This window comes from Olea europaea, chromosome 15 (assembly GCF_002742605.1).
Source record: "Olea europaea var. sylvestris chromosome 15, O_europaea_v1, whole genome shotgun sequence".
Taxonomy (NCBI): domain Eukaryota; kingdom Viridiplantae; phylum Streptophyta; class Magnoliopsida; order Lamiales; family Oleaceae; genus Olea; species Olea europaea.
In genome coordinates this window covers 9,374,031-9,446,119 of record NC_036251.1, presented here as the reverse complement: position 1 = coordinate 9,446,119, position 72,089 = coordinate 9,374,031, and the positions used below count along the sequence as shown (strand labels likewise).

Sequence of the window (72,089 nt, the reverse complement as noted above, 5' to 3'; positions counted from 1 at the left end):
TGAGACCAAAAAGTCTCAGCATGAGTGAACCATGCGACCACATGGCCTAGGTGTCCCTTGCATGGTATATTGTGACACTATTCTACATTCTTATAAAAACTTGTGAAAATCGCCCATGTTTTGACCAGACTCTCGTATTTGTATAATACTCACCACCTCGATCAAATCTTACAACTTTGATAGCTTTTTCCGTATTATTTCTCTAATTCCATTTTGAAAATCTTGGATTTCTCAAATGTATGAGATTTATCATTAATTAACTAAGCACATCCATATCATGAGAAATCATCAATAAAGATTATGAAATATTTGTTCCCACATATGGTGGAAGGCAAAAGTCCACTAACATCGGTATGTATCAAGTCCAAAATACTATTACTCCTAGTTGAAACTTTCCTTGGAGACTTAGTTAATTTTCCTCTTATAAAATCCATACAAGTGTCAAAATCATAGAAGTCTAAGGAGGGAAGTATCTCAACTTTTACTAATCTTTCCATTATATCCATCAAAATGTGACCTAATCGCGTATACCACAACATAGAGGACGATTCACGAATTAAAGCCATTTTTTTGATACATTGGTCACACACGAGACTTCACCAAAACAAGCCAAAGAAAATTTATTTAAACCATTACATAAAATTCCATTCCTAATCAAATAAGAACCATAAAATAACTCAACGTTTCCATTACCAAATTTAAAGGTACAACCATAAGCATCAAGTTTTGATTTAGAAATTAAATCCTGTCTCATTTGCGGTACAAAAACTATATTTTCCAAAACAATGGTAAAATTGGACTCCAAAGACAACTTCATATCCTATGATTCAACCTTCACTTGAACTCTATTTTCAATGCTCAAGCTCACTTCATTCTCACTTGGCCTCCGTTTGCTTGTGAATCCCTACCAAACTCTTCTTCGTTTCCAACCAAGTCATAAATTTAAGACAATCTTTCTGCCCGTAACCCTTACTTTTGCAAAACTTGCATTGATCAGTTTTCTTTATAATTCCTTTAGGACAACTAGAAGTCTAACCCTCAAAATTTCTATTCTACTGATTTCGATGTGACTTATTGCCCTTACGGAACTTAGACTTATGGTTACGAGAATGCCCCCTGTTTAATGATGACAAAAAAGCTAATTGCACAGTTTCAACAGTCTCAGGACACATCCTATACTCTTCTTGGGCACACACTGTTATAAGGTCATTCAAATCCTATTTATCCCTTTGAGCATTGTAAGCAACTTTAAACTGATTGAACTGGCTAGAAATGCTATTTAAAACACGATATACCAGGAAAGGTTCCGCAATATGAATGTTTATAGCCTTTAGTTTAGATAATATATTTATCATTTTTCATAACATGCTCCCTAACACCACTTGTACTATCATATTTCATGTTTATCAATTTATCCATCAGATTCCCAGTTTCGATTTCTCCTATGGCATCCATTAAACTTTTGACATTTTCATTACCGGGGATAGCACCCGTAATGGAATCGGATATGGAGTGCTTAATAATTTTCAAACAAAGCTTATTAGCCCTTTTCCACTTTTCATACTCGGCTACATATTCAACGGTGCTCTTATCTGTGGGTTTCTCAGTCTTTTTCTTTATTCTAAAATCCAAGCCTAAAAGACCAAGTACTATCTCTACGTCTCATTTCCATCTCACCTGATTATTTTCAGTTAAGTTTTTTTTTATTGTAGACAATTAACTCGAAAGGGATGAGGAATTTAAAATTGTGGAAACATATAATATCATCCAAACATAATGCGTGCAGTCAATGGATGATAAAATATCCATCTAATTAACATGGGCTATTAATTACATAACTCGTAATTAAAGTTAGATTCATGTGAATCTTATTACGGTAAGAGCCTAGGTGCATCATTGTAAAGTCGCCTTTGGGCTGACAATATAATATGCTGTAAGGTACTCTTAAAACACATCTTGGAGTTAGTTAACAAAATTACATTGGTTTTCGAAATACCAACACCTTTGGGCAGAAGGAGATTTCTAAACCAAGGTAAACTTGTTAACTTCTTTATGCCATTTTCCAAAACATCGCATATAATAACACCTTTGGGCAAGATACTATATGCAAATTTATAATTGTGATGTTAATGCCTTATAAAAAAAAAATTCCTCATTTTTTTTTGGTAGAGAAAATCGAGTAAATAACAATGAGTGTGCAACTTTGGTAGCTACCACCCATTTTTATTTCAAAATATTTCTCTTAATGGGAGAACCGATCATCTTAAAGCCATGAATCATTATGCGAGAAATCATAATTATCAATCGACGAAAGGCAAATTTCATATGTGATTGAGAGACAAAAATGGCAACAAAATTTCAATATATGAAAGATGAAATTTAAATGGACAAATAATAGTGACATTTAAATATATAAATATTTTAACGAAAATATAAAAGTCGTCAATCATTTTTTTTTTCTTTGCCATTTGAAAATCTAATTCAAAACCATTTAAAATTTGGATTTAAGATACTTTTGAAAATTGCTAATAGGCCCTTTTTCCTTAANCTCATCTAATATTAAACAAATTATAAACCACAAATGGAATCACCTTCACAGGGCAATCATACCACTGCAAATTGAATAAAAGGCCTTGAAACCAAACAATTATCACTAAAAGTTGAAGAATATATATTCTCCAGCTTAACCCATGTTTTTGACGTTCAATTGTAAAGAAGAGAGAGAGAATTACTATTCGGGATACATGATTGGATATGATGAAATGAAGGAAGATGATCAAATAGTAATAAAGTCAAAATATTCTCCTTCTGACGACTGGACATTAATCAAAATAGAATCGACTACGAAGGAGTAAAACGGGTCAATGCGGCTGGAGAAAAGTAAAAGGATACCAAAAAGAAATTGTAGTGAAGGAAATTAGCTATAGAGAACTCCGACAGGATACTAAAGATTTCTATAGAAATTATCCTATGTATACAGGGGAACATGTCTCTATCTCTCTCTCTCACGGTACAATTTATATTATCAAGTCTATTGAACAAAACTACTTAAAAACTTTTGCAGTTTCCAATGCTCGCAAACAATATCAACAAGGGCTTCTCACCGACCAATAAACATCGCATAAAGTAAAGCTTTGTATCTCAGAGTTGAGAACCTTCAATAAACAGCTGTAAAAGCATAAATCTTTCCAAAACAAAGCAATCCTTCAATGAACACTCATGTCCATATATAAAAAATAGAGAGATAATCAAACTTTTGTCCAAAACGTGTGTTATTATTAAATTCAAAATCCATTTATTTCTATGTTAAATCTTGGTGACGGCTTTGAATTTGATGAGCTTGGGAATGAAACTGAGACATACAAGACAAAATTTCTACACCATGTAATCACTTAATGCACAAATTAGGCAAAACAGAGTTTATTATAAACAGGAATAATAGTCATACATGATTTCTTTTTCAAGTCAGAATCTGAATGGAATTTATCGACCCTCGATTTTTTTTTATTTTGGTACAATTTAGTGATCGTTTGGTGGTCGTTTCTTAATGTTATGCTTTGATTTTGGTAACTTTTCACTCGTTTTTTTGACACCATTTTACACTTGTGTCGTGGCTTATATATAGAAGATCAATGTTCAAGGCATTGATACGAGAAAAACAATTTCGAGAATCATTCCAATTGCACAATTAAGGATCAAACCCATATTCTTCATTCATATTCATTTTCTCTACAGTGTTTTTCAAGTCGTGAAGTATTTCACTTTGTGCTTTGGTGAAATTCGTCTCAAGGCTTGTTATAATCCTTCAAATTATTTGTTGGAATGCCCTCAAACATCTCATAAATCCCGGAGAGGAGGTAAATAACATTTAAGGACAGCGATCCCGTGTTCAAACCTTCGAAGTAGTTATTGATTATTTTCTTATTACTTCATCTCGTTGCTCCAATTCTTGTGCCATTTTCTTTTGTTTCTTCTCCATCCTTCCATTATTTTTCAACATTCTAAATTTAAAATTGATGTTTTTATAAATAGTCTAAGTTATACATTTGAAAATCCTTCTACTAATGAGAGAGAATAAGAAGTGACCATGAGAGATTTCGTGGCTAGTAACAAGAAGAATGAAGATCAAAAGTTGAAAGATGTCAAATAACTAGCTAGTAGAGTCACGTTCAATAAATATATGAATTTAGTTCATATCTTTAGCATTGAACTATGACAATTGATCTAGAAATAATGACATCTAATAGTAAAGTTGTGCGAATATGTGTTGTGATAAGAAAATTTTAGTCAATGTGGAGATTGTTGGATTTGACTAAAATTTGAAAATATAAGAAATTGTTTAGAAATGATATGTATAAAGTAGAGGTCCCAACACTCTCAATAGATGAACATTTTATAATTCAATTAAGAAAAAGAATCACATTGACATTAGGCAATCAGTAGAGGAATTGAATTTGACATGTAGAAGGGGAAAATGGGGATTAGAAATAAAATTGTGCTTAAAAAAGAGTTGTTGCATAGTAAATAGAAGAATTTTGTACACATTATTAGAGAAATCAGTGCTTCTTGAGAGAAATCCTATAGAGAATGAGTTTTGAGGGAGAGAAATTAGAAGAAAATGGTTTGCGACTGCTTGCGATGTACAATGAAATTTTGAATTGTTTGAAAGGAGAAGTTGAGCAATTGAGAAAAATATTGTAATACGACTCTATAGAACTTATAGACTATTCTATTTCTCCTTTTAATATTGACGATTTTTCGAAACACGTTTAATTGACATTTTTCTCTTTGTAACTCATTTTAGTTTATTATTTCCACCGAGTTTGCTTGCACATTTTCGTGGATTTTTTTTTTAAACCCGTGGACCTTTGTGTTACTATATGTAAATATATTATTATTTCTTTAAATTATATTGTTCCATTATTTTTTCTTTAATCTAAAGATTCTTTATAAATTTTTAATTACAAGCTTATAGCTTCAAATTAAAATTAATTGGCTTTTAATCATTTATAAGACATTAAAAAATAGAAAATTATATACAATCATTATATTGCTAAAAATGCATTAAAGTTGGCATTGTATAATGCTAAACTTTTCATTTATTTGTGTATATTCTTTAGTTGTAACTCAGAATCATTTTTGTTCGTTTTAAATTGAAAATGTTAGTTTTAACAAACCCCTTATTGAGGTGAAAGCACATTAAATAGAAATATAGAAAAATAAACGCGTTTAATAAAATAATGTACTTAACTAAATTAAAACAGTAAAATGTAATCGTTTTAAATTTAACTAAATTATTAAAAGACAAAATTAAAAAGCGTATTTATTTACCTATTTCATAAAAGACATTGAGAATCCTTAGAAGTTACCCTTTCATAATTTGCTATTCCACTGTCATTTCATGACATCTACACCATAATTAAAGCTTCTATTACTTGAACAAAATAATGGCTAGCATGAATATGAAACGATGAATATCACGTAGCATCACAATTCGGCCAACGAATGCACAATATATTGACTCTATAGAGGATACATGTAGAATCGATACTTGAAACCTTGGAGTTACATGCATGAGTTTTATAAAGCCCCTATTTGAGCCTATTTTTCTCAAAATTCATTTTCAATAATACATTTTCTCATAATACAATTTTACACATATACTTAAAACTTACCTTATTTTTTAACTATACATTTTCCAAAAAAATCACCATTCTAAAATACATTTCCCCATGAAATTAGACTTAAACTGAGCTAAAGTTGTTCTCGTAGCCCCAATGTAATCTCTGCCATGGTACCTGTTGACCTCATTTTCTACTAGAGTGATGTGTGCAATAGACACAGGATCCACTAGCATCCACGCTAAAAAAAATTCAATACATTTCGACTAGAGATTTGGTTGAGAGAGGTAACCGTATATAAACGTGGGAAATGCTCTATGACACGAAACAAAAATGATCGAACACTGGCCGTATGCTTATGGATGGTTGTATATTAACAATCAATCACCTACAATTCAACTAAAAAACATTATCTAAACTCGAGCAAACAAGAGTATGAAATAAACAAGAGAGAAGACAAAAGGTAGCTTTAAGTGTAAAGAGTTGTATTAGGTATGGTCTTTATTTATAGTGTAACAATAGTTGTTTTGATCGTTGGATGAAGCAGAAATGGCTTCATTCATCGTACTGGGATGTCTTATCTTAGCTATGCCATCACTCACTTGCTATAGGCTGCACTTGAGTTTGTGGGAAAAGGAGCCTCCCTTTGGAGTGTGTCAGTGTACATAATTTAGTGTAAATAATTAATTGAGTTGATAGGATTTGGTATGTTGACTCTAATTAACCTTTGACTTTCCTTCTGACTAATGCCTCTATGTGGTGTGGTTGCCACGTATGCTTGGAGAAGAGACTCGATGATGAGGCATAACAATAGTCCCCAAATCCAAGTATAATTATTTATATAATGCGTGGACTTTGTTTGAAAATATTATTTGATTGGGGTGACCCTTTTCTTTCAATGTTTGATTCCTCCTATTGAGCTGTCGGGTTCCATTTGCCCAACACAATAGTCCACCAAGTTGAAGGATAAATATTTTTCTAATACTTGAAATTGACATAAAAAATTGTTTTTGCCAAGGCCATGTACCTTAAAATTGTTGAACTTTATAAGAGCAACTGAGGTCTTTTTTGTCGAAGCTGTCTGCTTTAAAAGAGATGAGATTGTGAAGGGATAACTAAGAACCTTTTGGCTGGAGCTGTCAATGTAGAAGAAATTTTGGAAGCAACTAAGTCCATTTACCAAAGCTATTTGCATCGGAGTTGAGGTGGACTGCTTCCACAATTTGCTGAGGTTGTAATTCGTTAACTCTTGAAGTTGTATGTTTTTAAAATGTTGAGAAAATGAAGTGTCCTCAATTATTGTGACTAATCTGCATTGTGCGTTTTCAAGAAAAGACAACTGGTACAGTTCAACTTTCCATACATGCAACCATCGCCACATTTAATGAGTAATGATGTGTGCTGTAGGTCAATTCCTAGGAAGTAGATGTGCATGCGTGTGTGAGTTTGATATTCTAATCTAAATTGTGAAATATGAAACGTCAGATATTATGGGTAGCTCATATTGAATCTTAAATAAATGATTAGATGGTTCTGATCTAAATCCAAGGGTTGAGATTAATGACCCTCGCCTATAAAAGGCCATAGTTTTAGGGAAATCATTCTTTACTTTGGCAAAAAAGGAAATTAAACTCCTAAAAGCTATCCAAAATTTTTTAATTTGTTTAATAGTTTGATTTTTATGGCTCATTTATCTTTTGATGGGAGATACCGATATCAGGATAGTAGCTTCAGAGATGAGAATAATCATAACCAACACTGCCAACCTTGTCCATGCAATTAAGGTAGGTCAAAGAGACTTGCCCTTGAGGAAAGGTTATCTAGATTATAACATAGGTTGTGGGGTAGCGAAAATTTCTTCAAAATGTAATTGTTATCGATCCGGTAGATGCTAGGGAGAAGTACTGCATCCCCTACACTATAAAGTTGCTAGCATCATTCCTTGATGAGCGAGCCTATTTTCCTAAGTAGGGATGTGCAGTTGTTAGTAAATTTCTTCTAGGGAAGACTTTTACCCCTTCATCCATTATTTAGAGTTGTCCTTAGGATGTATGGATTAGCGCCTATCTAGCTTGTCCTGGAAGTACTAATGAAGAAGTTGGACAAATTGACTTAGAATATGAGGATGGTACACCTACCAGAACCAGTCTACGGGGGCTATGTGACAGATGTCCTTTAGCCTCAACACATGTTTATCATCCTAAGAAGCTCAGTCATGCACAAAATTTTTAGAGGTATTAGAACAATCCTTACTCCAACATGTATAATTCAAGTTGGAGTAATCTTTCTAATTTCTCATGGGCTAATAATTGGGGACATCAATATCAAATTCAGGGCAACCCAAAAGAATTTCATAGCAACAAGAGAAGGAGTCAGCTTTAGAGGATCTTTTTTTTAAGTGCATCACCAAGATCGAGGTTACAATCCAGAACTAGCAAGCCTCTATCCAAAATTTGGAAAATTAAGTGGGACAGTTAGCAGCTACATTGGCCAATAGAACACAAGGTACCCTACCAAGTGACAAAGAAAAGAACCCACGGAATAGGTATTAGCAGTTGAAACTATGAATTATGCAATTATTAAGGAACATCAATCAAGCCTACTATTCCCGTTTGAGTTTATACACCATATATCCTATTTCCTCAATGGCTTCAAAGACAGTCTAAAGAGGAACAAGTCTAGACCATCACAACATGAAGTGGATTTTAGCAGCTAGAAATCACAATGAAGAAGAAAGTGATAGAGATGAATCGGGTACCTACTACGGGCGAGGAATAAGTGTTTTAGTCTAAAGACTCGGTAATGGTTAACCAAGAAAAATAGTAAGACAGTCCATAAGTTAAGGGAACCATTTCTGTCAATAAATACGCACCTCCAGTCCCATTTCTTTATAAGTTACAGAACAATAAGTTGGAAAAGAAATTTAAAAGTTCTTGGATACCTACAGACAACTTCACATCAACATTCCTTTTATCGATGCTATTCTAAAAGATCCAAATATATTGACCAAGAAAAGAAAGCCGTAAGTAAATGAAACAGTAGCTCTAACTGAAAAGTGCAATGCAATCTTACAATACGAGTTTCCTCCTTAACTGAAAGATCCAGGGAGTTTCATTGACCTAGCTCTATAAGAGATTCACATAACTTAAATGCTTTAATTGATTTTGAACTAAGTATTAAGCTAATGTCACTGTGTATCTACAGGAAATAGGATTGGATGATCTAAAAGCAACATCAATAATTTTACAGTTGGTTGACATGACACTTATCCATTGTTATAAAGTGGTAGAGGATATGCTCATCAAAATTGGAGATAATTTATTTTCTTTTGATTTCATCATTCTTGATATAAATGCTCAATACATGCCATTAATTTTGAGAGACCATTTTTAGCAATTTTATGAGCATTAATAGATTTTGAGAAAGTGGATTAATTTTAAGGGTGGAAGAAAAACAATAAAATTTCACAATGAATGCTTCACCCAAGTAGCTACTTAACATTAAAGAATGTCAAAAGATCAACCATTGGGGAAGCAGCGAGAAGAGGAAGAAAAATGTGAAATTATTGGGTAGGACAATAATGGAAATCGTATAATATGAAGGTTCCAAAATGTATTAAATAAGAACAACTATAGTGCAGTAGATGCAAGGCTGCTCTTTTCAATTTACCATGAATAGCCAAAACATCAAAGTTAAGCTAATGACTATAAATAAGCACTTATTGAGAGGCAAGCCAAATTTCTTCCATTTCGTTTATTTTGTTTTATAGATATAGGATTAATAATTTTTATTACTTTTAATAGTATAGGATATCATCCCCATATTTGAACTTAGTATAAAGTATTCCATGTTATCATTAATATCCTAATTATATTGAAAGAAAATGACACTTGAGCATATTGGACAAGGAATAATATATAGTAAGTGATCCAGAATGTTCATGTCCGTCCATCCATCACCTGCAGATTTATACCAAGGAAATACTTAGTTCTCTTCTTTTTGTATCTCACTTGTTATATTTTAAAACATTGAATGCAATGTCTATTTTAAGTTTGGAGGTGAAAAAAATATTGAGTTTTTATCTATTTTTACTATTTTCTGTGCTTGTTCAAGTGCAAAAAAACTAAAAAAATATTTTACTTTCAACTTTATTATTGTTTTTGTGGGCTTGAACTATGTGTAAGGCTATAAATTGCGAGAAAAGTTGCATGCCAAGGTTATTTTAGGCATATTAATGTGAAACTTGATATTTTTAGGCACAAAATTTATGTTATGTATCATGAACAATAATTGATTTAAAATTTGAATAGTTTGAAAAAAAAAATAGTGGTCCTTAGATGCTCCAAACAACCACTAAATTATACACCCTTAAAACCAATTCTAGAATAGTTTGGGAGTGATTGAACGGTTATAGGGAGATGTTGAGATAAATGTAGATTCCACGTGTGCTAGTTTTTTGTGGATTGTTTGAAACCAATAAGATGAAAATTAGGTTAAATTTTTAAGTTCGAGGTCAGTTTTTTAGAATAAGTGGTTAACAAGGGGCATTGCACTAATCATTGTGAAAAAAATTCATAGTGCTGTCTTATTGTGAAGTTTCTCTTTGTAGCGTTTATGACTCGAGTGATTAAGCCTACAAGAGTATTTAAAAATTTGGTGTCCTATAGTCATTTGACTTGGGAGTCATGGTAGAAAGATCATTTCAAAGGTCATTTAGAAAGCTTAATGCAGAGGAGTCCGTACAAAAGAGAAGAAAAAGCAACAAAAAATATATATATATAAGAAAATACTGCTATATGCCATGATTAAACTCCAAATACTTTAAGAGAATAAGATTTTGACAATAGATTATTAGCTTAGTCGATTCTTAAAAGTTTAAGCAATAAAAAATAAAGCGAATCCTCGTTTTTTAATGTGTTGAGTTGCAATTAGTAAAATCGAATCAAACTAGAGAAGGTGCAGATTAGTATTTATTTAAATTCAACCTCTAATCACACATTGGGAAAGAGTGAAAAGAATAAAGTTCGACAATGTTTATCTTACAATATTTGGCCACGAAGGGTTGGGATTTGAATCAATTTATGACTTTTTGCTGCTTTACATGAATATTCACACACACATGTTAGTTTTGCATTGGATAGGTAGAGAATGATTTAGCAATGTGATTTTGAAATTGTTTATAGTTTTAACTCAAGTAGTCTAGTCCTAAGTCTAAAGGTACGTTACGAACTAAGTTATTTGTGAAAATTTTGTGTAGTTGAACTTTATTTTGAGCTGTTTGATAAGTATATTCCATACACTTATCTTAGTCATTAAACTAGAGTAATTATTGCTATTTTAAATGAGTTGAGGCTTACTTCATTTAGGTGCATCACAAAATGAAAAATGATGGAAGCTGACAAAATAAGCTAAAAATTGGCCAAAATGGTCTGAATCCGAAGTTTAGAGACTAAATCACAAAGTGTTGATAGTTGATTCAAACCTAATATCGATGATTGGAGAAGGTGTGGAGTCAAATAGATGGAATTGGAAGATAAATGATCAAGAAGATATAAAAAAGAGTTAAAATGAATGAAGTCCAAAATTGAGGGACCAAAGTGCAACAAAATGAAGATTTTATAACCGTGTGCACACGTGGGACTATAGTGGGCATTTATCGAGACAAAGTTAATACTTGACACACGCGGGGACCATTTCTAGGCCTGAGCGGCCCAGTGTTCTCTTTTGACCAAAACTCTCATGAAAATCAAATTCAACCTGCTATTTAAACTACAAGGGATGGCCAGAACAGATGAATGACTTATCATGTATAATTTTATCACATGAAGAAGCTTCACGGAATTCAAAGGTAGTTAACACACGAAATTGAAAATTCGTAATTTTGGTTGAAGATTTACAAAGAAAAATTGATTTTTCACTTTCCAAACATTATTTTCAATGATGGGAGATGTTTTTCCAAATCTTTTTCTGTGACTTATTAGATAACATGCTAGACTAATTCTTTTCATATATTGGACGAAGATGAAACATTTTATTGTTTATTTTAATACAAATCAAGTAGTTCAGTTAAATTCTTATAATTCTTGATTAATCTTGCATACTTAATTTTGTCGTTTGATTGCTTGAAGACCAATTTAACATATGTTTGTTTGTTATAGTTTTGGAAAGCTCACAATAGGTCTAAAATATTGCTTGATTAACATATATGCAATAAATGTTAGAAGTAATATTTATCAAGTGAGAAATATTTGAGATAATCGTGAAATTGAATGCATTCTATTTATTTGAATTTGAACTATGAAAATATTTGGGTCATGAATAGAATAGATTTAATTTATCTTGGAAAAGAAAATTAATTACAATATAGCTATCGATTGTCAACAATGCATGAACGAAATTAGTTACGCAATTGAGGATTAGAATAGATAATAATAGGTGGATTTGTAATCTAATACACTCATTCCACAAATACAAAACTTGTATTTTACAAGCTTTCATAAGTTAATTTAGAATAATTATAAATTACAAATATCTTTTATTTGCTCACTTTGAATCTTATTAAAAATTAGTACACTCGATTGAATTTTATTCCTTGTGGGACGATACACATTACTCATTACGTATTATTTGTCAATGATCTTGTATATTTGCATGATTTTACCAAACATTTCGTCCCTATTTCTAAGTTCAGCGCTTCATCCTTTATCCCTTCCACTTTGAGGAATTCATTGGTTAGATCCTCCTTGGTGCATATCAACACTAAGGTTCACTTTTTGTAAGCTAACATAGGTACTATATTTAGTGTTGTTACTGCCAGTGCCTACCTTGAGTTGAGGGTAGTTGACTGCCTGACGTGGTGATCCATCTAATGGGAGGTGGGACCACTTCTTCATTATCTTTGAAGAGACGAGATCCTTGGTTGGCCTATTGCAATGATTTTTCATTTCCTTATTGACGATCTTGCTCCTTATTGTTTCTTGTGGGACATCATAGTTGTTAATGTCCTTAATCTATACGTCTCTCCAAGTGCTTTCATATCCAGCCCTTTCCTCAAGGCTGAAGTGCTTTCCTATCAGTAATTCGTACATAGTAAGTAATTTCATCGACAAAAGGTTATCAAAAGCATTTCAATGATTCTCCTAACTACTGCCTCATGTCTTGGAGATGCAGTATAGGTCTTTCACCCTTTTTACTAGCCGTGAATTGCTTAAAGAAAGCCTTATTGAAGTCTAGCCAGTTTTTAATACTTTCTTCCAAAATCCTAGTGTTCCATATTTCGGCTATATCGCTTAGAGTAATGTGAAATTCTCCATATTTTACTATAGGAGACGAGTCCCTTAGGATCATACGAGTTTTAGGCTATTGAGGTGCTAGGCGGGATCACATATTCCATCATACTTGGGGATTTTAGGTGGTACGAAATAGCTTGGGACATGTACGTTCTTTAATCCCTAAGAGAAAGGCAAGTTGTCATCATCGTCGTCAAGATGGTCGATCGAGATCTTCGTCCTCTCTGACTTGAGGCGTTGGAGGTGGTTAGGTGGGCTTGCTTGATTTTTGGCTAGTTCTGCCTTCCTCCAACGCTATTTTTAGGTGGAGGGGTTTTGACGGGCATTTCCTTGGGTATTTTCATTTGTTCTCTTAAATTGAGATGGTCCCTGCTACTTGTTTTTAATTACAGGATGAGGTTGAACCTACATATTTATAGGCTCTTGTGGTAGCTAGGAATGCTTATTTCTAGGTCTTCTAGGGCTCAAACTGTCGAAGATACTTTTAGATCTCTGTGAATGTTTTTTAGTTTATAGTTGGGAGGAAAATTGAATAGAGCTTCGTTGGGCCAGTCAGTGGCACAGTTGGAGGAATTGTCATCTTCGACTTTTCTCTCTGGGAGAGCTTCTTGTCTGGCGTAGCGCTCGTAATCATCCATTTGGCTTTGAACTTCTTCCTCGTTGTGTTAGTAGTTCCTTTGTGGAATAAAAGGGAGGAACGTAGAGAAAAAGCATTTTCTTAGGCTACATGAGGGAAAATTATCCTTCTTGGTTCTGCATATTCCTATGCAGCTCTTGCATGTCAATATTTTGTTGGGTGATGTCTCTCATGTTTGTAGCCATGATAGCCACCTCCGCTGTTAGCCTAGCAACTAGGATAAACCTCTTAACCCACCTTGTTAATGCTGTTGGTAAAATTGATGACGGGGAGATATGTGAGGGTTCTCATTCTTTAGGGCGTTCCTTAATTCTTTGGGGGGCCGACACTTCATTGTTGGAGCTTATAATGACTTTCTTTCTTCAGAGACAACTTCCTTGAGGGTCTTTTCTTGGCAAATGATGCTTCTTTCAGAAACAAACAACTAGAACTTTTTCCAAATGGTTTCTCTTGGAGGTCTTCAGGTGTTCTTTTTTCAAGAACAACTTCTTTCCTTCAAAGATAAAACAATCTTCCAAAAAATATATTTTGTAATTGATTTTTTCCATAGATATCTCATAGTTGAACGTGTGGCTTCCCACAAAGGGTGTTAATTTGTTGACCTCATTTTCCATTAGGATGACATAGGCAACAAACATCGAGTCTACTTGCATCTAAGCAAGCAAATTCTAACACGTTTTGACTGTAGATTTTGTTGAGAAAGGTAATCGTTTCTGAATATGGAAGATATCAATGACACGAGACAAAGTTATCGGATACCAACCATATGTTTATGGATGATTGCATATTAACGATCAATCATGAACAACTCAATTAAAACAATATAATCTAAATTTGATCAAAGAAAAGAATGAAATAAACAAGAGAGAGGACAAAATGTAGCTTTTAGTGTAAAGAGTTGCATTAGCTTCAAAGTGTTACAATGGTTTGTAATTATAGTGTTACAATAGTAGTTTTGACCGGTGGATGAAGCAAATGTGGCTTCATCTAACCCACTGAGACATCCTATCATTGCTATCCTATCACCCATTTGCCATACATTGTACTTCAGTGTGTTGGGGAAGAGAAACCATCCTTTGGAGTGTGTTAGTATACATAATTATTTATGTCAACATGATTTGACTTAATTGGACTACAAGTTGTCACATAAATCGTTTGCTAGATACTATGATTTTCTTGGGACGACTTTTAATTCATGGTCCTTTGGAGGGAGGGAGCTCAGGATAGATGACCTCGACTATAAAGAACTTCCACAATTGAGTGGGGTTTGACCTGTCGATTCCGGTCAACCTTTAATCTTTTCTTTTGATTGATGCCTCCACATGGTTTCCATGTATACTTGGAATAGAACCTCGGTGACGAGGCGTAACAGTATTATGAAAGACAACCCTACATTTTCTTTCTTGAGTACGATCACCTTCCTTTTTATCTACAATGTTTGGCAAACAATTCTAAAAATATACTTATAGGCTTTTTAGCTAACTCACTTTAGAATTTTCACTCCCTAGGCCTAAAAATTCTAATTTAAATGTTGAGATATATACTAGGCTAGTTATGTAATTTTCTTTCATAAACTGAAAATTACTTCATCTTATATTTTTTCAATTTTTACTTTAATCTAATTATATATTTTTATAATTAATACTTTAAAATCATATAAAATTCTACCAAACACCACCCTAAGTAGATACCCATCCAAATGGTTATATGATAAATATAATTTATACATGATAAGTGTAAGTTATACACTTATCTAGACTGTTAGATTGCGATATTTGGTATTGCCTTTGATAAACTATAGCTTAATTTCGTGTATTTATTATTTCTTAAGTAAAATATAATGATTGAAAATGAAATTGGAAGAAAGAACAAAAGATCGATGTAAAAGGATGTTTCAAAAGTTTTGGGACCAAATTGTAAATATTTAATAGTTGATTTGAATCAGAAAATGATGACTGAAGATTAGGAGGGATCAATTTGACTGAAGTTGAACGAAAAAATAATCAAAATATACCTTGGAAGAAGTTCAAGGACCAACTTACAATTGTTTCCAAAATTGCCAAACTCATGCATGTACATGGGATAATGGGGTTGAGTACGGAACCCCAAAATCTACAAAAACTTAGGATGAAAATGTTGTACCACGCGTGTGCATGGCTTTTTGGCAAGACAAGATTTAGTTTCCTTTTTTGATACAAATATTTATGGGAAACAACTTTTGATGCATTATCAATATCTGCAGAAACTGAGGATGAAAGTGTTGAACCATGCATATGCAATGGTTTATACCATGCATGTGTATCACTTTCTGACCAAACGAGATTCAGTTTCCTTTTTTGAAATGAACGCTTATGGGAACCAACTTTTGACGTGTTTTTTTACCTAAGTTGCCATATATATACAAGGGCTAACATGAAAAAGATCTTTCCTCACTCTCTGTCATATCTTTCAACAAAGTAGGGACAATTCATCATAAGTTGGTAAAGAAAAATCAAATTTAGCAAAGATTGAATCTAGAAATATCAAGAACTTAAATAATCAAATCTCGGATTGAAGGTCAAGAGCTAGAAATAGATTCCACATCTTCATTTATGTATACATTTTGGGTTATGATTTTGTTAGAGTTGTGACTCAAATAGGAGTCTTGGATCATGTGTTGTTGGTGTTGGAAAGGAGTCTAACTACAATCAAACAAAATCCTGTTGAATTTGTGTCTCCTAATTGTAATATAGTTTCTGGCCTTTTAGGACACTTCTAGGGTTTGAAACATGACCTATAAATATAAGGTTCCTTTTTAGTTTTGTTTAAGGATTATTGCCGTGTTTGTAATTTCTCTCCATATTGTCAATTTATAATACATCGTTCCTCTGAGATAAATTCTCTTTATTTATTTCTTTACTTTTAATCTTGTTTCTTGTTGTGATTTTTATTACTTCACATCCTCATTAATCTCATTCTTTACAACTCTTTGGGATCAACAGGTTTTTCAATTTTCTTGCTATTTTATCATTAGAATTATGCTAGGCTAGATTTCTTTTGTGTTAAGATGAAGATGGACCCCATTATCATTTATTTTTAATTTAAAGACCAAGTAGTGTAGTTTATTTGTGTATTTGATTGATCTTGTACATTTTGTTGAAGATCACCAATTTGATAACTAGTTAATTGTTGTAGTAATGAAAAGTTTACAATGGGTATAGAACTTTTCAATTTCAACACATGGGTAATATATATTAAGAATAATGTGCATAGCGTATGCAATCATTTAGGTAATCATGTAATTTAATGTTTGAATATAAATTCGGAATAGAAATATGATCGGGTCGAGTTTAGAAATAAGTTTAACTTACATTGTGAAATATAGTTAAATAAAATTGGACTATTAATTGTTATGAATACACAAAGTACACTAAAATACAGGTCAAGGATTGACAATGAAATAATATAATTAGGTGAATTCAAAATTCCAACACGTTCATTTGTATGTTTCGTTCAAAATAATCTTAGATAACTAGTAGAATAATTTAGTTATACACATAAATCTCTTTCATTAAATTTACATTCAAATTTGATGACGAATTAATACAATTAAATTTAAGATTTATTCCACATGGGATGACATTCTACTAATTATATTAATACTTATCAAAGATCTGGTATAGTTGCGGGTTTCGCGCGAACACTATACAACTCAACACCACATCCTAAGCCAACGCCATCGATATTGCCATCAAAATACACATGACCACCACCATATCCCATTACCACTATAAATACCACTACTGTACTTGGATATGAATATGGTATTACAAGCCCATCACCATCAATATCATCGACAGATTCACATAATTGCTACCTCCACCACTACGACCCATCGTCCTGCAAGATATGGTGTTTGAGATTTTAATGATAGTTCATTATGGAATTGAGGTTATGGGTTGTCAGAGGGTTATTGTTCTTTGTACGAAAGTGATATTACGGTGTGATATGGAGGAGAACAGGAAGAGTCGTGGTGATGGAAGAAGGACGCTAAGGAGAAAATGTGAGGAGGAAAAACACAGTTGGATTTATTTTTCTTCCCAATATAGTTCTTTAAAGATGGTAGCTGATAGCCTAGGTCACATTGGGTTTGTTGTGTAAGGTAGATTTAGGTAAGATGAATAGTAGTGAATATCTGGTAGCAGTGAACAATAATTTTGTGCTGCTCGATTTTTTGGTGGAGATGAATTTTTAAAAAGACTGGTGGCATGAAACACACTTTAGCCCATGTTTGTCAATTTTTAACAAATTAAATTGTTTGCTACAATAACATTCTCTTCCGCACATTCACATAATAAAATATCTTACACACAAAACAATAATGTTTCTTTAAATTTTAACCACACATTTTCCAAAAAATACTATTCAAAACTCTTCAATTTCTCCCATAATGGGAGACAAACAGCCTCCTACTTTATTAAGCCATTACTTGAGCCCTATTTTTTTATTTTTTTTTCAAAAACTCATTTTTAACCACATGTTCTTCTATAAAATGATGTTAAACGTAAATATATATATTTTTTAATTTTATAATCACATGTTCCCTAAAAAATAACTATTCCAAAACAAAATCCCCCCCCCAAATAGGGTCAAAAGGGGGCTAACTTATAAAATGATAAGTTACACACATACAAGTGTATTACAAGTTCGATTAATAGTATATATGATCAACATCACTTAGAAAAATTATAATGAAGGAGGAATGAAGGTGTTGAATGGGTGAAAGTTGTGCTTTCTCAAGCCAGAGATAGAAGGAGAATGACAATAGATATGGATCAGATTCTGAATAATGAAGGTGGACTATCTTTAAAATTTTTGAGAGGGTCGCCAAATTTATAATAGCTCTTTTTCTTTTTTCTTTTTTTTATCCAACAACTTTATTTATGAAAGGGCATTTAGGTCTTTTGCAGGATTTCATTTTTCTTTTCGATTTTAATTATTAAAATTTTTTTGTTATAGATTTATCATTTTTGGGATAATTTCTTAAGTTTTATTTATTTCCAATTACTTTAGTTATATAAGGACAACTGAGTCTTTTGAAAGTTTAGGTTTTACATCGTGCACTTGCTATTTAAACTCTCGTTATAGCTTTATCATTTTCTATATGACTTTTCAATGAAAATATGAGATTTTTCATAAATGATGCCTAACTTTCATTATTTTGATGAATCCTCAACATTCTACAACACAATCAATTTTTCGATCCAATCAATGTTCAATATAGGAATCAATGATGAGTTAATGTACTATTATTTATGCAGTTCTCTTTATCCAGAGGTAATCACGGATATGTGACCATGGTATTTCATGACGTTTTACTTTTATTTTGACAAAGTATATCATGCATTTATACTATAACTCATATTTAATGTTGAAGTATTGAACACAATGTTTGGACAAAATCTACAAGCGTACGGGATCGTTGCACAAGTAATAAGATTTGTGAGTTAAAGAGTATTGTTCCCATGAGGAATAAGGTATATTTTGTAGTTCAATAGCTTTTATAAAATTCGAAGTGTAGTAACATTGAAAGAGAATTAAGTTTTGTTATTTATACTGATTTCTACTCTAAGAAAGCAAGTAAATATGATATTTTATTTATGTAATGCCTGTATTGGATTCATTTATCCCCTACTCCTAGTCAAAATTTATATGAAAAGCATGCATCTAGTTTAGATTATCAATAGGATTGCATGTGTGAAAGAGATTATTCTTAATTCTAACTACACGTTGATTTTACTGGATTCTAGACTTATTGTGAGCATTCATACACTAAAACAATCAACTAACTATTCAGTTGATGGCCAAACAACCAAATAGTGCAATGAGTTTACAAAATCAATTAAATGATACAAAAACTTCATAAATTAACCTCTTGAACTGATATAAATGAAAATAGTCACACTCATCCAATACAATTCATGTGTATCTTTAATCGGGATGAAGAATCTTCAATATCCTTGCAATTCACCTTGATTCCAAGTTGTCAGCCTTGTTCTTCACCTCCAAAATTGATTAGAATATATGAATTTTAAGGTCTAAGGAGGTCCCCACATTTTGGGCAGCTTGTGATATATATAGAGTGTCAAAAGATTGCATACTGAAAGTTTGTAAAACAAATTAAAGGAAACATATTTATTTTTTCTCGAAATTGAACCATGGCTTATGCATAGTTCATTTGGTGTATAAGTACAATACACATAATTTAGCCTCAGGTCGAATTTTTTGTGTCCTTACATACGTAAGGCATGCAGGCCCATGCATACGCATGGTATAAATTTTTGGGACCATGAACTTTGTCACATACGTATCTTGGTATTTTGATCTTTTACAACAATTTCTCATCCCGTTGACTTTTCTTAAACTCCAATTGACAATTAGCATTCTTGAATTGCCATCCTGCAATTCGACGTAACTTTTAAATTATTTTATTTTACTTCCCATAGTTTTGATTTCACCATTTTCCTTATTTTTTTGCTTGTTTTCTCCAATTATTCATCAAATAATGAGTTTTATCTAATATAACACGAATTAGGTTATATTTAATCAAAATAACTTTAAAAATGTCATTATTTAAAGCTCTGAATAAGTTTATAAAGTACATGTATCAAAATCTCAAACTTAAACATTTGTTTGTCCTTAAATAAAATAATAACCTAACTTAAACCAAATTCAAATCATGCAAAAATATTTAGCTAGCTAACCTAACATTTTATCATAGAATTGAAATCATGATATTAAATCTAAGCATAGCTTTAGGATCACAATACAGAAATCAAAGTTTACTTTTCCAATATAAAGTCAATGTTCGTGTTTGAAAAATTAAGCATAGCATCATGAATTCATAAGTTGTCAATTCCCAACCCTTAATAATCAAATATATTCTTATCCTCATGAGATTTACATGCCTCCAAACTTTCTTTTCGCTCTTTTCAATTGTTTGATCTAAGGTTGATTTTTATACTATCCTCACCTCTCTAGTTTAGGTAAATATCAACAATTGTAGTTCAAAATATCAATAAACAAAAATTCTCCCTTAATTTTGATTGCTTCAATTTCTAGGACTTAACTAGGCTAATAGCCCCTCATAAAAAGTCAAATTTTCCTAAATAAATGTTTAGGACATAATCAACGCATTTGGTGTCTTCTGTTTCATGGACCAAATTTTTCTAAATTTTTGTATTTTTTCAATTTTCTTCTCTTCAACACCTTTTTTCTTTATTTGTAGCATTCTTTCTCTTAATCTTTTTAAATGACCGATGTAACAAGCTTTAGGCCGATAACTCCCAAGTCCATTGAATTTAGGACAATAGGTTTTAACATCCTTACAAGCTTAATAACATGAGTCATAAAAGCTACGAGGAGAAATTTCGAAATAAAAATGGTTTTATATGCCTTTGTTAGTGCAATGTCCTCCATTAAATTCATATCCAAGTAAATCAACTTTTACCTTGAGACTTTTGCTCAATTTCATCATATTATAATCCATACAAGAATTAAAATTTAATACATGGAATAATCATTTTTCTCTAATCTTCCTAAAAATTGGAATCCCTCCAAACTATTCTAAATTTGATCCAAGGATGTAAAATATAGTGATTTTGGATTTAGCATTTATAGTCCACTATTTCAACCTATCCAATTATGAAATCAACTCATTTGTACACAATGTTAAACTAATTCATGTACTCAATATATATCAACTTCACATGTACAAGCAAAAATTAACCTAAGTATGCAACCCATTCACCATTCATAGATTAATTCATAAGTCAATATATTTCTTATTGCTAGTCAGGTCAACTAACTCACACAAGCACATAAAAAACAAAAAGAAAACTCATGTTTTTCACTCCGAATTTAAATTAGACATTGTCCTTAATGTCCTAAATCCTAAGTCCACATATAAAGAGGTGGGGAAGAAAATGAAGAAAACACTCTCCTTGTATGGCACGAATCCTATTGTTAGCTTTCATATTGCTCCCCGTTGTCTCTTTGGTCATGATTGGCTTAAGTGCTTCGTAACATCGTGTTCTTACGCAGTGCGATTAGATAAAACGTTAAAGTTAAATACTTTGAATAAGTGTCACTTAACTAAAACATCTAATAAACAAACTAATATAACGAATACCTAAAGGGAAACGGGGTGTGGATGATAAGTCCCTAAAATTGAATAAACACTAATATAAATTATCTTAAGCTATTCTAAATTTAAAAAGTAGAATAAATAAAAGGGATATAAGTTTGATTTTAGGCTTGAAACATCTAATAAAAGCGCTGGTTCAAAGCTCTTATCTCGACTTTTGTTTCTTTTATGCTCTTCATGGTAGCTCGAAAAGAGAATTTTCAATCCTGCATTTCAGACACTGGTTGCATTTTTTTTTTGTTCATCTTTGACATTGAACATAATCATGTTTTCATTATTGTACATATCAACAATTTCTCCTACATCTGACCTACCTTTATTTCTCTACCAATGATCCATTTGATGGCAATCCTCAAAGTATGAGGGTTACTTGATTGTATTCTCCATGGTGAAGCTCTGCTACTTATCCTTCACCCTCAAGACTATCTCATTGGAACCAAAATCGAGCAAGGATTGACTTGTAAACAAGGATAGCCATCCAAGGATTACTGATATCTAATATGCTTCTTTTATATCCAAGATGATAAAGTCAACTGGAAAAACGAACTCCCTCACCTTGATTAGTATGTCTTCAACTATTCCGTAGGGGTTTTTCAGTGATCGATTCATCATCCGAAGGATAATAGATGATGCTTTAGGATCTCCTAACACCAGTTTTCTATAAAGATGCAAGGAAGTTAAATTAATATTTGCTCCTGAATCAATCAAGCCATTTATATTATATACATTTCCTATGGAGCAAAGCAAAGTACAATTCCCTGGATGTTTAGTTTGGAAGGGATATTGTGCTGGATGATTGTGTTGCATTTTTCAGATAGTGCTATCGTTTCGTGCTCGAGTAGCTTTTTCTTTTTTGTCAACATCTCATTCAAAAACTTGGAGTAGTTTGGAATTTGAAGGGATGTCAATACATGGGATGTTGACATGCAACTTTTTGAGGACTTCTTGAAATTTAGTGAACTACCTCTCCAGATTGGTGTTTTGTAGCCTTTGAAGAGAAGGGATTAGAGATGTGAGTGAAGTGCTAGAAATCGTTGTCTTAAGCTGTGAATTATCTTAGACTAATTGTTTATCCTTCTTTGTTGCTTCTTCGAATTGCTCCACTCATTCCTTGCCCTTAGTAGATATTTGAATTTTCTCTATCTCCTTCATCTTTGTAGTGATTTTTGACAACTGAACACCACTCCAATTAGTAATAGCTTGAACCTGCAACACCATTGGTTGTCTTCGCAGTCTCCACTCCCATGGATTCTTTTCTGTGTCGCTAGGCAAGGTACACTGTGATTTGTTGGCTAATGCAGCTGCTATCTGTCCCACTTATTTCTCTAAACTATGTATAGATGCTTGTTGATTTTGCATTGCTTTCTCTGTCTTGGTGATGTACTTGACAAGTAGATTCTCTAAAGATTGCCTCTTTTCTTGTTGCTGAATCACTGGTGGATTGTAAATAAGGAAACACAATTCTTTTTTCCCAAAATTCAACCATGCTTACATTTAGTGCGTATGCACAATACACATGATTTAGCCTCAGACTGAATTTTTGTGACATTGCGTACGCATGATACAAAATTTTGGGACCATGAACTTTCTCAAATGTGTATTTTGATCCCTTTTCACAATTTCTCATGTTGTTGACTTCTCTTCAACTCCAATTGATTTCATTCTTGAATCACTGCCTCGTAGTCTGACACAACTTTTGAATTATTGCATTCAAGCCCTGTAGTTTTGATTTTGCCCCTTCTCTCTATTTTTTGCTTGTTTTCAATTCTTCATTGAATAATGAGTTTCATCAAATACAAATTAGGCTATAAAGCCTAAATAAAATATCATTATTTAAAGCCCCGAACAAGAGTATAAAATCAATTTGTCATGAATCATTGCATTAAATTATTGTTGCATGATATTGATCATATCTACAACGATTAATCTAGCCAGTTAAATTAATATTGCTCATTTTTCAAAAACGTGCCCATCTAATGCACAGGTGAACGTAGATTGAAAACTAGGAATTTATATTTTTTGAGCATCTAGGTGATGAAATTATTTATTATTTATCTATTTCCATTTCATTACATTACACTGTATATGTTTGAAGGTATATGTAATATCGATGTCGGAGCATTAAGTTAATAAGAAGGACACCATATTTTGTGTTACTCATCTGAATTCCTTGTGTAAATATTTTTCTAATTTTTAATTATTTTGGATACACTATATTGCCTCCAAAATTATACTTTTTTAATTTCTTTTTTAGCCATCTCTATGCACTTAATATCAACGATTTACTTTCCTGTTTTAAATTTCAGCATTCAATTTTTGCACAATAAGAAATAAAATCACATGGATAAACATTTTCCTGGCTTATTTGGAAAGTGGCAACTGTCTTGTACAAGTGAAATAAAAAATTAGTCAATATGGGATTATCAATATTCCAATTTAGCTATGAAAATAAAGGAAAATAATCCATTAATATTAAGTGCATAGAGATGGCTAAAATAGGGAAAAAAAAAAGCATAATTTTGGAGGCAATAGAGTGTATCCAAAACAAATTAAAATTAGAAAAATATTTACACAAGAAAATTAGAAGAGTAACACAAAAAAGGTGTCCTTTGTATTAACTTAATGCTCCGACATCGATATTACCGATACTTTCAAACATTTACAGTGTAATATAATGAAATTAAAATAATTAAGTAATAAATAATTTCATCACCTACATGCTTGAAAAATCTGAATTCCTAGTTTTCAATCTACGTTCACCTGTGCATTAGATGTGCATTTGATGGACATGTTCTGAAAAGCTGAGCAATATTTTATAAATTATTACAAAATAATTGTATAAATAATTAGGCTCTTATGGTCATCAAAGGGCACTAAGAAGAATTATTGGTAGCCTACCACGAAGGTGAGAGCTTTGTTGATATGTAAACTAGATCGGTAAAACAATCGAATTGGCCCTTAGTAAAGCAAATGTAAGAAAACATAATAAAACATGTGATCAACAAATCATCAGCTCCTATGAGCATTGATTCTGATAAAAAAAAAAATTGAAAGCATCATAGAAATATTTTGGATTCCATAGAATAATGAAAGTTCGGCAGCATTTATTAAAACCCTCTTATTTTTATTCAAAAGTCATATAAAAAATGATAGAGCTGCAATGAGAGTTTAAATAGCAAGTGTTACGAAGTAGAACCTAAACTTTCAAAAGACCTAATTGTCCTTATATAACTAAATTATTTTGAAATAAATAAACATAATTAAGAAATTACCAAAAAAAAAAATGAAAAATCTGTGCACAAAGATTAAATATCTAAAATTGAAAAGAGAAAAAATAAAAAGGTAATAATATTACCACTACTAATTTTGTTAGTTAGACTACAATTTTCCGCATTTTTTATTTAATTAAATAGCAATGAATAAAATTACGTAAATGTGGTTTTAATATATTTATCACATAAAATAATTTATTTTACACTGCAATCATAAACTAGTTTTTAATTTATTTCCCCACAACAGTGCCATAACTTTTTCGTCAACGACTTTTTTGTTCTTCGACACAGAAAAGAATCTTCTTTTCCTCCGTGATTTTAGTTCACGATGAAATCCAATCTGCATTATGTTGAGAAAAATTGCCGTGTCACAGTTATGAGTAGCTTTCCAAAAGCTGTTTAAGTACCTTGCCTGCCATTTACTCAGGCCGTGTTCTTCCTTCTTTTTATAGATGCGAACGAGCTTCCATTATTCTATGAAATCCCCAATATTTCTATGATGCTATAAATCTTCACACCAAATCAGTGCAAGAATGTTGGATCATATAATAATCAAGAAAGGCCATTCACTCGAAAACTATATGCAATCATAATGATCGAATTTTAAATGTTCGAATTTTTTTCCAATTCATTTATTTATAAAAAATAGTAGAATAGGTTGTGATAAATATTACTTATAAAAAGACAAATACGCAACGAATGTGGATGTCACATTTTCTTTTTCACCATCCCTACAAGCTAGAGTAATGACAAATATAGGCATCGCAAATTTTTTCCTTCGTCCCTAGATTTTTAGCAACAAAAATTAATTGTTGGAAACAGTAGATCATATTGCATCACAAACAATTTGTCTCAAGAAATGACAGTTTATTGCCATAAATTTCGCACGGCTACATGCTTTCTATCATGTTTTTTTGCCACAATCTTTATTTCTTGTCACACTTTTTGATAATTCACAATTTTTTATGCAGGCTTATATTTTTTTGGTACTTTTTTGTCTAGTATTTGTGATAAACTTTAAAATCATGTCGTGCTAAATTACTCATTGCGATAACTATTTTATGTTGCAGAATATCTCGTCTGGAAATAAAAATTTATTGTAGTGGTTTGACATGTGTGATTAATTGTGCATATGATCGACAATTTAATATATATCACTTAGAAAAAGGTATAATGCAGGAGGAATGTAGGTGTTGAATGGCTGAAAGTCACGTTTTCTCAATCTAGAGCTAGATGGAGAATGAGCATCAACATAAGAATAGATATGGATCAAATTCTTAAAAATGAGAGGGACTACCTTAAAAAAATAAAATTCAATAGGGTCGCCAAAAGTTATAACAGCTCCGTTGTTTTCTTATTATTATTATTATTATTTTACTTTATATCCAACAATTTTAATTACGAATGGGCAATTAGGATTTTTGCGAGATTTCATTTTTTTTCTTTTCGATTTTAATTATTTAAATTTTTGTCATATATTTATCAGTTTTTGGTAATTTCTTAAGTTTTATTTATTTGCAATTACTTTAGTTATATAATGACAATTACGTCTTTTGAAATTTTTAATTTTACTTCGTAGGCTTGCTATATAAACGTGCAATACAGCTTTACCATTTCCTATCTTGAATGAAAATATGAGATTTTCATATATGCTGTCGAACGTTCATTGTTCTACGGAATCATCGACATTTCTATGATAGTTTCAATTTTTCGATCCAATCAGTATTCATAGATAGGAATGGATGATTTGTTGATCACATGCTTTATTGTGTTTTCTTACATGTCACTTTATCAAGGGCTTACGTGATTGTTTTACCGATCCCAATTTCAAATCACCAAAAACTCTCATTAAATCATGTGCATTTCAGGGTTTGTAACCAATAGTTCTTCTAAATAACCTTAGATTATCACCCCTCATGGGGTGGCCGAGTTGGTGGAGTAGGTGAGCGCATATGCCTTTGGTTACGAGTTCAATTTTCTTTACCAATACTTTCTCGGTCAAGTCTGTCGTATCAGGCTTGCCTGTTGCGGTGTAGCGGTTGGGGGGAACCCCGTCACCAAAAAAATAAAAAATAATAATAATACCCTTAGATTATCACAAGAGCCTAAGATGTGGATGATCATGGATATGTTACCAATAAGGCATCCTTAAATTTTCAAGTCTTTATACAACTCTCTTTATGTAGCGGGTGATCACGAATATAATACCAAGGTATTTCATAACCTTTCATTTTTATTTATTTTTGACATAATATCTCATGAGTTTATACTATACCTCATATCTACTATTAAAGTCTCGAGCACAACATAAATGATGCACAAACAATTGCATTAATTTTTTGTTGCTTGATATTGATCACCTCTACAACGATTAACCCAGTTGATTAAATTAATATTGCTCATTTCAAAGCATATTAATCAAATGCACATCTAATGCACGGTTAACGAAAAATGTTTGAAGGTGATGAAATTATTTATTATTTATTTATTTATATTTCATTAAATTGTAAACGATTGAAGGGTATATGTAATATTGATGTTGGTGCATTAACTTAATACCAATGACACCTTTAATGTTACTCTTCTAATTTTCTTGTGCAAGTGTTTTCCTAATTTTAAATTATTTTGAATACACAGTAATGCCTACAAAAATTATAATTTTTTTTACTTTCTATTTTAGCATTCTCTATGCACTCAATATTAATGAATATTTTCCCTTATTTTTCGTTGCTAAATTGGAATATTCATAATTTCATATTGACTAATTTTTAATTTCACTTGTACAAGACAGTTGCCTCTTCCCAAGAAAGCCAAGAAAATGTTTGTCCATATGATTTTATTTCCTGTTGTATGAAAATTAAATACTAGAATTTAAAAAAGGAAAATAAACAATTGCTATTCAATCAGTAATCCAATCTTTTATCTATAAATACCATCTTCTGGAAATAAAAATAACATGAACAACAACATTTCACCCTCCAAAAATCATCCCTAAACATGACTAGAGGAAAAATAAAGCTCGAGTATATAGCCAACGACGCAGAGAGAAGAGCATCATTTAAAAAGAGAAAGAAGGGGATAATGAACAAGATGAATGAACTTTGCACTCTGTGTGATATACAGGGTTGCATTATAATATATGGTGCCCATGAACCTCAGCCAACAGTTTGGCCATCTCCACTTGATGCTCAGCAAATTATTTCCAGATTTCGGGAACTTCCGGAAATGGAACAGACCCAGCGACTGTTCAATCAGGAATCCTATATGATTCAAAGGGTTCAGAAGTCTCATAAACAAGCTGAAAAGTTTCAAAGGATTAACAGATTAACAGACATGGAGATTCAGATGCACCAGTGCATGGCTGGTTTGTCGAGTCTGCAAAATGCCCCTCTAAATGACATAACTGAAATGGGACGTTTGGCTGAGCAAAATATGCAGGACATCATGGCCCGAATGGAGGAACTGGAAAAGAACCGGGCTACAACATTACAAATGGGTGGGACTAGCTCCAGTCCTCCTAGGGACGATGCCGCTGGACCCAGCTTTAGGAATTAACTCTCTTTCATAAATCGTAACCTTTTACTTACATCTGTGGTTGTTTTTGGATTAATTACAGTGGTTTGTTTTTATTCTTCCCGTGATTTTGTTTTGACTATCGTGTCTGTTATTCTAAAAATATTAAATAGATGAAATTTTTTATTGATGTTAAGTTCTAAATTTAGACCACTTCAGTACAAATTAATTGCATTTTCCATTATTGTTGCATAATCGTAGTTGAATTTGTCAGTTTCCAGATGTACTAAAGATGTGAAATCTAATGCATTTTCAAAGGATTGATATGGAAAGAAATTGAGTGTGTGTGTGTGTGTGTATATATAAGATAAAATTTATTATAAATTTCCATAATTGAAGTCAAATTTACATATTTCTGCGTAAAATTGTTGTTTTTATAAATAGACTTAATTATGCATTTGAAAACCCTCCTACTAATGCGAGAGAATAAGAAGTGACGAGAGATTTATTGGCTAGTAACAAGAAGACTGAAGATCAAAATTGAAAGATGCCAAATATCTAGAAGATTCATGTTCAATGAATGTATGAATATAGCTCCTATCTTCGACAATAAACTATGAAAGTTGATCTAGAAATAATGACTTCTACTAGTATATGTGTGAATGTTTGTTGTGATTAAGAAAATTTGAGTAACGGTGGAAATAGTCGGACCTGACTCAAATTTGAAAATATAAGAAAATGTTTAGAAATTAAAATTCTTACAATACCTTAATTTAATTAAAATATTTATTACAGAAGGAAAGGAACTTATTGGCTTCCTCCATTGATCATTATGATCGTCATACAAATGCTTAAAAGTAGAGACAAGATTTGCTATGATTTGAAAATTTCTACTACATATTTTCACCTAGTTTTGGGTAAACATTGCATTTTTATTCATGTTGCTAGCTAAGAGCTTCCAGAATATAATACGACAACAGTAGTAAAGTTGATCATTACAAGTGTAATGACACATCAGTGGAACGTTAGATTCTTCATCCTGCATGGAACAATAATAAAGAAGAGTTAGAGAAGAAAAATAAAAGCTAAAACTTATTCATTTTAGTCTTCAATATCATCTAACACTATGTACGAAAGATGCACATACAAATTGATTTTTATTTTGAGAAATAGAGCATACGGTAGGAAAGTTTTGTAAGGATTAGTAAGCTATTTTCTCCTCATACACCTTATATTTTCTAATGAGTGGAAAAATATACAAGTTGAGAGTGTGTTAAACGTGTGTCCTACGATTCGCCCATGCTCGGTGAGATGTAGATGCATGTTCTCATACACCGACCATGATAGTGATGCAGGTTTATGTCATCCAACATGCATTAGGAAAAGTAAGAGGATTGGTGGTACTTAGCCAAACTGATCATCGAAGAAAATGCCTTAAAATAGAAACAAATCCATGATGACTGACGATTGTATGATGGATTTTGAAGTGTTTGTGGTGTTTCGAAGGGGTGGGTTGGGGTGGTGTATGCTGTATACCTCCCCTGTTACAGGCGGCCAGAGAGGTTCTGCGGTAGGGGAAGGGCACTTGGCCACTCTCAATGTATGTGACATCTTCCACAAGAATTTCATAACGCCTCTTCACCTCTTCTGGGGTTTTCCCTCCGACAGCCCTTGCAACTTTGGCCCAACGGTCGGGTGTGTCAGTATCATAAACGGCCAGAGCTTTCTCGAACTCCTTGTTCTCCTGGACAGTCCAAGTGCCTGAGGCACGGGAAGACATCGAGCTAGACGCCATTAACTTCTTGTACAGATTAAGTCTAGGAAGTTATAGAGTAACTGGATGGAGCACTACTGTTGAATGCTTACTCTAGAAAATGGGATTATTACAACTTTGAAGAATCTCCATCTTCATGATAAGGTTGTTTATATTTCCATTTTTTGCATAAATTTTACTTTCTCTTACAGTTTAGTGTCAAAATCATATGATGTTTTTTCATTCATATAAACATTAGAAGATGTTAGGCATACCTAAAAGTGACATTTTTGCCTTTTCTTGACTGCGTTTATGTACACCAGTAAGATGACAAGTATATTCTATGATCATTAACACAAAATCAATCATATTTTAAGTTGTGGATTGCCTTGTTTTGAATGTAAAGTCAGCTTATCCATAGTTGTTCACATGGTTGGTTTATCCTCGTATAATTGCAACATGTAAAGGTAATCAAGAAGAGAGACCTTCTTAAGATGGAACGGGCATGGACAATGGGTCCAGAGCAAAGAAAATATCTGGCAGACTGGACTTAGCCTGGCCTGCCTCAGTCCCCGGACCTTGTATGACCATCGGACCTCTCCCAAACACGGCCGAGCCATTTGACACCCATAAGTCCCTAATATCAAGCCTATTACCTTCCTAGTATAGAAAATATCTATTCTATTCCTATCAAGAATTGTATTTACCCTATCAAATTCTGTTTAAATTGCTGTCTTCAAATGATCAACCCTGAATCTTGCTAAAACAATTTTAAAGAATCGGTCATGGGCAACTGAAATGCAATTGTAGAATCTTATTATAATTATTTTTTTTTTTTAAATTTGTGGGCTGGGATCCAGTATGAAATTACATTTGTCTAGTTTGGTTGATTAATTTTTTCCTACATTTGATGCTTGGCATATAATCTTCTGTAGAGATCATGAAAGATATAGTGTTTCGATAAATAAAAAGAAAAATATAAATAATATATACAATATTATTATCTATGATCAGGGTCGTCGATCCTGAGATTTTTGGAGTTTTAAGCCAAATTTTATATGGGTATTCTATAATTAGTTGAAAAAAAATTACTTGCAATGAAGAAAAATAATTTTTAATAATAAATAAAAACATTCAAAGTTTCATTCTAATAATTGCATGTATGATTCGTGATTTCTAAGGTTGCGCCGATCATTTATTTTACTGGCTTCTCAATGACTTCATCCAAAATTATATTATAAAATATTTTGGCCTACCTTCAGAAAAAAGGATCTTATTTTTTTTGGAGGCACGAGGTTGCTCATGTCTATGATACATTGGTGTTGGACATCATGGAGTCTAATCAGACTATAAACTTATTCTTTCGACTAAACATCGGGATTGTATGAGTTTAGGTGCATTTTAGGTTATCAATAGATTGAATATTTTATTCATGTGTGTGTTTGCCCCAGTGCTTCTATACTATAAACGATTTGGGAGAGGAAGCGTGTAGTGCTATATAGAGGGCACTAGCTTTTTCATTGTCCTTCTCTAGAAGTAGAACCTTTACGGTAACATGACATGGTTAAGTTAATTCAAGATTTAGGGGGAGCTTTTTTATTTATTTATTTTTTAATTTTTTCCCCTCTAACAAAGACTGAGATCTTCTTTATATTTAAAAAGTACAATATTGAGTGGAATAGCTCTAAGATTGAGGATGAACTACTATTAGTTTATAGATTCTTGTGTGTGTTTATTTTCTGATTTTGTTTTGCCTAACATTGATCCCATAATCAGGATTAAGGCTTAATCCCTCCAAGAATATTTGAATGTCCAAAAGAGAGCACATTTTATTGGTCCAACTTCAATATCTGCATAGTAAAAAGCTAAGTTTAGGAAGCAACATTGTTCAAAGGCTGAAGTTGAAAATGCCAAATGAGATTATTGCAGCAAGTGGAATAGAGTAGCCCCAACCTTATATATGGTCCTGACCCAATGTCGGTCGAAAATCTTGCAAGATAACATGAAGATCTGTATATTTCCCACTCAGAATATTACAAACAATTAGGAAAAGACATATTTTGACTCAAAACATTGCTATTAAATAACTGTTAGAGATGAAGTTGCAGTACTCTTTTTCGTGCTTGATGCATGCAGTGATGACACCGAAAGGGATCATGAAAGGGATCATGATTCATGAACCCTTTCAGTTTCTCCATTCTCAGTTCTTCTTCATTTTTCTAAAAGAGAATACTAGACGTGAGTGATTTCCACCATTACACAAGCTGATTTACATCTATTGATCTTTTCTAGAATCCCAAAACTACCTCCAAAAATGATAATTTTTCATCAAGAAGCCTCCTCAATGAATAACTAAGATTAAACACTTTAATGGTGTGTTTGTTATGTTGGTCTGTTTGATTTGATATGATTTAGGAAAAAAATTAAAATCTTTTGTAGTATCCTTCAGTATTGCACACAAAAGTTACATCGAGGAAAAGACTTATATTTGAACTCAAAACATTGTTATTACTACTTAGATATGAAGATTTTCACAATAAAACTCGCTACTCTTTTCATGCTTGATTTATAGAAAATATGAAAAAATCGAAATAGGTTGTGAACATTGAATGTTGAGAATCTGGGCCTACTTCGATATTTCTCAAAGTGAACCTTGATAATGACTGTGCAAATAAGTCAAGATTCCCAACACTTAATACAAATTACCTTCATTGGTTTACATGTATGGATCATTTCTGGAATCAATAAAACTACTTCCCAAGATATAGGCTCATTGAGAATTATTCATTACAATTTACAAGGGTATAGCTGATAATAAGCCTAGCATGTAGAGGAATCAGTACATGGAAAAAAGAAGCATTGAGAATTTATACATGCCTTGTTCTTGCTAGATTAATGGAATCCTTATCATTGAAAAAATCTTGCATCTGTATATATGTAGGGTGGTCCTTCTCATGAATTGGGTCCAAGCTTAGAGCTTCTTTGAATAATCTGAAGATAGCAATATTTTTACGATATTTGTAACTAAATACTATCATGTCATGATTATTTCACTCGTGATTAGGCATGTAAAATGACTTGGCACATCTGCTTGTCAAGACCTAGATGACCCATTCATGGCCTGGGATTTGAACTGGCCTTGTAAGCCCGGTTTTCCACTTTTTCCGTGACTTATCTTGACCCTCTGTCTAGATTGTGCATTGTCCTATCAACTTGGCTTGTGATTATTGTGCATTGAACTATAGTATTGCTCTATCTGAGGAGTTCATCCCCCCCCCCCCCCCCCCCCAACTAGTTGAAATTATATTCTAATGAAGGATTTTTAAGGTCGTCCAGAAATTAAAAGATGATTGATATTGTATTGATCGTAGTATCTACTTATAATTCTGATGCCCCATATATATGTGATTAATTTTCTCATTTTTATTCACGAGTTATATGTTGGAGAAAGTAGCTTAAAAGTGACTTTTAAGCACAATTGTTGCTTTTTAATGTTTATATAAATCAAGAAGAATCATATGATTATGAAACTAAACTGAAAGAAAACAAGTGAATTTTATTCAAAAAAAAATGCAAATTGAATCAACCTTTTCATGAAGATGAAGATTTTTCGACGTTGTACTGTTGTTCCTTGACCTGCTTTAGTTTTGGTTCTTAACGAGACAAATCACAAAAGTTCTTCAAGTTTTGCAACTTTATAATAGACCAATTCGCTTGATCCCACACCACTCCACCCTCAGTTCCTGGAGCTTATAGAGATCACTCAGTTGCCACCTGTTCTGGACATATCAACTCGCCACCTCTTTTGGACATATCAGCTCCCGATCAGTTTCTCATCAGCCTTGAATTCAGTCTTCTCTCTGTCAAAGACAAATAATCCCACTTAGAATTACTTGTTCCTCACATATATACATTCTTCCATGTCCTCACATTTTCTATAGTAATATTCGGTTGTTTAATTCCCTTGGTGTATAACTTCTGTTCCCTAACTTCATTTGTAACTAGCAAGAAATTAACGGCATCTAGCTCGATATCATCCCGTGGAACTTGGAATGCTCAGGAGAACAAGGCCTTTGAGAATCCTCTAGCCGTGTATGACACTGACCCGCCTGAACGTTGAGCCAAAGTTGCAAGGGCAGTTGGAGGGAAAACTCCAGAAGTGGCAAAAAGGCATTATGATTCTTGTGGAAGATAAGGGTCCCCGGTGAGATGAGGAACAGAGGTTAATACATCCCACAAGACTTTCCACATACCAAATTAGATTTTCTATGATGGATCAAAACTTAATACACTAAAAAAACTCGTCACATAATGACCATGGCATTCCTTTTAGTGAAAAGTAAATAGTCATCATGAGCCACCTCCTATTTTGTGCTTCGCTTTCTTGTTTTGTATTGCTTTCATTCTATTTTGGTTGCATGTCCAAGAACTTACACATCATGATTCATCACTATCATGGTCGGCACAAGGGCACTACGTCTACATCTCTCATGCTTGGAAGAGTGATAAGACATATGTTCAACACACATTCGATCAGCTTGTACATTTACCACTCACTATACATAAATGTAAAGTACACGATGGAATCATTCCCGAGAAGATAGCTTCATTAGTCACCACCAAACCTTGTCCTGAGTATTATATAATCCTCTTGCTAAACACGCCACAATATCATTGGTATGCTTACTTTTCTTCTTGATTATGGTTTTGTGCGGGATGAAATTTCTAAAGTTCCACAGAAGCATCGTAACAATCAACTTATGAACGTCCTTTTGTATTCCTTCTGGAAGCTCATAGCAGCATGAAATAAAAAGACATAGTTTACCTAAAACTAGGTGATGATATGCATTAGTAATTTTAGAATCAGAGAATGTTTCTTTCCCTTGTCTTTTTAGTTTCAACTTGTACGCATATGTATGATGATCAATGGAGGAAGCTTATGAATTCCTTGCCTTCTGTAATAAATCTTCAAATAGTGCAATTTTCCCTCCTCTTTTATCATAGATATTATGCGTCTCAACTCCTAAATTTGTTCTATGTTTATCCTGTCTTCAGAAAGGTTTTTTATAAACAAAGTTGTGTCGTTTACAAAATAAATTTAACTTGTTCTTAATATCAGTTGGGCTATTTTGGGAACGCTGAAAAGATTCCCCATATTCAGTTCACAATTCAAGGAAAAGGACAAGCCAAGATTGATGAATTGGCACAAGACAATTCCACAAGCAAATCAAGTTGAATCCCAATCTGTCTCCATTGAAGGTTTTTACATAAGGATATGATTTCTCAACTTTAGAAATCTTATTATTGTTGTTTTTAGAGTATAATTTTCTCATTCGAACAATCTGAAGATACTTAGACTTGTAGATTTACCAGAATAAAATTGAAAAAAAAAAATAACTGGATGACAAACTTTTATGTTGATTTGGGTGTGACAGCTCACACGACAAAGCAAGAAGGTGAACTATAACTTTTAAAACCTTCGTTTGGACATGATTGTATTTTTATCGATAATGTGAAAGCCTAACCCATTACACATACGTTTAATTCATTACAAAATATCTATCAAGGTTAACTTGATTTAAATAATGTTATAGTAGTACAAAAGCTTAAAAAGAATTTGTTATTTGTAAGCCAACTTGTTGATGATAACTCATGCAACTTTGAATTTGAACCTTTTTGTTTTGTTATTAAGGACTACAGACAACAAATCATGGACAGGGTTTGTAGATAGAGAAAGCTATATTCTCTTGAGGTAGGACAACTCGAAGCCCGAGTTGCAGTCAAATCTCAAGGAACCCCTTCGAAAATATGGTTTGCTCGTTTAGGACATCCAAATTTCATTTTCTTAAAGCCAGAAAATAAGAAAGCTATAAATGTTTCAAAATGGTTGACAAAAAATATTATATGTACTAGTTGTTAACTTGGAAATCGTTGTAAACTTTCATTCAATAAACCACATACTATTTCAACTTTTTCTCTTGAAAATATATATAGTGGCTTATGGGGCCTGCCCAACATCGTCTTCTAAAAAATTCCAGTATTATGTGATTTTTATTGATGACTTTACTCGTTATACATGGTTATTTCCTTTAAAGAACAAATCTGATTTTTATTCTTGTTTGCTTATATTTCAAGTTTTTATTGAGAATCATTTTGACGGGAAAAATCAAAACCTTCCAAAGTGACAGTAACATAGCGGAGATTATAGGGAAGATGAACAATTACATAATGAGAAAACTCTCATGAAAATATTTTTTGAATTCAAGAACTGCCGCCTCAAAGAGCTTACAACACCTTAAATAGAAAAAAAAATAGCAAAATTCGGAAAATAGAATAAAAAAGATATTTTTCCAAAAATAGAAAAATATGAGATAAGTACTAAAATGGAAAATCCTTATCTTTAGGATTATCCTCCAACAAACGGAATACAAATCCGAATTTTATGAAAAGAGGTATTGCAAAAACAAAAATTACCATAAATAACAAAAAGGCCTAAACGAGTGCCTAAACGATAGATTTTGCCCAAAATTGGCCTTGCATCAGGGCCAAAGGCACTGTGTTTTATTCATTGGCTCGATTCAATCGAATTAGACTAGCAATTCGTCAAAAACGAACAAATCCGAAGTTATCATGAAATCAAAAGCCATTATTTTGCCTTGCAACGGTCCCATTTCATCATAAACTTTAATCCCTTATGCACTTCATCAGACAGAGTTGGCAAATTCACTTCAGATGAACTCACACATCATTTGACTCAATGTGGAATTTCAGCAACAAATCTCTTATGCTTTCCATATTTAACAACCGTAGTATGTATAAATTTTCTTGTAATCCCTTGTGCTCTTAGGATATAGTCCTTTATATAAAGGATATCGTTGTCTTGATCCATAGTCATTGCATATATATATTTCGCCGCGTAGGTTTTTTTAAGAAAATCATTTTCCTTATTCTTTTAAAAATATTTTGATGCTCACATAAGATACATCAAAAAACTATGTTCCCTAAATTTGATGAATGGTTTTCACAAAATTCACACAGTTTTTCATCTCCAAATTCAACAAATTCACCTCACCATAACTTCCATCACATTTCCGTCAATGACGATCCTTATAATGTAGACTCTTTTCTTAATTAAACTGAAAATATACCTACTCAATGTTGTCAAATTAATGGCTAGTACAATTGAAAGAAACAAAAATAGAATGGAGACGAAGCAAGGTATACCGTAGCAAATCTCTTTAAGACAAATTTCGTCCCTTGCACTAGTTCCAATAGGATAATTGAATATTTGTCTTCCAAGATACAACGTTTCTTTCAAAGTAGATACTGTACTATACAAACCTTGTTCATCAAACGAAAGTATTGATAATATTATAGATTTTTAAGTGACTTTTTGAATGGTTGATTTTTTTAACGTTCATCACACCTTTTCAAATTTATGGTGTAGACTATACCCTATCAAAAGGTTATAACTTTTCAGCATGTACATTTAGACAATCCCCCACACAAATGAAATAAGCCAACAAGATCCAAGGAAGATGAAGAAGAGTATTACTGAAGAATAATGCATCAAGATAGGTACTTTTCATTTCTAATCTTCCTTAGTAAGAATCTATCGGACTCACTTGGCTAATTAGTAAACAAAACATTTTGAACTGTTGGCCATTATTGTAAGCCTAGACAATAGATCAAACATATTATTTTTCATATCGTACTTGTTCTCTATTGTGTTCATTCTTTTGGCCTTGAATTCTATTGGGTTTTTCAAGTATTTTAGAGAATTCGCCTAAGTAAAAACCCTCATTTGAACAGGCCAAATTTGCACTGGCATAGGTGATGTTCTATGAAGAGCGTCTTACAATACTCGTATTGTTTACAAGATATACTCATCATTAAAAGAATATCTTATCATAATCGATCCTTGACAGGCAACATTTATTTACATTATATAAATGAAAAGGAGTTAAAACTCTGAAGTGCTTCTTATCTAGTCATTCATAACTAGTTTTTGTTGTTGAACGTAGTCCCTAAGATCTCCAGTCGTAAGGTTAAATTTTTATTAAATTGACTCATTATATGGGCTTTATACCCGTTTTCCTATATGCGCACTATATATATCTTTAGATACCCCTTTTATAAATGGATCTGCTAAATTATCCTTCTACTTAACAAAATCAATCAATATTGTTGCATTTGAGAGTAACTGTCGTATGGTATCATGTCAGTGACGAATATGTCTCAACTTACTCTTGTACACAAAATTTTCTGCTCTAGGTCTATATAGTTGCTTGATTATGTCGATGGATACATATAGCCGCATAGGTTTTGGCCGTATTGAAATATCTTCTAAGAAATTTCTTAACCATTAAGCCTCCTCTCCTACTTTGTATAAAGCATTAAACTTGGACTTCATAGTGGACTAAGCTATACAAGTTTGTTTAGAAGATCTCCAAGAAATTGCACCACTTCCAAGAGTAAATACGTAGCCACTAGTAGATTTAGATTCATTCGTATCTAATGTCTTGGCATCACTACATCCTTCAACTACTCAAGGATATTTTTTCATAATGTAATGAATACTCTCAAGTACATTTTAAGTTTCTCAACTCTCTAAGTACTCCAATATTCGTTATTGGGATTAATTGTATATTGACTTAGCCTGCTTATTGAGTAGGCTATATATGGCCTTATATAATTCATTATAAGTACATTAGGCTTCCAATTATCTGGAATACTCTAACTGGTCTTTTTTCCTTTGTTTTTTTACGATTTTCAGTATTCTTGTGAAAAACTACATGAGAAGGAAATGGATTATTTGACTCATTAATACCATTGATCTAATTATAACTTGAATTGATTTGGTATAAGAAAAATGGAACTAGAGATCCTTTTATAGATTTTCAAGTGACTTTTCGAATGATTGCATCTTTTAACATAAATCACACCTTTTCATATTTATGGTGTACATTTTATTTTACCCTATCAAAATTTCATGCTTCATAAAAGGGTCATGTTTCATCATACACATTTTTAAAATAGTCACACTCATTCAAAACAACATGACTCTTTGTATGCACAATTTGCTATTTAAGAGTTGCACCCATTGGAGACTTATTCCAATTCATTATAAATAGTAACCATTTATTCCAACACTCGACCTATTAACTCGTCCTCAATCAATGATACGAATGATATTGTTTGAAACTCAACTACTAACTCCTTGTAGTGTCTCAATTCATCTCCTCCAATCACACCAGCATCCCCATGCAATTCTCCATCCTCATTACCTAACTCATGCCCTTCACCTACAAATGCTGTTTCACATCCTTCCATTCCTCATCAATGGTCAATCAGTGACAAACATCCTCCTTCCTACTTTAGAGACTCTCTTCATGATCAACTGTTGAAAATTAGAATGCCATCAACAATATTGCAAAGAAACACAGAATCAAAGTCAGTGTAAATACAATTCCAACACTAATTGTCGAATCCAATATTGACAAGTCACATAGGGGGCTTGAAGTTGACAGTTTGATAACCCAATTCCTTCAGAATAGTTAAAAAAATTGGTATATAAATTATATTCTGATAACTGTATTTTTACACACTTATTTGATATCTAAATATGTTATTTATTGATTAAATGAATAAAATTCTATCCACAATTACGTAATATTTGCTTTTATAAGCTAAAAATCACCCAAGGAAATATAACAAAGCAAAAGAGAGTGAAAAGGGACGAAAAGCACACAAAAATGTGTAGTTGGGGACCAATGTGTACAAGTGCTGAAAGTTGGGGACATCAGGGTGCAATTTTTGGAGGACGTGATTGAAAGAAAAATCAAAATTTGTGGACTAAAATGTACAAGATAAAAGTTGAAGGACCAATCATTCAATTCTTTGGTGACCAAATTGAAGGAGGGAAAAAGAAGGGTAATGCGTGCACGTACGTCTGCAACTAAGGCACATGCCTTTGCTCCAATTTTGAGCAACTAAAAGCCACCAAAAGACTAAGGCACACCTCATTTTGTACTAGGTGCGCGTCTCAGTTTGAAATGAAGGACTTGTGTGTACATTTTAATTTCTTCAGGGCTTCCTCTTGCAATTTGACTAGGACAATTTTTACACTTTTTAACATCATTTTCACCCTTTGGAACCATTCTTCTTCGTCTTGGAAAAAAATCCTAACCTCCTTCTCTTTCTCTTTCTCTTTCACTTTCCTTTTCATTTTTTCTTTCTTTTTCTTTTCTTCGGTAATTTTTGGGGCACAATTTAGAGCACAAGGAGATTCAATTAAGGACTTGACAAAGCTTTGGGAAAATCAGGAGCAAGCGCAAAAAAGGGTTTTATCTACATGTTATATTTTCTCAATTATTTTGTCAAACTTGCAATCTATTGTACAAAATATTCTCCCTTTTATCATTTGTATAAAATTGGCTAAGTTATTAGTGTTGGGATTTATTGTTGTAGTTTAATCTAGCCTTGATTAATTTTAATATCTACCCTTTAATATTGATTTGCTTATTTTTATGTGTTTCTTCTATTGTATTTTATGCATTTTTATTTATGTGGCGAATGAATGATTATATTTAGTGAATTGTACATCGTTCGATAGAAGATTGTGCATTTTAGACCAAACAGTAGAACTAAACTCTAGATTTGTGTAGGGAATAGAGATGTACCCCTAGCCCTATGTGACTTAATGAGCTATTTTCACAAATATTTAATGCAATTGTTTGGTTTTAATCAACATAAAGATATAGTAGGTTAAATAAATCAATTAGGGTTAATTTTACTCGAGAGAGGTAATTAACTAAACTTGAAAAATCGAGTCTAACATTGTAAATGAGTAACTTTTTAATTGACTTGTGGAGAAATTAATTAGGCGACGGTTAAATGAAACCATAAATTTCAACCGCGTTTGCTTCCAAAATTCTCAAGATTTTTATATTTTCTTATTTTATAGATTTTTAGTTATTTTCCAAAATCATAATCTTTATTGTGTGTGTTTCTTTTTATTGTTATAATTAAATTAATTAGAGTTGTGTAATCGAAAGTATACATTCCTCAAGTAACCGACAACCAGGACTCAAAAGGTCCACTTTATTACTTGAACGCGACCTGTGCACTTGTGGTGTAGTATTTTAGCGAATATATTCCGTTAACTAAACACATGTGCGTGGAAATACAAAATAATCACAACTTACTACTGCAAAATATCATATAGAATTTCAATTTTCTAAAACCAACAATATACACGCATGAAAAGGCACACAAAATGTGACTCACTGAAACGTAAAATTTGTAAAAATTAGAATCAGGTGAAATAAAGTAAGGTACGCGATCGCGAATCTTGTTAAGACATATTTTGTTCTTTGCACTGGTGCTAATATAATCAAATTGACATTTATATTTGAAGATACAATGCTTTCTAGCAACTTTTTAAGTTTCCCAAACAAGCACTCAATTTGCAGTCAGACTCATAGTTTGGACCAATTCTTTATAATGAATACTTTTTCATTAATCCAATTCTCTTAATCCATGAGATTTTTGTTTTTCCATTTTCATATTTTATTAAGAACTAGAATATTTGTATAGAAATTAAAATTTTAACAAATCCTTGATTTAATTTAAAGATTTATTACAGAAGGGAAGGAACTTATTGGGTTCCTCCATTGATCATTATGATCATCATACATATGCTTACAACAAGAGACTAGTGTTGCTACAATTCTAAAATTACTACTGCATATTATCACCCAGTTTTGGATGAACGTTGCAGTTTTATTCATGTTGCTAGCTAAGCTTCGGGAATATAATACGACGGCAGTAAAGTTGATCATTACGAGTATAATGACGCATCAATGGAACTTATAGATTCTTCATCCTGCATGGAGCAATATAAAGGAAGTGTTAGGGAAGAAAAACGAAGCTAAAATCTTATTCATTTTAGTGTTATCATCTAACACTATGTACCAAATATGCACATAGAATTTGAATTTTATTTTGAGAAATAGAGCGTATGGTAGGATGGTTTTGTAGTAGTAAGCTATTTTCTCCTCGTGCACTTCATTTTTTCTAAGGAGTGGCAAAATATACAAGTTGAGTGCACGTTAAAGGTGTCTTATGATTCGCCCATGCTCAGAGATATGTATATGCTCGTGCTCATATGCCGACCATCATAGTGATGCATGTTTTTGTTATTCAACATGCATTAGGGAAAGTAGAAGGATTGATGGTACTTAGCCAAATTAAGCATGGAAGAAAATGCCTTAAAATAGAAACCAATCCATGATGACTGATGATTATATGATGGATTTTAAAGTGTTCGTGGTGTTTTGATGGGGTGGGTTGGGGTGGTATATGTTGTATACCTCCCCTGTTACAGGCAGCCCGAGAGTTTCTGCAGTAGGGATAGGGCACTTGGCCACTCTCAATGTATGTGACATCTTCCACAAGAATTTCATAATGCCTCTTCACCTCTTCTGGGGTTTTCTCTCCAACAGCCCTTGCAACTTTGGCCCAACGGTCAGGTGTGTTAGCATCATAAACAGCAAGAGCTTTCTCAAACTCCTTGTTCTCCTGGGCAGTCCAAGTGCCTGAGGCATAGGAAGATATCGAGCTAGAAGCCATTAATTTCTTGGACTGATTAAGTCTAGGAAGTTATAGAACAAAGGATGGAACACTACTATTGAATGTCTACTCCAGAAAAAGGGATGAAAAATGGAAGAACATATAAATGCGGGAACAAATAATTCTAGGATGGATTATTTGTCTTCGACTGAAGAGAGAAGACACTCAAGTGAAGAGTGATGAGAAACGAAAGAGCTGATACGTGTAGAGGAGGTGGCAACTGCCTGAGCTTTTATAAGCTCTGAGAATTCATGGGGTGGGGTCATGCCAGTTGGCCGATGAACTTGCAAAAATTGAAGAATTTTAGTGATCTGTCTCATCAGGAACCACAACTGAACAGGACAAAAGAAAAATATTACAATTTTGAAGAATCTCTATCTTTATGAAAAGGTTGTTCATGCTTGCCCCCCCCCCCCCCCCCCCCTCCTCTCTTTTTTTTTTTTTGTTGACACTAACCATGCCATACGATCGCATGGTTATAGAAAAATGACCGTTTGGTCAGTTTTTGACTCATTTTCATTCAAAAATGGTGGCTTTCATCCTAGCACTTTCTCTTACAGTTTAGTGTCAAAATCATATGATTGTTAGGCATACCTATAAGTGACATTTTTTACTGCTTTTTCTTGAGTGCGCGTGTGTATACCAGTAAGATGACAAGTTTATTCTATGATCAATAGCACAAAATCAATCATATTTTAAGTTGTGAATTTCTCTGTTTAGAATGTAAACTCAGCTTATCTATAGTTGTTCACATGGTTTTTTTATTTGGATTGCTTAATCCTTTCTTAATTAATTAAAAACAGTGACTTAGTTCTTTCAAGTACATGCGTTCCACTGGAAAGAAAAATTCTCTTAAATAGGGCAATGCTATAATACTATAGACTGCAATCACAAGTCAATGACGCTTGTATAATTGCAACATGTAAAGGTCATTAAGAAGAAGACCTTATCAAGATGGAACGGGGATGGCCTGCAAGCACGGGCCATGGCAACGAAATATGTGGCAAACTGGGCTTAGCCCGGCTTGCCTTAATCCCCGGACTGTGTCTCCTCAAACACTGCCAGGTCGAGCCATTCAACAACCATAAGTCCCTAATATCAAGACTATACCTTCCTAGTGTAAAAAACATCTATTCTATTCCTATCAAGAATTGTATCTGCCCTATCAAACTCCGTTTAAATTGCTGTCTTCAACACAATCGATCATGAATTTCCTACTAAAACAATTATGAAGATTTGGTCATGGGCAACTGAAATGCAATTGCAGAATCTTATTTTTTTTACAATTTAAATTTGGGGCTGGGATTTGGTATGAAATTACATTTGTATAGTTTGGTTGATTCATTCTTTCCTACATTTGATGCTTGGCATATAATCTTCTACAGAGATCATGGAATTAAATTCTTTATTTGTGATTTTTTAAGGCTGAGCCGATGACTTATCTTAGATTAATGCCATTTGGCACTAATTTAGGTGTCAACACTTCATAGTTTCAATTAAATGAGTTATTTGACTTTGTATTTAAATAAATCTATCATATTTAATACCATGTAATTATCACCTTGCATTATTCCTTCTTTTATGGACTAATTAATGACTTCATCCAAAATTATATATAAAAATATTTGGCCTACCTTCTAACAAAAAATTGGAACTTATTTTTTTGGGGCCCTCATAAGCTCGAGGCCACCCATTTCTATGATATAGAGGTGTTGGGCTGCATGGAGTCTAATCATACTAAAAACATATTCCCTCGACTACACATCGTCATAGTTTGAGTTAAGGTGCATTTCGGGTTTATCAGTATATTAAGTATTTTATTAATGTGTATGTTTGTCCTAATATGTTTACACTTGTACAAGGAGAGGGCACATTGTATATAGAGCCTTCTCACTGTCCTTCCCTAGAAGTAGGACCTTTGAGGCAAAATGACATGGTTAAGTTAGTTCGAGATTTAAGGGAGTTTATTTCTTTTTTTTTTCTGTGATAAAGACTGAGATGAGTACAATACTGAGTGAAATAACTCTAGGATTGAGAATGAACTACTATAATATTTTATTTTCTTATTTTGTTTTACTTAACATTGATCCTGTAATCAGGATTAAGGCTTAGTCCCTCCAAGAAAGGACTATTTGAATGTTCAAAAGAGAACATGATATTATTGTAGCAAGTGGAATAGAGTAGTCCCAACCTATATATGGTCCTAATCTAATGTCGGTTGAAAATCTTGCAAGATAACTAGAAGATCTGTAAATTTCCTAGTCAAAATATTACAAACAATTAGGAAAAGATATATTTTAACTCAAAACATTGCTACCAGACCTTGCTACATGTTTATCAAGTTTTACATAATGTCACATGTCATTCTATTATTTGTCAATTAAAAACACAATAAAATTTTTCATCAAATCTTTTCCCTACACATCATTCTATGTAATCCATTATATACCATTTTTATGTGTAAGTAGCATAATCTCTGCAATTAATAACTAATAGAGATAAAAATTCTTGCAGTACTCTTTTTCCATGCCTGATACCTAGAATGATGACGGATCATGAACCCTTTCCAATTCTCATCTTCTGTTCTCAGTTCTTCTTGAATTTTTCTAAAAGAAGATACTAGATGTGAGTGATATCCAACATCATACAAGTTGTGCTTATTTGCATCTATTAATCTTTCCTAGAATTCCAAAACTACTTCCTAAAATGATAATTTTCATCAAGTAGCCTCCTCAATGAATAACTAAGATCAAACACTGTAATGGTCTGTTTGTTATGTTCGTTAGTTTGATTTGACATGACAGAAGAAAAGAAAGTAAAGATCTTTCATAGTATCCTTCAGTATTGCGTACGAAAGTTACCTTGAGAAAAAGACTTATATTTGAACTCAAAACGTTGTTAATACTACTTAGGTATGAAGATTCTTGCAGTAAAAGTTGTTACTCCTTTCAAGCTTGATTCATAGAAAATAGTATATATCGAAATAGATTGTGAGTCTTGAATGTTGAGAATCTGGGCCTATTTTAAATTTCTCAAAGTGAACCTTCGCGCCACGTAGTCAACTAAAACTACTTCCCAAGATATAATTGGCTCATTGAGAAGTCTTCATTACAAGGGTATAACATATAATAAGCATAGCAATGACCTATTCTAGAGGTTAAATCTTGGCGCCGTGTAGTCAAACTACAGCATACCAATCATATTTTGAGGAAATGGCTTGTCATTGAGATCAAAATGTTGCCATTATGGGCTAGAGACGAAGATTCTTGCAGTTAAAGTTGCTAATCTTTTTTGTGCTTGTTGCATAAAAAATCTGATGAAATGGAAAGGGATTGTGGACCCTTTTATACAAGTTGTGAAATGATAGAATCTGCATATATGTAGGGTGGTCCTTCTCATGAGTTGGGTCCAAGCTTAGAGCTTCTTTGAATAATCTAATGACAGCAATATTTGTATGATATTCATAACTAAATACTATCATGTCATGATTATTTCAAACGTAATTAGGTGTGTAAAATGACTTGGCATGTCTCCTGACGGAGAACCCCAAGATGACCCATGCATGGCCAGGGATTTGAGCTGGCCAGTTTAAGCCCGGTTTTCCCTCTTTTTTTGTGACTTATCTCGAACCTCTGGCAGGATTGTGCATTGTCCTACTAACGTGGCTTGTGATTATTGTGCATTGAACAATAGTATTGCTCTATCTGAGGAGTTTTTTTTCCTCTAGTTGAAAATATATTCTAATGAAGTATTTAAGGTAGTCCAGAACTTAAAAGAGGATTGATCTTGTATTGATCATAATATCTATTTATAATTCTAGTGCCCTATATACTTGTAATTAATTTTCTCATTTTTGTTCTCATGAGATATAGTTTGGAGAAAAGTAGCTAAAAGCCACTTTTAAGCACAAGTGTTGCTTTCTAATGTTTATATAAATCAAGAATAATCATATGATTATGACACTAAACTGTGAGAAAACAAATGAACTTTATTGATAAAAATGCAAAAAGAAAAAACTTTTTTCATGAAGATGAAGATTCTTCAACGTTGTACTATTGTTCCTTATCCTGATTTAGTTGCTTAACAAGACAAATCAATAAAATTCTTCACTTTTTGCAACTTTATAGGCCAACTGGCATGATCCCACCACCATACCACCCTCGGTTCTTGGAGCTTATAAAGATCAAGCAGTTGATACCTCATCTGAACAAATCAACTCTTGGTCAGTTTCTCATCAGTCTTGAATTCAGTCTTCTCTCTTGAGTCTAAGACAAATAATCCCTCTTAGAATTACTTGTTCCTCATACATTCTTCCATTTCCTCACATTTTTTCATAGTAATATTCTATTGTTTAATTCTCTTAGTGTATAACTTTCCTTATCACTTAATTTGTCACTAAAATCTTCATCTCGCGAGAAATTAATGGCATGTAGCTCGATATCATCATGTGGAACTTGGACCACTCAGGAGAGTTGAATCCACATCAAACTGCCATGGATGACCCAATAGGATATGCAAGCATCCATGTCTATGACATCACACATAATTTCATCCTTATAATGTTCACCAATGGACAGGTAATTTGCAAGTTTCAGTAACTTGAACCGAAGGAAATTTCTTTACCCAACCAAGTGAATAAGGTTTAGGATGGTTCTCAATTGGTAGTTTCAACAAATTCACCAACATTTTCGACACAAAATTCTCACAACTTCCGTTGTCCACGATCACTTCACACTTTATTCTTGATAGAATAAAGTGAACGAAAGATGCAATGACGCTGTCCCTCTTTCTTAGGCGACAAAAGGATTCATTATAGTACCAAATTGAGCCTTTCTACTCTTTTCTCCACTGCAAACTCTACTCCCACATATTCATCTTCCACTTCAGTATCTTTTTCTTCATCCACTGCCTTCGATTCCACCAAATTGACCCGCTTCCTCTCAGGACAGTTATTGGAGTGATGCCCAAGCTTTTGACATCTATAGCAAATTTCTCCTGTGGACTTAGCATATTGAGTTACATTTTGAGGTGCACCTTGAGTCTGACCTCTATTCCCAAATCGAGTATTGTTGTCAACATTACTCCTGTTAGGATTGACTGGGGCTTACTGTAGGGCCTTTCCTTTGTCTAAAGGGAGGGGATGCTAATTTTTCGACAGGTAAGGGCCTCCTATATGAAACCATCCTCTTATCAGATTTCATCATCTTTGCTTTCATTGCCATGTTAATAGCTTTATGTAATGTTCAAATGCTCTGCATCCCAATTCTATCTTGAATGGCCACTTTAAAACCGTCGATATACCTGGCTATCCTTTGATTTTCAGATTCTGACAGGTTATTCCGCTCCGCTAATTCCATAAATCCATTGGTGTAGTCTGACACTGTACCATTACCCTGTGTGCATCCCAGATACATACGATATAAAATCTGTTCATAATATGCAGGTAAAAATTGATCCATCAAAAACTGCTTCATCTTTCCCCAAGTTTGAATCCGACTCTTTTCCTGTTTCATTCGAGCATTTTGTAATTGATCCCACCATACTGCTGTTGCAAATTTCAAAAAAAATGCCACCATCTTAACCATCTTGTCCTTTGAGACATCCATAATTTCAAAGAAACTCTGAACCTCTACCAACCAATTCAAGAAGTCCTCGATCTTCATATTTCCAAACAATGGAGGAATGTCTACTTTAATTCGATAATCATCAAAGTATCTCGATTTTGATGATTAATATGATGCAGTGGTACTTCGAACTCCTCTTCCAACTCTGATTCATTATCTTCTACTACATGTCTCATATTATTTTCTCTCCGAACTACAAGCTTAGCCATCCGTTCACTATTGATTACCTGTTGTTCATTCTAGCCATTATTTTCAGCACCTCGTAGAAGCAATTGACAAATTTCTTCTATCTGAATAGTAAGATTTTCAATCCGTTCGTCAAGCCATCGATTTATTACATCTAAATTTGCCCTAGTAACTGATACGTCACCCATGTTTATGAATCAAAGATATAGAGACGGGAATGCCAACTCTGATACCACTTGATGTAGCGAGAAAAAAGAATTCAAGTGAAAACTTTAAGAATACGAAATTTGGAATCTACCAAATTAAGAAAAAAAATATCTTCACGAATTTTATTGAAGAATAATAATAAAAAAAGAACTAACCATTTATTTATAAGGGTTTACAAGGAAACATAGTTTAAAACAACTAAAAGTAATGAAAACAAAGTTTAAACAAACTAGAATTGCAAACAAAAAAAAACAAAAAGAAAAACAAAAAACAAACAAAAACAAATTGACAAAAATTGTGCCAAAACTTTAAAAATCAATTAAACGAACTCGAATGGCCGAAATTCGTTGTATTGTTCCTCTCGTCGTTTTCTTTCCAAAATGGTTTTATAGACTCAATCCGGAGTTAGGATGTTCCATTTCTACTAGTAATTTTTTCCCCAATATGGCCAATACGTCCTACATCATGCTCATACTAGAAAATACACAAAAACAAACTAATGGTAGGAGTTTTAATGTACCGTTAAAAATAATTTCGCTAAGTACCCAATAATTTGATTAATTATAATTTAGCCTAAAATTCAAATAAATTTTGTTTAAAAAGATATATGTAAGACAATGACCCACCTGCACTCGAACACGTGCTTGTGCTTAGAACCAAACCTAATAGGATATAAATCTTTCCCCTTCCAAAAACTATTGATACCCTCTAAGGCCTAAAACTCTGATGCTAAACTTCCTCTGTATAAATCACACAAAAGTTTTATGGTTTTCTATGTGGGATAAGTGGCTGACAATTTCCAATTAAATCAAATTCTCCACTTTAAAAAAAGCTTCAAGTGGGTAAATTTGAAATCAAATATTTCTTTCAATTTTAAATGATTTTTGATAAATAAATATATCATGTTAATCACCTCGCAAAGTAAAACAGGAATATGCTTGGTTTCCTTAAAATTAGAGTATGGTTCCCGCTGAAATTGAAGTTCAAAGTTAACCATTTCACTAGAAAGAGTAATTATTTTTGACAATTATTACATACCTGAATTGACTTATAATCGACAGCTCCATGGGTATATATACCATTTACACCATTGAAATACACAGACAAGAAATTAATACATTTCATTTACTACAAATTACTTGTCATTTTCTTAAAAATTATTATGGTATGAGCCTAAACTCTCAATTTCTTCATTTCACCAATGCTCTAGTTTTATTTCTGTCAAACTATCCTCCACAAATTTTATTCTATGAAATCTCAAATATTGCCATTGATTCGAGACCTTGGGTTGGAACACCACATCAATGACTCAAAAAACCAGCCGATGAAGTTGTTGATTTTGCTGGAAAGAACAAAAAATTCAGAAAAGGAGCAATAGATCATCGATATGATCTTCTAATGTCCTGGCTTCTCTGTAATATGAATGAAGAGGTATTGAGCATGTTCTATGGTGCGGATGCATAATTTTTAGTTTGGAGTTTGATCCGTTAAAAGTTGTTGTCCAACACTGAAGATAGTGAAGCTCAACCAAAAAATAACATTTACGGTTTGTCCAACGGAAATCTCTTGCTTCGTGAATATCTCCGGAGGTTCAAAGAAATCTATGACAAACTTTCTGCCATAGGAAACCCACTCTCGGATATAGACAAAGTTTTTCAAGTTCCAAAAGCCCTTGGAAATAAATACATGGAATTCCAAATTGCTGTTTTGTCAAAACTACAATATGCTTCATTTACTCAATTTGTTATGTTATTGTAAGATTTTGAGCAGGCTTACATCACTGAAAAAGAGCAAGAAATTGATCATAACCATGCTTTCTTCAGCGAAAGAGGAAGAGGAAGAAACTCTGGAGAAAGAAGAAATTATAGAGGGGATGAGGCTGGAATTCCCTAAACTCGAAATTATCCCCAAAACAGTAATAGCATTTATAATCAACCCTCCAATTTTCCTCCAGAACTAAGGTAGAACAACAACAACAATTGGAACCAGCAGTCAATCAAACCAAATTCATTTTGCCTCAAATGCTATTATCGGTGCGACTAACTTAGGAAGAAGAGAACAATCAGCAGACAAGGACATCAATGAATTTAAACGATGACAATGAGTAATGACTCAAACTTTTATGTTGATTCGGGTATGACAACTCACATGACAAAGCAAGAAGGTAAAGTAAAACTTTTAAAACCTTAGTTTGGACATGACTGTATTTTTGCCAGTAATGGCAAGCCTAACCCATTACATATACGTTTAATTCATTACTTAGTACCTCCCAAAGTAAACTTGTTTTAGATAATGCTATAGTAGTACAAAAGCTTAAAAAGAATTTGTTATTTGTGAGCCAACTTATCGATGATAACTTCTGCAACTTTGAATTTAAACTTGTTTTTTTTTGTTACAAAGACTTCTTAATGAGCCAACATGAGTCTTGTTTCTAAGAAATATCTTAACCATTAAGCCTCTTCTCCTACTTTGTATAAAGCAATAAATTTGGACTCCACTGTGGATTGAGCTATACAAGTTTGTTTAGAAGATCTCCAAGAAATCACCCCACCTCCAAGATTATATATGTAACCACTAGTAGACTTAAATTCATTCGTATCTTATATCCTAGCATCACTGTATCCTCCAACTACTCAAGCATATTTTTTATGATGTAACAAATACTCTCGAGTACGTTTTAAGTATCCCAATACTCTCTAAGTAAAGTACTCCAACATTCGTTACTGAGATTACTTGCATATCATTTTAGCTTGCTTATCGAGTAGGCTATATTTGGCCTTGTATAACTCATTAAGTACATTAGGCTTCCAATTATCTGGGAATACTCTAATTCTTTTTTATGATTTTCAGCATTCTTGTAAAGAACTACACGAGAAGGAAAAGAATTATTAGACTCATTAGTACCATTGATCTTGAACCTCTCAATCACTTTATGTACATAATGTGTTGAAGATTAGTTTATCACAGCAGGTATTCAAGAAATTTTTGTTCCCAAAATCAAATTTGCTTTTCCTATATCTTTCGAATCAAAGTTAGTGGTTAGCATTATCTTTTTCTTGTTAATGACTTCAATATTAGTCCCTAGTATGAACATGTCATCGGTATATAGACTCACCAAAACGCATGCTTTTCCGAATTTTTTCAACAAATTTATCATACTCATCTATGATGAATCCATTTCTAATAATCATGATATTGTTAAACTTTTCATGCCACTGTTTAGAAGTTTGTTTCAATCTGTATAAGGATTTAACAAGTCTGTGAACTTTGTGTTTTTCGCCTTCTACTTTGAAACTTCCTAGTTGTTCCATATAAACTTCCTCGTGTAATTCACTATTTTAAAATGTAGTCTTAACATTCATATGATGTATCTGCATGTTATATAAAGCTGCTAAAGCAATTAAAACCCTGATAGAAGTTATCCTATTATAGGTAAATAAGTGTTAAAAAGTCCAAATTTGCCTTCGTGCCATGGATCACATCAAATATCCTGAAAATCAAGGCCTTTTCAAAAATCATATGAAAAGTGTTTTATAAGTAAAATACTGTGAAAAGTTAATTGTCAATTTTTAATTAAAAATTGACGTATAATGTCACTTTATCTATTTGAAAGATTAAATGAACTCTCTTTCTATTGCATTATATATGGAAGCAATTCAGTAAATGACAAAAAAAAAAAAAAAAAAACCGATAAACATTCAAGAAAATGAGAAACGCCCATCAAAACCTTAGAATAGGTAAAGGGGGTGGTTGATTTTATTTTTATTTTTATTTTAAATGCAGTCTCTTTGTGATTATACTTCACTTCATTTTAAAAATACAACTCTCTATAAGTTGGAAATAGTAGAAATTCAATAAAGTGGAAAAAAAAAGGACGAAAATTAAAAAAAAAATAAAATAACAAACACTCAAAAAAGTGATCGAATTTCAAAAATGATAGAAATTCAAAAAAGCCAAAAAAGTGAGAAATGCAATCAAAACCTTATAATGGATCCAATGGCAATTGATTTTCTTCTACATATTGTCTCTTTGTGATTGTTCTCACATATATTAATTAAATATGGAATGTTCGTGCGAAACCTGGAAGTGTATAGGATCGTTGACAAGTAATATATAATGAGTAATGTGTATCGTCCCACGAGAACTGAAATTCAATTGAGCGTACTATTATTTAATTAGATTCAAAGTAGGCAAAACAAAAGTGATTGTAGTTTGTGATTATTCTAAATTAATCGATTAAAGCTTGTTAAATTTGAATTTAGTATGCGTATAGAATGATTGTATTGGATTACGAATCCACCTACTAATATCTATTCCAATTTTCAATTACATAGTGAGTTTCGTTCTTGCATTCTTGACAATCGATATTATAATTAATTTTCTTTTCCAACACCAATTAAATCTATTCTAGTCATAACCCGAATCTATTTCGAGTCCGAATTTGAATGAATAGAACGCATTCACTTATTAATTATCTGAAAGATTGCACACGTGATAAATATTATTCCTAAAATTTATTACATGTGTATTAATCAAGCAGTGTTTTAAATCTATCGTGAGCCTCCTAGCACTACAGTAAGCAACAATATATTCAAATTGATGATTAAACAACCAAATAATAGAATTTAGCATACAAGATTAATCAAGAATTGTAAAAGTTTAACTAATATACTTATCTTGCCTTAAAAATAAATAGAAAGGTTTCATCATCATTCAATACATGAAAAGTATTATACTAACATAATGTTGGAATAAAACAACTAAAGGATAAAAGAAAATCACCAAAAATTGAAGGAACGCAATTAATTTTCCTATTAGTGTGCCTTCCATTCGATTGAGCCGCCGTCCTCCAATATGTGTCTGTGCAATTCTACTTCTGTCTCTGTTTGAAAAAATAATGGGAAATGCTTGAGGTACGGGGTAGGGGTTTACAAAACAACTGTTGTTGTCTCTGTATATGAAATCAATCCCCAGCCACAATGTCTGACTCCCCAAAAGGAACTCCAATGTTATTTCTCTGCTGCAACCACCCAATTGTGTGTGTATACCTCCCCCTCTCCGCCTTTGTATCCGTGTATTTACATTTTAGGCTGCAAGTCACATGTATATCTATATACAAACTCTCCAGCAAGCAGCTCTTTTTCCAACAAAACTCCAATTGTTGTTTTATTTTATTTTTTATTTTTTGTTTTTTAACTTTCATTCCAAATACATGTCCAAACTTGAGATTAGGGCTTGACAAAACTCTCGAACTGAACCCGACTGTTCTTCTCAAGTTAAATACTCAAACGAGTATTTGAATCGAGAATCGACGGGTACAGTTCAGTTCTCGGCACTAGACCAAGAACCGAATCTTCCTATTTTTTATATTGAATAAATCTAATTATTTAAATTTTTTATAAACAAATTAACTAATTAGGTGATTGATTGATTGAGTTAGCAATTAGTACTGGAAGGCACATTCTTGATCCATTTAGGAATTCTTTAACTCCTAAAATAGTTGAGGCTTTGATTTGTACACAAAACTGACTAATGGAAGAATATAGACTTTTGAGAGTTTCCCAAGATAGAGTTTGCATTGAAGAGACAAAGTTTTATAAGAGCATTGAGACAAGTAATAATATATATGTTTTATTTTTCTTATTAAATCTTATTAGTTGAACAATTTTAGTTTATTTATGTTTGTTGATTGTGCTTTTTCAATTTTTTCTGTAGAGTTTCTTCGTATAGCAAGTCAAACAATTGATGATTAAATCAAATAGTTGGTAAGTATTAGTAATACTTAAAAATATATCTCTATGAATTCTAATTCGAGAATTTTATTTTTATTTTTTATGTAGACTTGAAGGCTTGAATGCTAAAGCAAATGAATTATTGATATGAATCGCCAATATTTTAGTATTAATATCTAATTTTTGGTATTCATATATGTTGGTAAATTAATCTTATTGGACAACTTGTTATTTATATGTTTTTGAATTGGACTTCGTTAATTTGGAAAAGCTATGATTGAATATGTTATTAGATGTATTTATGTAGTGTTGTTGTAAATATTAAAAAATGTAATTATGATACGGAACCGAACCCAAACGGTTCCATAATTATATTTGAACCCGACAGTTCCACTTACTAAATACCTAAAATTTTCGATTCGGTTCGGTTCGGTTCTAAAGAGAATCAAACCGAATTGGACCATGTCAGCTCTACTTGAGGCCCATTTAATGTATATTTTTTTTCAAGCCCTCAATTCTTTTAAAATCATTCAATTTAGTCCTTGATGTCATCCATGTGCAACCAATGTCCTTCTCAAATTCAAACTTGTGTAATTTGATCCGAAATTATAGATTTTATTCGATTTTGTCTTTATTCCTTTCCAATTGTTTCAAACGAGTCAATCACTAAAAACAAAAAGAAAATCAACCCAAGTTAAATAGAAATTAATATGTTGACAGCATAAAAATTTAGTAATATGGTCTAAATAAGTGCATGAATTATACTTATCATGGAATATAACCTCATTTTAGGAATATAATGCGCTATAAGTTGGAAGTGACAAACTACTCAAAAAACTGAGAAATACTAATCAAAATCTTAGAATATATTCAAGGAATAGTTATTTTCTTCTACATATTATCGCTATGTGATTATACTTCACTTGAATTAACCAAATATAGAATATAACTTAATTTTAGAAACACAACAACTTATAAGTTGGAAGTGATAGAAATTCAAAAAAGCGACTTGAAATTAAAAGAAGTGACAAATTTACATTAGTGTAAATAATTCAAAATCATCATACTGTCTGCATATGAAACGTATGAACCGTTATGTATAATCATTTATGAGATCATATAAATAGTGATTTGAAAGTAATAAAAATATCATGTAAAGTTAAAACAAATACAAAGAATACACGCAGCCTTCTACTTCTAGTAGTGCACTAGTATTGATTTTAGCTATCGAGATTAGAAGTTAAAGTACAAGGAAGACATTGAGGCACAATTCAAATTTTCGTTCATGTTCCAACTAACAAGAATTTGACAAGAAAAAAAAACATGGCAAGAAATTTGAGAAAACCTACAAATTCCAAAAACAAAACATTAACCTAAAAAGAGAAGGCAAATATTGCATTCACAAGTGAGGTATTTATGACACACCCCGCACCATGTAACACCACTGGATTCGAACGTGGCATGTGCCGATGATAGATACCAACTAAAAGTTGGACCCATCATCAAGGCTACTACAAGTACAAAATATCACTTTTTATACATCATTTTTCTAACAGAATTTCAGCATTATCTCCCCTGTAAATAGGACTAACCAACTGGTGATCAATTTCACACAAATTCCAAACTATAACACAACACAATAAAAATAAGTCGAAACCTCAATTTTTACCAAGAAATAACATGAAATATACATGTAGATACAAAATACATAGTGAGCCCCCTAACCATTTACAAGTGATGTAAAATCACATCTGGACATGAACATGCGTCTCAAAATACTAACTACATGCTCTATGAAGTGAGTCATACTAATAGCCTCTGTTGTGTGACTTTGACTCCAAAATCAAAGCATACATTAGAGTTCATATGTTTGCATTGTACATACATACATTCTGATGTTTAGTATATCATGCATAACTATAGGTGAGTCATGCCTTATAATGGCAAAACTCGAAGGCTCCAAGATATGTTGCCCCAGTCTCACATTGCTCCTGATAGAGATGAATCAGTTCATCAGCCTCCTAAACAACGGGGACAGGGAAATATGATTGGAACTGATTCTATGGCTGTCGAAAGAATTGTTATTGTTGTTGCATCTGCTATGCGTAATGCTGATAGAGATTTTAGTATTGAGAGGGCTACAAAATTAGGGGCTAAAGTTTTCACTGGCATAGCCGATCCTGCAGTTGCGCAGGCATGGATGACCAAGATAGAGAGAGTATTTGATGTTATGGGTTGCTCAGCTGATCAAAACTTGTGTCTTGCCACTTTCTTATTAGATGAGGGTGCATATGATTGGTGGCAGTCAATACGAAGCACATATCTAGACCCTTCCATCATCAATTGGACAGATTTTCGTCGTATCTTTTACGATGCCTATTACCCTCGGTCCTATAAAGATGCAAAGCAGGAGGAATTTTTGAAACTAGTACAAGGCCATATGACTACTTCAGAATATCAGGTGAAATTTATAAAACTTTCAAAGTATGCCCAAGTTTTGGTAAGCAACAAAATTGATAAATGTAGACGATTTGAAAATGGGTTAAGCGAAGAAATCTGGTTAGTAGTAACAGCTGCAAACTGGAATGAATTTGGAAAATTGGTGGAATCAGCCTTGAGAGTAGAAAATAGCATTTATGATGGGCCAAATGGTAGAGAACAAACAATAGTTAGAGTAAACAGTGGTCAGATAATGGCAAGTACTTCTAGCTATAGACTACTACGGAGGGACAATAGAGGATTTCGACCTGGTGTATCCAGTTTAGGTCAATTCAAATCTTGATTTCGAGGAAGTCAGGGTTAGAGATTCAATCCCAGTCCTGTACAGCAGCATTGGTCAGTCGTACTTATACTCAAGGTTCTTCCCAGAGATCATTTACTCCGAGACAGGTAGAGAATTTTACTAGTGCCAGATTTCCTTCTTGCCAATTATGTGGAAGATCTCATCCTGGAGAGTGTTTAAAGTTCAAGGGAGTTTGTTACACTTTGAGTGATTAAAAGAAAAGTCAAACCAAAAAAAAAAAGGTAAAAGAAAATAGTAGGTGGTAGATATATATATATAAAACACACACACACACACACAAAATACACACTCAAAAGAAAACGATACAAAGAAGAAGAAGAGAGAAAAAGAGAAAGGAAAAAGAAGAAAAAATATATAGAAAAATTTCGCCAACGTGTTAGAAATTAAGTGGTCTATGCTATTAGGCTTGAGTTCATCAATTTTGAAAGATAAGTAAAAAGTTACTTATTGTCAAGTTATATTTAATTTTATAGTTGTTAGATTGTTAGATTAAATTAAATTTTATTGAAGGGGTTAAGTATAATGAACTATGAAATTGAATAAAATGAAAGAAAAATTAGTTCTCGTAATTAAAGAGACTTTAGAAATCGTCTAAACGTGAAATAATTAAGTTTGAGTATCGCCTCTTTAATTATTGAAATTACTTAAAATAGTTAATTATTAATTTAAAAATTATATCATATTTCAAGTGGCAATATGGATATAAATAGCTTACCAACCGAGTTGATTTTGGCGTATATAGTTCTGTGAGTGGAAAATATAAATATTTTTAAAGTATTTATAAATTAAGTCTATTATCAAAGTATGTGCAAATATGTGTTCGATTATTTAATTATTATGGAAATATCTTTTATTATGATACATGTGAAATTTCAAAGATTATTTATGGCACATTTGAGACTTGGTATGTAAGACATGTGATATTGAGATTTGTTTGGTATGTGAGCATGTAATATTGAGATCGGCCAGAAAAATACCCGTGATTATAGTTCACAGAGGGGCCTTGGCCGTATTCTATCCTACACGGAGGGGTTTTGACCGAATATTGATTTCGACCGTGTACATATAGTTCATAGAGGGGTATTGGCCATATTCTAAAATTGATTATGAGAGGTCTTGGAGACCGACTTTCATTCATTGAGAAGGCCAAAGGCCCCTGGTGAAAGTTCCTGGCCCGAGGGGCAGATTATAGATTTCAGTTAGATGGTACATTTTTGGTGGATTTTTCAGGATATTGGATATGATGAGATTATAGTACAGTTATCAGTTGATGTTTATAGCTTGACTTTGAGAGCATATTTTATGACACTATGTAAATGTCTCACGTTATATGATGTTATCTTGTGATTTATTCAATGATATGAATTCGATTTTTGATAAAAATGTAAAATAGAAAAAGTATATTTATTTTTGAACTTCTCCACTTACTGAGCTATTAACTCATATATTTTCTCACATTTTTCTTATCAGGCAGCAGTTGAGTTTTTGGGCATCTTTTGAAGTTGAGCATCTGATTTTAGAGTTAGAACCACACGACAGAGGTTGTTAGTATGACTCACTTCGTAGAGTATGTAATCAGTATTTTGGAGTGCATGTTCATGTCCAGATGTGATTTTGCATCACTTGTAAATGGTTAGGGGCTCACTATGTATTTTCTACCTACATGTATATTTCATGTTACTTCTAGGTAAAAGTTGAGGTTTCGGCTTATTTTTATTGTATTGTGTTATAGTTTGGGATTTGTGTGAAATTGATCATAGGTTGATTAGTCTTGTTTAAAGGGGAGATAATGTCGAAATTCTGTTATAAAAATGATGTATGAAAAGTGATATATTGTACTTGTAGTAGCTTCGATGGTGGGTCCGACTTTTAGTTGGTATTTATCATCAGCGCATGCCACGTCCGGATCTAGTGGTGTTACACGGGGCAAGGTGTGTCAATTTATGAGCCCTGGTGTAACTTCATTAGCACGGATGTTATCCTTTGCCTTCTTACATGCCAAACTCTTCATCAATTAATTCATTGAACAATAATCATCTTTAAGCAAATTATGAAATTGATGTAATCATATCATGATGGATTGTCAATTTTTGAATAACTATCATTTTGATGCAGAATAGAAAGAAACATAAGGATACCATAATACATTGAAGAAATAAATACTTCTTGATACCTTTAAGAAGGGGTGGGTAAGTTGATTCAAATGGAAGGAATGCTCGAAATTGGTACCCCCAGCATCTTGCTATTAATCACTAATCTCTGCAAAAACCAAAAAAAATAAAATAAAATCAATCAAGAAAATCGAAGAACATATGCTCAATGCAAAATGCAAATCTTTGATCATGTGGAAAATGGAAAATGAAGAATGACATTTAAAACAGATCTCAATATTTGCAATAAATGCTTTCTTGTAACACCCCAAATTTTTATAAATCTTGAAATGTTACCAAATATTTACTTTTGTTTTGTATTAAAGATGGAACAATAAAAATAAATTCCTTAGAAAAATAATAAAAATAGCTAAAACGTTCACAAATTTAAAATAAGCCTTGAAATCGTTTCTTAAAAAAAAATAAAAAATAAAAAGAGAGAACCATAGACACTTAAATAATTAAAAAACACCTTTTTAAACAAATTAAACTAACCAACAAATAGAAAGACAGAAAATTTAATGCTTTTTTTTTTGAATCCTTTTGGCAGTCCGCATCACTATCCTCATCATAGTTCAAATTGACTCGAACTAACCTGGAAAGTTATTGTAATAGTGAGTATTTAAAAATACTCCATAAGATACGTACAGTTTCCATGGACAATTATATAACAATAAAATAAATACTTCATACCAATATTTTCTTATGGAATATATCGGTGACCAAATGATTAGGGGTGGGCGCGGGTCGATTCGGTTCGGTTCTAAAGAGAACTGAATCGAACCAAAATTTTCGGGTATTTAGTAAATGAAACCGTCAGGTCCAAATATAATTATGGAACTGTTCGGGTTCGGTTCCGTTCGGTTCTGTACTATAATTAAATTTTTTAACATTTATAACAACATTATATAAATACAACTAATGACACATTCAATGGTTTTGAAATGTCAGAGACTAGTAGACTATCTTATTCAAATGATCGCTACGGTCAAAATTTCAGTTGGCGGAGGTCACAACTTCGATCGGAGGTCACAGCGTCAGTCGACAATTGTATAAGTTTTGGAATGTCAGGGAGGCTGCGAGAGTCGAGAAAACGTTATGCGCTTTAGTGTTGGTGTTTAGGGTTATTTAGTGGGTTGGATCTTGTTGGGCTAAGAAATGAGATAATAAAATGGGTATTTGGGCCAAAAATTAAAAAATTAGAAATGAAACAAATTATTGGGCCAAAAATTTGGATTTAGAAATTGTTAATTTGTTAATTTATTTAGAAAAATTTAAAATTAAAATAATTTGATTTATTCAATATAAAAAAAAATTAGAAAGATTCGGTTCTTATTTGATTTTTCGGTTCTTGGTCTAAAATTGAGAACCGAACCGTACCCGTCAGTTCTCAATTCAGATACCCGTTCGGATATTTAATTTGACAAGAACCGTCGGGTTCCGTTCGATTCGGTTCAGTTCGGTTCGGTTTGGGAGATTTGCCCAACCCATTTGAAATGATACACTCATCTTAGGTCATCTTAAATTCTTGTAGGATTTCACATCTCTTTCTAAAGAATCCGATGGTCTACTAGCAATTAATGTATATTTAATTGAATATAAAAGTATATAAAAACAAACTACTTGTCAAACGTGTTTTATCTAGTTATTGAAAGGTTGTAAAAAGAAAAATAAAATCTTGCATATGAAAATTCTCATATTATTTTCTATCATTTTCCTCTCCTCTCTCTACCATAGCTTTCTCTTTATTTTTTGTAATGAAATAAAGGAAATTCTTGCAGCATTTATAGTGAAAATTCTCATTTGAGTTTGTATGCAACTAAGATTAAAAAAACTCTGTAATACAAGGATTTTGAATTAGATTGATTTCAAATAATAGAATTTGATTTGCATTCAAGTAATGTTTTCATATCAAATAAAAATCATGTGGGATAGGAATTAAAAGAGGAAAAGAATTTTACTTAATTAATATTGCATGCCCCCCCAACTCTATTAACCTATTATTTTTTTAATCAGACTTAACTTAATGTAGTCTAATCCAAAATAACTTTTTCTTGTGTTGAAGATTTCTAATTAATTACAATGTACAAAAAGAGTTCAATATCGATACACTTATTTTTTCTCTATCAAGATTTGATTATTTGACCAAAATAAAATTAAAACAAACTTTTTCACTTTAGCCCTCAACTTTCAAGATATAAATATATAGCATATAGAACAAATAAATGTTAATCTATATAATTTTCGGGGTATTAAATTTCTTTTAATCGATTTGAGCATTTTGAGAGCCGCTGGATACCGCAGGTGCTTTTTTATTGGTTTTGCGAAAATGTGAAAATATTATTAGAAACTTTGTGCAAAGTGTGCGAAAATTTTCGATAGTCTTAGGAGCAACATCAGCAAAAACTTGCGTCCAAGAGCAACCATAAATTAGTAAGGATATCTAGTGCTATGAATTGGCAAAGTGATGGACACACGTTAGACCATACACTCCAATTTTTCATATTTAGTACCCATTTCAAATAAAGACAATACATCAAAAAATTATCCTTTAAAAAATTGTCATCGTTTTCCTCATTTGCTCCATGCTTCTGGTCCACAAAATTGCTCCATGATTTGGTTTTGATTTAGGAAGAAGATGAATAGTTCCATTTTAAAACTTTTTTTTGATTGTTTTATGTGGAATAATGACAAATTTACCATTTTACCTTTTTTAGACTCGGTCAAAACACATTTTCTTGGTCAATTAACAGTTGAATGGATGAATTTGGACCCTAGGTACTAATTTTTTAAAGGTTTGGGATCGCTGATGGCATAAATTGAAGATTAGGGTAAAGTTTGTAAAAAATTCAAAGGTTTGGGACCGTTGTTGCAATTTTTCCTAAAATTATTCATTTTACTGATTTTAGGTAGTACTGGACCTAATTTTCTCAGTAAAAAATGTAGACATAGAAACATAGACTTAGCAAGGCAAGGGACTAAGGGCAGGGATATGCAATTGACTCGATCCAATTCCTATAAGTGTTATGCTCTAAATTCACTTGATTTAGATTATAAACACTTTTAATATGTTTAATGCATTTATTTTTGACAAGATCTATTATTTATTCAAATTAATATTCTGATAAATAATATTAAATAATAGAATCAAAATATTTAAGTTTAAGTGATTTGTTATTTATAAGGAGTTGTGATTGTGAGATACAAATTACATATGATTGGATCTTAAGTAATTTATGATCGTAAGTAATAACGAGATATAGATATCGTTGTTACGGATAGACCATCACATGTACCATTTCTTACTTGTGAAGTAAGTAGCTGATCTCACGAGTTAAAGTGTTGTGACTCTTAAATGAATGTGTGGATATTTTGTTATAGAACGAAACAATGGAGACCCGCTAAGAGATTCCACATGGATAACTATCTGAGTGTCAGTGGTTAATATCTAACGTTCGGTAGTGAAATTGGTTCTTTGACTTGAGGTCGTCATAATGCCTTGTATGAGGACAGCCATGCTTTAACGGTGTTGGATATTACTCTACTAAGGGCCGCTAATACGGCATCGTTCAGGTATGTCAATAACTATATGAAGGTTGTGAATGACCAATAGAAGATTCATCACTTTTAGATAGTAAGAGATTGTGATCTGCATTTCATTCAATTAAGTCAATAACGAAATCATTGACCAAAGTATACTCATAAGTCGAAAAGAAGTTTTCGACTCATGTTTCACTCAATAGTAGAATGAAAGATATGATCGATAATCGAGATTGACACACTTCTATATCTCGTAATTGATCAGATCATATTGACGAAGGGATTATAGTTTCATAGTAAACGAACAAGTTTGATTTTATCATACCACATGACATTACCTGTCACATGTGTTGCCCTGATACATTATTAGATGTCAATTTGGGACAGCAAGTGTGAATTGGCGATAAATTAAAAGGGTGTTTTAATTTATCAATTTTGATTAGATCAAAATAATATTTCATTTCGTTAAATATCGTGGTCGGGAGCATAATGGGTCGCACACAAAACAGAATTGAAGATTACAATTTGTCAATTAATTAATTTAACAATTGCTGGATGAATTAATTAATTGGGTTGATTATTTTTAGGCCCGAATTAATTAATTCACGGGCCGAATTTAATTAAATGGATTAATTAAATATTGTGTCGGACCAGGCCAAGCCCGTTTGAGCTTATATAAATACATGGCTAGGGTTTTCAATCTGTAGAGAATCTTATAATTCTTGCTAACACAAGAGGAGAAAATCCTGGTGGCTGCAGTCTATTCTCTGTATGGAATTCATTAGAGCCTGGACAATTGGACAGCTGTGAGAGGCAGATCCAAGTTACTGGAACAAAAATTAAGCAAAAGAGTTTGCAAATCCAAGAAAAGGTATAACTTTTATCACAATTCCTATCTAAATACAAAGATGAATCCTTGTTGGAATTGAAATTGTTTTATTTCCGCTGCGCATGTTTAAGTAAATTTCCAACAATTCCTACATAATACAATTTTACAAATATATACCAGATGCATATGAACCTGAGTTAGCAAAGCTGAAACTAAGATAGTTCTGGCTTACGACAACTGGGAGAGGCTAGTCCGAGCCACTCTGCTAAGAGCAGAGCTTCGGCAGATTGCCAGACAGTGCTTGACTGCCAGCTCAATCTCCCGAGAATTTTCTCCGGGTTTCCACTCATTTTTCCTCAACTTCTCCAAAATCAGCAAACCATTCGAGTATGAGCAGATTCAGAAAGCCGCTGATGGTTTCGCTGATAAACACTTAATCAAGTGCGGTCGCTCAGGAGATCTCTTTCGAGGAAAATTGGATTCTTCAACTAGTGTCGTCATCAAAAGAATTGATTTGCTGTTAGCCAGTCCATATGAATACATTTCAGAATTGGAATTTTATAGCGAGGTTGCTCATTCAGGATTTGTACGTCTGTTGGGACAATGCTTTGAAGATGAGGATTTCAAATTTCTAGTTTACGAGTATGTGCCCAATGGAGACTTGTCCAGTTTCTCTTTTACGAAGCCTAACGGCAATACCGGTTTAAAATTGTGGAGCTGGAGAACTAGAATGCAAATCGCATTTGGGGCTGCAAAGAGTTTAGTATATCTACATCATGAGTGTAATCCACTTCTTGTTCACGGGTATTCCTTGTAACTTTGTCCTCGTGTTGATATTCTCAAACAACTAATGTTTTTTGATATAGTGGTTGAATATAAAGATGTTGGAAAAACACAAGCGATTTTATTAAATTGTGTACAAACAAGAATTAAATAAGTTGGAACATGAATAACACAGGTGTTTTAGAAATTACCGTTTTAGCGTGCTTTACAAAAAATAAAAAAATCCTTCGATCTTTAATCTCCTTGCCTCCACCTTCAGGCCTTCTTGTTTGATCTTCTTGATTCTCCTACAAACCTTTTGGTCTTCTCCAGTGTTCTTCAAGAACTCAAAAAAAATAAAAAATAAAAAAACTATAGGGATTTTTTTCCCCTTTGAGTGTGGGCACAAGAATTTTATTTTGCATATATATATTTATTAAACCAAAATGAGAATGTATGTGTCTAAATATATGGATCTAATTCACAAGAATTCCAATCCCTAAAGAACTATATCTTTTGATTGGATAAAGGTCCTCAACAAAAAGATTCCTTTTTGTACTTGTCCAAATCATACCTTCCATATCCAAATGTCACATGCAAGACACATCCCGGTTTAATTAATTTATATATATTTCTACAGTTAATAAATTATAACTCTTATAATTTATTCTGATTCTTATTTTTGAAGTTATTGAAGGAACCAAACGGACTCAATTAAATCAAGCTCCAATAAATTAATCTTGACCCGATCAACTCTTGATCAGTCTAGATAATGTATTAATCAAGTTTTATTCCACTAACAGAACGTGATTGCACTCTTAATTTAATTGAAATTACTGAAACTACAATAGTTACATCCTCTGCCAAATTGCTCTTACGTATTACCTCCATTAATCATGTTGATTATTTGGAATTGGCTAAAATGACCAAAATGCCCCTTTTCCAAATATACATTAAATTCTCAATCCCATTTTCTATTTTACGGTTTCATGTGATCACATCATAATATTAATTCAACAATCATGTCAAATTACTTAGCTCAAATTTAACTGTTCATTAGAAAATCTCTTGAGGTCATGATCATGCCTATTATATACGGATTCCATATTGCAAATATATGTTATTTCACTTTAATTCCCAAGGCATCGAGATTTTGATTAACTATTTAATCTCACTCATTAATACCTCAAAAAACTTCAAGTTAGTAATCAAAGTTCATTACTCGCTCAGGATTAATGTACTACGTACAATAGTCAAGTGAGATTAAATTCAAGTGGTCAATTCCATAAATTAATTTCACGTGGTTCAATCCAATACATTCCAAAATGTACAATCAATTTTATTGCTAAACTCAAGATCAATTTTAAATAAAATCGAGACAATCTTATCAAAATAAATTGTTCGTCTTTATTTACTGATTGTAGACAATAAACTTTAGATCGAATTATAAATCAAATCTTTCCGTGTTTAACAACTTAAACACTTGATTTATAATATCAAGTCTGAAAAACCTAACGTTCGACCCAACTAACACCTAGAGGGGGGGTGAATAGGTGTTCATGCGGAATTAAAAAACTTATCAATTAATTCGTGCAACAAGTCACAAGAATTAAAGTTTGTCCAGATTCATTCACATGTCTTAATTACCTATGTTGAATTACCGGTAACAATAAATAAATTAAAGCAATAAAAGAACACAACGAATGTTGACGGAGAAACCCCAACTGGGTAAAAACTCCGGGCACAAGCCAGTAGAGATCCACTATTTGTAGAAGGTAACTTACAGTACGTCAGAACAATTGATCTCCTCAATTTTCTGACCTCCTTACTGTTTGAGAACAAGACTCTCCTGGATCTAGCAGATCTGTGCTACCATCCCAGCCTTGTGTGACTTCTACTTCCCGTGAATCGTCAAGCACTCCCGCTCTTCAAGCAAGTTCTTTCCGGATCTTCAATCTGAGGATCTTCTAGAAGTTTTATAGGATTTAGAGAAGGTCGTGTTTTGGTGTTTCAGGGTGTGATGTTTTTCTGCAAAAGCCAAGGATTTTTAATCTGAAAAGTTTAGAAGATTGTTTGGCTTTTTGAACTTTGGTGTGAAAGATATAAAGGATTAATCTCCAAGGAATATGAAAGATTAAAGAAAAGTTCAAAAGCTTTTCGAGGATTTTGATCTCCAAGGATTTTAGAGAGAATCAATAATATGGCTTCAATGTGTATTTCCTCGATGTTCAACTCGAAGGAGACGAATGGTATTTATAGGGCTCAACATATGGTCTTGTGGCGCGTCAAAAATTCGCGAGCTTTTAAATTTAATGTTGCCCAGATAAATAGGTCGCTCGAGCGAGGGACCAGCGTGAGTCGAGCGAAGTCCACTTCGCTCGAGCGACATGCTGGCGAGGCTCTAGCGACAGTGGTTCTGCAATCGTGGCTCGAGCGAGATCATGGCGTGACTCTAGCGAAATCTCGCGCCGTTTGCAACTTCGAGGCATCCATCACAACCCTAGACCTAGCCTTCAACACTTTGATTAATTGCAACTCAAGTCCCTGAACTATTGGACATTTGACACTTTGGTCCTTGACCTTACAATTATGACATTTTAATCCTTGACTTTACAATTATTACATTTTGGTCCTTGGCCACAGATTTGCCAATTACATATTTCCTAACAAACTCCCCCTTTGGCATTCTGTGACAAAAACACATTTGATTGTCAAGGATGAAAATACATTGACTCCAACCTATCTACTATCTCTGCAATATCTTGTTGATCCTGTTTCCTGAAAAGGCAAAACTCAAAATACCATGTGAAAATGCAAGTGAAATGGAAACAGTAGACAGAGATAAGATATACATTATATATATCATTAACCAGATTAAGAAGCAATCACAATGTATGTTTAAAACACCAATAACAAACATTAAGATTGTAAAAACATCAAAAACTTAATCTAGTTAGAACATTGCATATATACTCATCAAGTTTATATCACAGTTATCAAAAATTAATTTACTCCAACCTACTCAAGTCAAATCAATCTAACTACGCTCAAATTACTCCCCCTTTTTGTCACAAAGGGCCAAAGAGGGCCAAAAAATCACAAAAAAAAGTAAGCTAAGAAGCAGCATCCGCAGTATCGGAAGAATCAGAGCCAATCTCAGCACTCGTGCTGGCCTCCAAATGATCTCGAATCCAGCGCAACTGACGCTGACAAATAGCAAGAGCACGGCGAAATGAAGTCATCTCAGCTGTCTACGCTCCAAAGCAGCACGTAACTGCGTGATCTCAGCCAATATACGAGCCTGCTGCTCGATCAATGTAGTCATCGGACCCAAAAGAGGCACCAAGGGGTCAATTGGCAATGTAGCCATCCCAGGCACTGAAGTAGAAGCAGAGGGACCGGAAGAGCTGATCGGAATAGCAAGAGGAGGAGTGGAACGAGACGGAAGACAGACTCGAGAACCCCCAGTAAGAATATCAAATATAGGATCAAGGGGCTCGGAGGAATAAAAAACATCAAAAACTGCATCCGCAGTAGGAGCGAGAGCAGAAGAAGAAGAAGCGGGAATATGAGAGCGACTCTGATGTATAGTCTGCTGTCCAATCGGACGTCCAATGGGTCGAGTCGAGCTCTCAGGAAAAGAAGCACCTAAGGCTAAGGCTACCCGATGAATCAAACAAGCATATGGTAACCCAATCCGACCCCCAGGAGTACGAAAAGAAGCCAGAATCTGCTGGCAAATAAAACTATGGAGGTCAATCGAATCCCCGCGAAGTAATGCATATAAAAATCGGGCCCACCCCATAGGTAAAGAAGAAGTATGGGCAACAGGCCAAAGGTTCGTGCACACAGTGCACAACAGAACCTAGCGATCAGTGGGTAAAGACCCAGTGGCCATCGCCGTAGGCCCCCCGACAGACGGAGTGTTCAAAATCGTCGACCGAATAAGGGAGTCGGCCGGAACAGAAGAGGGTAAAATATAGGGGTATGTAGGATGGGTAATCTCAGGAATACCTAAAGCCCTAGCTAAGGCAGAAGGAGTAACCCTAAAAGTATGACCCCGTAGAAAAAATCGAAACGAGGACCCATCAATGTCATGGATGTTAGCATAGAATTCCTGGACAAGGAGAGGGGGTGGAGGAGAGAGACCAACAAGTAAAGGCTCCCAACCCCTGGATACTAGAATGGCTGCTATCTCAACTGGTAGGTCAGAAAGGATTACCTCACGCTCCATGAGAACAGGGCGTAAGGAGAACTGGGACGTGAAGACCTCCTGAGCAGTAGCAGAAATGAACCTCGAACGACTGTATGAGGTCGAACCACTAGCAGGCTGGGAAGAGGGACGCGATCGCTTACGAGCCATCTGGCACGCGTAAAGAGGCAAGAAATGAGACATATGAATAATGCAAGTGAAGTGATGCAACGTGACATGACACACGTGCACATACATGAGCCTCAAACAAAGATGTATCGAAAAACGCGAAACGACCCTACGAGCATAAATAGCCTGTCTCGACACCCGACCAAGAAACCATGCACAAACACCATGAAGAAGAACCATGCAAAAGGGAAACAACAAAACATGTAAAAAAATCAAACCTAAATAGACTAAGGCATTTCATCGAGCACTTGGCGTGCAGTTCTTTGGCACAACTTTCCAGGCACGCAAGATACGTAACCCCGTACCCAATCACACAACCACAAACTAGGTAACATCCCGAACAATATGAAACAAACGGCATGCAAATCGGATTTACGGAATGCAAGAACCAACGCGATGAACTTCGATGAAAAACATAACTAACACAAGCAAAATTTCAACACAATTCTCACAATGCCATGGAAAATATAAATCCAACGTGAAACAAACTTCATGGAAACGATGCTAAACAAGATATAGCCCAAGAATTTACGTAATAGAAGCAAAGAATCATGCAAAATGCAAAGAATTGAGGAAAAGAAAAAAAACGAAAAAAATAAAAACATGGAAAGTTTACCTCAATTGAAGTTCAAAAATGGAATTTTGATGTTGAAATGATGTGTAATAACGTCGTAACACTCAATTAACAATATGAACAGAAGAAATTCCAGAGGATTGTATGAAATTTGTGAAGAACTTGGAGAATTTTCAAACTGGAAACGCGAGAATGAAGTTATAGTTCAAAACATTGCACTGTCGCTCGAGCGAGGTTTAAGCGAGCCTCGAGCGAGAGTGAATCTATTATTATCGCTCGAGCGAGGTTTGGAGGGACCCTCGAGCGAGGTTTGGAGCTAGCCTCGAGCGAAAATGCAACTTTCAAAAATAGCACCAAAATTTTGAATTCTTTAAAATATGGCATAACACTCTGAAAATTATGAAAATAGCCCTGAGTAACAAAATTTTAACGATGTGTAGCAAAATATGTAATCGAGCCCAAACATAACCATGAAGACACAAACCCGATACATAGCATATAGACAATTCGTAAGTCCACACACAGATCAAATAACTCGTGGAGGAAAGTGTATACAAAGCATCACGTGAAACGTGCTACGTAGTCCATGCAAGTTAAACTCAAAACCTTAAATTAGTGAGAAAGGACACGTGAAAGCAACACAACAAAGGTATGTGTCGACCAAGTGACAGTCAAATCCAATGCCACGAGGACCTATATCAAATAATTCGATTGTCACACTTTTACTCCCCCTAACTGAAAGATCTCATGTTTTTTTTTTTTTAAAAGGTTAAAAACCCCTCGGGCTTAATAGTTCGAGTCAAATAGGCCCCAAACATAGCAAAAGTTCGACAATATACAATAAACGTGGGGAAAGACATTATGATTAGGTGACACTCGTCCTAGATCAAGTCAAATGGACACACAACCCCAATCATAGTAGACCACCATCCCAAGTCTCACCCATGCGGTCAAGACTTATTTACAGGACTACGGTGTGCACTGTGCAAAGGTGAATGACGAGCCATATACCCAAAACTTCACAGACAAAGTGAACTTAGATGGAACCTCAGAGTCGTACATATGATGAATAAAAGAGTACGAGTCTAAATGCACATGTCAGAGTCAAAGCATATAAGGCACACACATAATCAAAACCCCAATCAAATTTTTTTTTTTTTATTGAAACACACAAATAAAACTCGCAAACTAAGACTAAACAAACACACAAACATGCAACACATATGCAATGTGATGAAGGTATGAATGTGTATGAACACATGATCAAATAAGTGAACTAACACCTACAGCCGACCGAAGCGATTCGAACCTCAACCCATCTAGCGGTTTTGTAAGTAGGTCAGCCAATTAATTTTCAGTAGACACATGGTCAAGGGAAACAACTTGTGATTCAACCAGCTCTCGAATGAAATGATGTCGTATATCGATGTGTTTTGTACGAGAGTGCTGAATGGGATTCTTAGAAATGTTAATCGCACTTGTATTATCACAAAAGATAGTCATAGTCCCTTGACTAATCCCATAATCACTAAGCATTTGTTTCATCCAAAGAAGCTGAGTACAGCAACTCCCTACAGCTATGTATTCGGCCTCTGCCGTGGATAAGGATATTGAGTTTTGTTTCTTACTTAGCCAAGCTACGAGATTGCTACCCATGTAAAAACAATCCCCGGTCGTACTTTTCCTATCATCTGCATTTCCGGCCCAATCGGCGTCGGAGTATCTAGCCAAGTCAAGATTGGAACTCCTAGAATAGAAAATCCCTAGATCCGCAGTACCACTCACATATCGAATGATTCGTCTAACAGAACTTAGGTGTGACTCTTTTGGATCTGCCCGAAAACGAGCACACACTTCTACACTAAAAGCAATGTCGGGCCTAGTAGCTGTAAGATAGAGAAGACTACCTATCATGCTACGATATAGGGAAGGATCTACACTCTTACCAGAAGGATCACGACCTAACTTCAAGCTAGTACTCATCGGTGTCCTAGTATGTTTATTACTATCTAACCCAAATCTCTTAACCAAATCCCTAGCATACTTAGACTGTGAGATAAACAGTCCATCCTCTGTCTGACGTACCTGAAGTCCTAAAAAGTAGCTCAACTCCCCAACCATACTCATCTCAAACTCTCTCTGCAGACACTCAGCAAACTCAATCGCTAAAGACTCTAGAGGAGACCCAAAAATGATGTCATCGACATAGATTTGAGCAATGGTAAAGTTTTCTTCTATATGTCTAATGAATAAGGTCCTGTCTGCACCACCTTGAGAGAACCCATGTTCCTCAAGATAAGATGTGAGTCTCTCATACCAAGCTCTAGGAGCTTGCTTCAGACCATAAAGGGCTTTGTGAAGCTTGTAGACATAGTAGGGAAATTTTGGATCAACAAAT

At 33.3% G+C, this 72,089-nt stretch overlaps 3 protein-coding genes across 3 annotated transcripts; 1 reads left to right on the top strand and 2 right to left on the bottom strand.

The window, feature by feature from the left end:
* The first annotated feature begins 28,001 nt into the window (after positions 1-28,001).
* LOC111411196 (agamous-like MADS-box protein AGL80) lies at positions 28,002-28,559 on the top strand. Its single transcript, XM_023041750.1, has one exon. The coding sequence runs from the start codon at positions 28,002-28,004 to the stop codon at positions 28,557-28,559; it is 558 nt and encodes a 185-aa protein (XP_022897518.1).
* Positions 28,560-29,395: 836 nt separating this feature from the next.
* LOC111410968 (protein RADIALIS-like 2) lies at positions 29,396-30,392 on the bottom strand. Its single transcript, XM_023041555.1, has 2 exons — positions 30,054-30,392; positions 29,396-29,556 (listed from the first exon to the last, which is right to left on the bottom strand). Exons 1-2 carry the CDS (start codon positions 30,310-30,312, stop codon positions 29,552-29,554), a joined length of 264 nt encoding a protein of 87 aa, XP_022897323.1. The 5' UTR covers positions 30,313-30,392; the 3' UTR covers positions 29,396-29,551.
* An 11,720-nt stretch (positions 30,393-42,112) lies between these two features.
* Positions 42,113-42,903, bottom strand: LOC111411195 (protein RADIALIS-like 4). Its single transcript, XM_023041749.1, has 2 exons — positions 42,556-42,903; positions 42,113-42,157 (listed from the first exon to the last, which is right to left on the bottom strand). The coding sequence occupies exons 1-2, from the start codon at positions 42,901-42,903 to the stop codon at positions 42,113-42,115; spliced, it is 393 nt and encodes a 130-aa protein (XP_022897517.1).
* Positions 42,904-72,089: the final 29,186 nt, after the last annotated feature.

Coding starts and splice junctions, on each gene's coding strand:
- LOC111411196 (XM_023041750.1), top strand. CDS start 28,002: ATGACTAGAGGAAAAATAAAGCTCGAGTATATAGCCAACGACGCAGAG.
- LOC111410968 (XM_023041555.1), bottom strand. CDS start 30,312: ATGGCGTCTAGCTCGATGTCTTCCCGTGCCTCAGGCACTTGGACTGTC.
- LOC111411195 (XM_023041749.1), bottom strand. CDS start 42,903: ATGGCTTCTAGCTCGATATCTTCCTATGCCTCAGGCACTTGGACTGCC. Junction 42,158..42,555: donor TCATCAGTCATCATGGATTG/GTTTCTATTTTA, acceptor TGCTCCATGCAG/GATGAAGAATCTATAAGTTC.